Source organism: Myiozetetes cayanensis, unplaced genomic scaffold (genome assembly GCF_022539395.1).
Source record: "Myiozetetes cayanensis isolate MyiCay16 unplaced genomic scaffold, myiCay2020 scf5-8, whole genome shotgun sequence".
Classification (NCBI taxonomy): Eukaryota; Metazoa; Chordata; class Aves; order Passeriformes; family Tyrannidae; genus Myiozetetes; species Myiozetetes cayanensis.
In genome coordinates this window covers 36,550,996-36,623,084 of record NW_026087742.1, presented here as the reverse complement: position 1 = coordinate 36,623,084, position 72,089 = coordinate 36,550,996, and the positions used below count along the sequence as shown (strand labels likewise).

At 38.2% G+C, this 72,089-nt stretch overlaps 1 protein-coding gene across 1 annotated transcript; it reads right to left on the bottom strand.

Moving 5' to 3' along the window:
• Positions 1–20,406: 20,406 nt before the first annotated feature.
• DEUP1 (deuterosome assembly protein 1) lies at positions 20,407–58,749 on the bottom strand (the record flags this gene model as incomplete). The annotated part of the gene is given in 14 exon segments (XM_050334094.1): positions 20,407–21,829; positions 22,597–22,798; positions 28,807–29,125; positions 35,374–35,573; positions 37,696–37,782; positions 38,791–38,988; positions 40,644–40,749; positions 41,350–41,495; positions 46,186–46,350; positions 46,352–46,399; positions 48,789–48,896; positions 51,593–51,727; positions 57,078–57,173; positions 58,537–58,749. Coding segments are annotated over 13 exon segments (1,992 nt in total), but the record flags the coding sequence as incomplete, so codon positions are not given.
• Positions 58,750–72,089: the final 13,340 nt, after the last annotated feature.

Sequence of the window (72,089 nt, the reverse complement as noted above, 5' to 3'; positions counted from 1 at the left end):
TGTTTTTAATGGGAACACTTAAAATCCTACCCATGTGAAACCCGTATTAAATACTGCAGGGAGGCAAATAGCACAGCCCCTCTGGAGTAGGAGTTTAAGGGAATGAGAGTCACTCTTGAGATTAAATTGTCCACAGAGTGCCCTGTGAAGTCTTCCGTGAGATCTCCTGACTGGCTGTGGAGGAGGTTGCTATATCACACCTAAATATGTACGTAGGAGATGGATGAGAAGTAGAAACCTCAGCTGTCAGCCACTAAAAGCAAAGAAACACAGTAAAGAGGTGAGGCCCATCATTGATGTCTGTCTTCTCTGATGGATGGACTCTTCCACTTCTCTCAGTCATTATTTCACTTCCATACAGCTTTTCTCCCATGTGCTGGTTTGTCTTTCTTTTCGTTTTGCTGCATTTCTTGCACACTGAGGGGGCTTTCCTGCGCTTTCGGTCTGGGCTTTATTGTCTCGCTCACCTACTTGCACTGCATCATAACTTTCTTTTTTCCTCCCCCTCACTCCCCCCCACTTCATTAAACTTCCTATCTGTCATCTTGTTAAATGAAATAACAGAAAGAACAATTGGTGTTGATGTTGTAGATACCAGGATGTCCACAGCCCAGAGTGCAGCCATTAATATTATCTGTAAGCTGTGGAAGGCTGACTCTGAAGAGATGCCTAAGGACATGATTCCTCAGCCCCTCTGAAAGGTCAGACGTAGGACTTAACTTCTGTACTGTGCAGCCTTAGCTGTCACTTGGTGTTCACAAGCACTCTGATAAGATTAAAGAATAATATGTCCCTGTTTTGAGAGAAGGTCAAATAATACACGATTCAAACTCTACATTCAAACCCTGGATCACGGGCAGAACCCTTAAACACCCATTCCCTGAACATGCACAGTTCCCAAAACCATCCATGGGCCCCAGCACTGACTTGACTTCCACTTTTAGGGGTTCAGGGAACAACTTACTTTGATTCTTGGGTGCCTGCTGTTGCACTGACAAGAGATATCTTCTGAATACTCCAGTAAAATAATGGCCAGTCTTCGCGAGCGAAGATCCGGGGAAGGTCTTTCCACCTTCCAGCCTGCGCATTGGATTTTTTAGGTGAGACACAGTGTGCGCGGAACTGAGCCCACCCTTTAATCCTAAGGTTCATCTGCCGGGGCCAAGCGAGCTTGGACGGTGGCAGCGAGGTCCTCAGGACGTAGATGGGTTGCCTTTTAAGGGCTAACGAGCTCCACCTGCCCGGGAGTGTCCCTGACCGGGAATCGAACCCGGACCTCGGCAGTGACAGCGCCACGCCCTTACCACTAGACCACCAGGGGCTCCTTCCAGTAAAATAATATAATATATAACAATACACATATCAAATGTAGCTGATATAAACCATGAAGTAAAATGAGTCGTATTTTTAAAATCTGGTCAGCAGCATCATAAAAATGAGGGGGTGGGAGGAGAACTAACTGTACCACAATACCCCCCCCCCCATTAAAGACAAAAACCCCCCAAATCCCCCAAAACCCAACCCCCATAAACAAACAAACAAACAAAAACAACAAACCAAACATAAAAAAACAACACCCCAAAGAGAAACAACCCCACCACCAACCTACCCAGCAGCTTGTAGCAATGTTTCTTGAAATTGCTCTAAAATATGGAACTATTAAGATTAATCTGAATCAATCTATACAGAGTAAGATAGATGTGTGCTTAGATCTCAGCAGCAGCAGGTGCTTGCAGTATTATAAATAGAAAGCAATACAAATTGAGGTGCTTATTAAATTTGCCTTTATGATGCTTTGAAGAATTGCCATAGAATAGAAAAGAAAAATTACCAGAGGCTCTGGATTAGAAGGATGACTTAAATAGCTGTGCTGCCAAAGAAAACAGACATAAACTAGAATAAGTGATATACTTGTTCAGAAAAGGTTATCTAACAGCAATTTGTCTCTAACATGGAGAGGTTGGCCAAGAGCTTTGGAGGGATGTGATTGAGCAGAGGAGGGCTTAATTTTTTTCGTCAATTTTAATACAGTATTGCATTTTAATATATCTTCCAGGAGATTGCACTGTAATCCTTTGTAGTACTTCTGTTTGTCAAGTTTTTCCTTAGTTCCCTTTTCTCCTTCCCCCAGCTGACAAAACCTAATTCTGCAGGAAATGTTTGTGTTTGTGAAATGGACTCGTTCAGAATTTTTGTTGACTTTCGGATAAGGCCATGGTGAGGATCCTGTACGTTGTCCAGAATTTTCTAAAATCCTTGAAACACTCTGGGGCCTCTGCAGAGAAGTGGCTGAGTGGAGCAGCTAACAAATCATCTAGTAAACTAGATCAGAGCAGAAGGCTCAACTCGCAGACTAATAAAAATAGATCTGCAGTGTTTTTTTTCTTTAACGAGATACTCAAATTGATTTAATTTGGCAGGGAGTATACCAGGAAATCTTAGTGTGGGAAAATCAGTGCTCTGGGGAGCAGTGAATTGTCCCATGTGAGATCTGCAGTACTACTTTTTAATAGCAAAGCACAGGCATGCTTACTGGTGGAGACAAGGTCTGTGATGGCACGGTGTTGCTCCTGCACCTTCATCACCTGGTTACTGTCTTGGAAAATGGCTGGCACAGAAACAGCGAGGACATCCAGGTTAGAAATGGTGATAACAGGTGTGCACATGCAGAACGAGTGAGTCATTATCGCAGAGTGAAGGGGGAAAGGGAACACAACAGGACTCCTGCCAAACATACCCCGATCTCCTTGGCACTGCACACATGGGCTTACGTGAGTTAAAGTGGCTAGTATGCCATACTAAGCATTTAATATATTTTTGCCTATGGTTAGGAAATCACTTGCATCTATGTGCTTATGTTGCAGGAAAAACTCAGCCAGTGCACGAGCGCCTCTACCTTTGGAAAAATTCAGCAGGGAATGAAGCTGGTATCTTGCATTAAGCTCGTTGGGTTAATGGAGTGTTGTGTATCATTGGTGCCTCTCTGAGAGCACTGTGAATATAGCAGAGTGCTTTAAAAACAACCCGAGTGGAAAAGAAGGCTGTACAGGACTAAATGAGAAGGGTCAATGTGAATACTGTTGCGTAGGGGGAGGTCACGTTTTGGCCTTGGTAAGTGCTTTTAAAGGAGGTCGCTTGTGCTTTACAGGGTTTGAACTGTGGTACTGATCGGTAGCTGCTGAATGTTGCAGAGGAACTTCAGAGACATTACAAGGGCTTGCTTGTAATGGGCTTTGTTACACACACGGCTCCCTCCACAGCATTTTGCTTCTGAGTTTTTGAGCTGGTGGAAAGTCTTGGCAGTAGAACTGTAAATAGGAGTACATAAATTGGTGGTGCAAGGGCCAGTGTTGCAGAACTGATGAGGCAAAATAGGCTTATGTTTAGAGGATGGCTTTGCTGGAAAACTGTATTTGGTTAGACTGTGCAAAACCTGTTTCTTTCCATCTGTAATTTTATTAAGTCTTAATTAAACTTTCTGCATTTAAATTAGTTTACATTAATGTCACACTGTCTTATTACGTGTATATTGACAGACACTAACAAGGATTTGATCAGCCTAATCCAACTGTATGTAATTATGTGCCTTCTCCTTAAATAATTGCAAAAAGTCTATCAATCATGGCAGGAAAGCTGACTGCTTTATTATAATGTGGGATTATTTAGTGAAATGTAATAAGACTTCAGGTTTAAGCTGGGGAGTAAACAGAATGAGATTTTACTGAGACCAGTAATAGGAAGAGAAAATTCTCCACCCATCCTGTGTTGCAAGTCTCAGTTCTTATCTTCCCTTCCCCCCAAAAAAGAGGTGTCCTGATTGCACTGTCCTCACACAGATGTTGAGAACATTTCTCTAATTGGAAAGGAATTTGGGAAAGATGTAGATTCCTGGCTGCCAGAGGAAGAGGTCTAGCCTAAACCTATGGTGCTGTTCTAATGTAATGTATTCACTGATAACTTGATTACCCAGATCAAATGTTAAGCGTGCAGAAGGCCACAGAGGTGGGAATGAAAGCCAAGCACTGCATAAGCTCTAAAACACCTGCCCTGCTTGGAAAACAAGGAAGGAAGGGAGTAACGCAGGCACCCACTTCATTGATTGTATTTGGGTCGATTTCTGTGTGATTTAGTTACTTTCCAGTGTCATACAGTCCTTTCCTGGCACATGTACAAGGAGGGAGAGACAGGCATGTTGCCAGCAGTCTTTCCTCAGCCTCCTACTGGAAAACCATACGTGCCAAAAAAAGCTTGAAAAACCAGAACTTCAGACAAGCCCTGAAGGGAGTGAGTTTTGACATCTGAACCCCTTGTTGAGCGTGGTCCAGCATTGCATCCAGCTTGCTTTAAAGCTGAATACCTCCAAGTTACTGCATAAAATAAAATAAGTGCAGTTGTTGGTGCAGTGCTGTCCGTTTTCCCCTGCAGGACTGTCTCAGGAGTATGTCATGAGCCAAGCTACGTGGGCTTTTGCTTATTCCTACGGCAGAAAGTTCTGTGTCTTGAGCTAGAAGAGTAAGATTTCCCTTTGTGCCTTCTGAAGAAACAAACGGTTTCACAAATAATTTTGAGTCCTTCATACACAGATTGTCATGTGGTCAGGAAGTACACGTATCTAGATGTTGCCCTGGTGTCTTGGGACTGTTCTTTCAGCTCTTCTCTTGGTCACTCTCCATTGTCCCCCTCTCCAGCGCACACACACGTGTTAATGCACGCAAACCCTGCCACCCCAGGCTCAGCCCTTTCCTTTGTGGGTTTTGTGGTTTTAGATTTAACATTCCATTCTTGCTGTGGGCATGGATTTTCTGCCTGCCAATCTTTAGCCTGGATTGAATTTTCAGTGCCAAAGCTTTAATGATGGTAGAATTATCACAAAAAGCAGTGACAGTCCCTCTACTCTCCTGTTTGCATTACAAAACTGTAACATCAGGCTTTGGACTGGCTGGTGTTCTTCCTGGCGCATGCCTCGGGGATCTGTGTCCAACACGTTTATAGTGATGCTGTCTCACAGAGTGACTGTGTTGGGAAGCTCGTAGTTTGAGCAGAAGTATCAGCCAGACCTCATGCTGGATCACAGGAAAAGTGTGTTTCCCATCTAGGTTGTCATCGTCTCAGAAGATGAGCGCTGCTACCTTCTGGTGACAGTTCAGCTTGAGGTGTGAGTTAGCAGCGACAGTTGAGGTCTCAGTGGGCTGGCACAGATGTACTGGAGAACAGGAACATGGTTTTCACACCAGATTCCTGATGCTGCCCCTTCTTGCAGCTGCCACATTCTTGGGATTGGTCTAGGAAAGCAGCACTTCAATTTTGAGGAGCTCCGACACCAGTGACTAGGTTTTTTTTATTATTTATGTAGTGTAGCTATTTAGAAACTGACTGAATTTCTGTAAATACGCTGGAAAGATAAATGTTTTGCATCCAAAGGAACATTGTTAGAAGCAGCTGAGAAAATTACTTTTTAAGAAACCAGCTGAGCAAACACATAATATCAAGTCACATGCTAGGTGTTGTGGTTTGCTGCATTTATGCACAAGATCATCTGTAGCTGTAGAGATGGAGAATGGCAAGCTCTTCTTTTACAGCCTCCCCTATGAATCGAATTCATGCAGTGGCAGAAATTACATGTTTGTTTTTCTTGTGTTTTCAGTAAACATTAGTTGTATTTCTTCATTGGACTGCCTGTTGCAAAAGTTGTGTTGATGCTTGTTCTTTATCTACAAAGAGAAGTGCGGGTTATTTATCCACCTGTTCATGGAGCAAAATTACTTGTCTTTTTATTTATTTTGTTTTAGTTGAATGCCGCTCTGTTTCTTTGCTGTGTTCAGGGCAGATAGGACTGCACTGCAATGCCGTATGCGACAAAACCACCGTCACCTCGCCTCTGTTTAACAATGCCTTCCCAAATGCAGAGATCCACAGCTTTTTGTTTCTAGTAGAAATTGCTTGCTATATCCAGGTCCTTAGAATTGTGAAAATCATATTGAAATAGCTTTCTGCTTTGGCGGCCTTGCTCTCCCTGACTCTCTGGCAGCATTCACTGCTGGCTTTCATTTTCCAAATGCTGTGAGTAGTTTGGAGACTCTCAAAGCTACATTTACAGTAAATGTGATGTTGCAGTAATGACAGGTCAATTCAGATTTAGAAAAAAAGCCACCACCTCTCACTAAAAAATAATGTTAAACTGACTTCAAACAGAATCTTAATAGTTCCATATTGTTATGCGTATAATTAAAAGCTTTTACCGTTGAAAACAGGGTTCTTTTGATTTGCTAATTGTAATTCCTTGCTACAGTCAAATAGACTGAGGTAAATTTTTATGGTATTAGGAATTGGCCTCATGCTGTAACATGAAAATCCATTTTTCACAGAGCGAAAAATTTTCTCTTAACGCTTTTCTTCATTTTTAGCAGACTCTGAAATCGTGACAGTGTCACTGAAACAGAAGATCTCAAGTTTAGCATTGCAAGCATTATCTTCAGCTGTGCATCAGTTCTGCTGTGCAGTTTCAGTCTAAAAGGAATGGAGGAGCCAGAGCATTTGACCATGCAGAAGCAAAGTTATTTGTGTGGCTGTTGTTGCAGTCGTTGTTTGTTTGGTACGGGATGGCTTGTACGAATTAGAAGTTGGGTTTTTTTAAAACAGGTGATAATTTCTCTCCTTTAGTGGTTGCACAGAGCTGTGTTTCAGTACCAAAATAAGCTGTCCTGTAGCTGTAGGAATATTCACTTAATCATGGGGCTGCTTTTGTGTTGCTCAGAGTGGTTTGGCTGGGAAGGCACGGGGAAGAGATGGAGGATGAGACTAGGATTGAAGTGTTTTGCTAATGCTCTGGGCAGGCTTGCTCTTTAGGGTTCAGCTCTCTTAGTCAAACTGGCAAATCTCTGCTTCTAGTCTTTGTCACCCACGCAAGTGATTACGCAGAACCAGTCAAATAATGAAGATTTTTTAAACTATAATTTTACATTTAGTGTTTAAAGTTAAGTGTCATAATTGGGCTTGAATGTGATGGAAATAGTGGTGCACAGTCACTACTGCAGTTGCCTAAACTGTTGCAGTCAAGCTTTTTTGCCTTTTTTCCCTCTAGAAACTCCCTGCATAGAGCCAGTTATGGCAAGGCACCGGGTGTGTAATGTGTCTGATTGAAACACAGGGGCAGGTTTAGCTTCTGTCTCTTCTTGGGAGTTGGGTGTGAACTGGTCCAAGTGCCCCCTGCAAATCCAACACAGGTAACAGCCACACAAAGTAATGAATGTGTTCTTCAGAGAAGATGTCAGGATTGTTATTTTTTTCTCTTACACCTGCCAAAACTGAAACACAAGGTGAAAAACAAGAGATAAAGTTGGACCTTAGAGGATGGAAAGGCTGTGTGCAGAACTGTTGTCTCTGGAGATCCCATCTAGAACTCCAAGCACTAGTATTCCTGTTTGTAAATCTATTCCAAACTCCTGCTGAAATAGTTTCTCCATTTAGCTGCATGTCTAAACTGGCCAAATCACCTTAGAAATTTGTGACCTTGTTGATGCTATTCCTGCAATGACCAGATTCTTAGAGATGCAGGGAAAAAAATTCCTCATGCAAAATGTGGTATGTCACCTCGAGGTAAAATCAGTTATGGAGTAATTAAGAAATAAATCTGGGTTCCATGGGGTAGCCTAAAATAAGACTTGTCCTTCATTAAATGTTACCCATCGTTCATGTAACAGTGTTACATGCAGTTCAGTCATTCATTAAAACCCAAACCATTTGCCTGGTTTCATAGGTAGGAAATAACAGGTCTCTGTTGCTTAGACCCCACTTTAATTAAAGCTAGAAGTAAGACTGATATTACTTGAGTTAATTTGTTGATTCTGGGCTCCCTGTGCTGGCTGGGGCAGCACGTCAGGTTTCCTTCTGCTCTGTCAGAGCTGCCTTGTAGCTCACTGGCTGGGCAGTGGCTCAGCTGCAGGGAAGTTGCATGAGGCAAGGGGGGAGTAAAGCCTGTCTGTAGGAGACCCTGCACTGCTGCTCTGGCTGCACAGAGCTGCTGCCTCCATCCTGCTGGGACCATGCAAGGAGAGCGCTCTCTGCCATGGCCTGGGGCTTCAGCAGCCTGCAAGGAACAATCCTGTTTCCCTGGTGGGAAGGGTGGTCTTTGTCCTGAGGATGGGGAGTGCTCCTGTTGTAATGACTGCTCAGTGCTGAGCAGTGGTTCCCTGCTAACCAGCCTTCCTCTTGCTCCTTTAGTTCCCACCGCTTTCTCTTCCCATCTCTTACATCCAATTCTTCCACCCTGTGTACAGCAGCTTTGGCTGCAGTACCATGAAGTAATCAGCCCCGCAGTGAGCTGATAAGATTGTTGGTTTGGGTTCTTCTTGACTCTGATCCCGGTGTGTCCTGGTGATTGGGAACTACTGGTTTGAGAGCTTTTTAATGCTCAAATAATCTGAAGAGTATTGTCTGCTCAGATGTCTTGTGTCCTTTTTCCCTAGTGCTGACTGGCAACCCGAATACAGTGTGTCCAGACTGTCTGCTGGTTTGTTGTTTGGTTTTATTTTGAATGTCTCAGTAACATCCATGGCCCTAGGGGAAAATTTAAATTATAAAAATTAATTCTTGTCAGATTGTTTATTTGAATTTCAAGTCGTTTTGCTGTTCCAGAAAAGTTACGTCGTTGGTTTCAGGATCATGAAGCCAAGTTGATCCAAATTGCCTTGTAAACACTTGTAATTTTGGATTTGGAAAAAAATTAATCAGTTTAAGACACACAGCTAATATGTTCATGCTGTAAGGTTGGTGATAGTAAAATCTTTAGACATTTTGAGACATGCAGTTACACCAAGTGCAGGTGAACAAAACCTTTTGTGTGTGTGTTGCATGTACAGTGAGCTCCAGATTTGCCATACTCCTCAAGTGCTGGTGTAGCCAGAGTCAAGGCTGCCTTTCAAGGCTCACAGGAATAACCATGTGTGGTGTTAAGAGCTTTTAATTGCAGATTACTAAGAGTCGGAGTTAGTTTTACCAAAAAAATTAGATGACAGACTACCATAAGTCTGATTGGAAGATTGCTGACATGTTTTGAAGGATAGCAGTCCCTACAGGTTCCACTACAGACTTCTGGTACAAAATTATTGCTGCTTAGCCACAGCTGACTTGCTCTAAGATGTTGGCAAATGCTTCAATGTTGATATGATTAACTTTAGTGAGTCCAACTGATTCATGCTTTTGAGTTGTGATGTTAGCTCTGCAAAAACAGTTTAGAATAACTTAACCCAGAAGATAGAATGAAGAGCGCTTTTGTATATAAAAAGCAATGTGGATGATGGGCAAGGAGGAGTGTAATTTCTCTAGCAGGCAAGCCAGACTACTAAATTTGTGGATTTTTATTACCTTGAAGAATGATGTCTTTAGGTTTCTCTTCAGTAGCTTAAACTTTTTAATGTTTTATTCTGCTTGAAACCTTAGTTTTTCAAGGTGAAGCGGGGGTAGGCTCTGTGAAATGGGTGTTTCAAACAACTATACCAAGTCAACACTCTTTTTCTTGACTTGGCAATCAAGATTGTTTATTTCTAGCCAGCAGATTCCTGCTTTTGGGGGAAACTTTGCTATAGTGACCTTAAAAGTAATCTCATCGCCCTATGCAATTTTATTGTCAAGTTTTAAATTGCAAAGTTAATAAAAGGAAGGTGGGGTTAAAGTCTCTGGCTAGTGCCAGGCTGCTGACACGGTGTTGTGGACTACAGATATACCACTTTTGCTAAAGTCTCTTAATACCTTGTGATGCTGTTCTACTTATGTCCCAGTTGAGGGATTTGCTTACTTTCCAGTTAAATCAGTAGTTGAACTAGTTTGGTGATCATTTCCAACCTGGTGATTCCAGTTTGGTGATCAAACATCCAGCTGATGCTTGGGCCAGTTGAGCAATTCCATCCATCCCAGAGATGGGAAGGAGCCTTAGAAGGATGTGTACAGTCTTGAGCGCTGAGCCCTCTCCTGTTCAGTTTAGACTGAAATGGAAAGGAGACTCTCAGGCTCTTTTAGAGGAGGAAGGGTGAGTTTCCAGTTCTACTGGAAACTAGCTGTTTGAGGGTTAGAGTTTGCACAATATTGAAGTACCCATGGGACATCACTTTCTCAGGGACCTTTTGATAGCAACTTGCTCTGAAATGTTTTAAATGGGCAATGCTAATGAATCTGTTAATTACACCCATCCCAAGGCCACGTTATTTCCTTCCTCTCTTCACTTGAGTTCAGCCTGCACAAGCAGGGTGATTACTGGCTGAGGGAGGATATAGCTCAGTAACGTCAGATAATTTGTTCTCATGGGCTGTGTATTGCCACACGAAGCAAGACCCTAATGTTGTAATCCCGTCCCTGTCACTGAATCCATGTGCTTTATGGATCTGTTCCTTTCCTTCCATAATTTTTAGTACAGTGAAGTCCACGGGGGCTGGCAGGAGGCTTGGCAGCAGAAGGGGATAGCTGTGGCACCCTTACTGTGCTTGTGTACAACATGGGCTGTGGAATTTCCTCATATCCCACTGAGCACTGGTTTTTCGGTGCTGTTTCCTACCAAGATGAACATAGCAGAATCTACAATATGCCGGACTTTTCCTGTGGGGAAGCGTTGTCTCTTGCAGCAACTGCCCAATCCTGGTAGTCACAGCCTGGCGCCTGGTGGCAGCAGGAGCCTGGCAGCATCTTGCAGAGACTCACTGCTTTCATTTTATGGTTCAGTTAAGATGAACCCTAAGGCTCATTGCTCTGAAAACTGTGGGCCAGTTTCTACGCGAGTCCATCTTTGCCAGTAGCAAAGCCAAGCAACCCAATCTACTGGAAACATATTTGGAAACTGATGCCAGATTCCCAAACTGGAGAGCATCAGCTTGCAATTCAAGTGGTGCTGACATTTGCGGGAAGGCTTTCTGTTCTAAGCTGTCAGATGTTAGCTAGTGTATGTAATTAACTTGGTATAATTTCGCTTCAGAATGAAATATTCATTCAAAAGAGACTTTAAAAAACATCCTGATGTTTTTAATGTCTGGCTAGCAAGTGATGCTGCTTAGAGCAAGGCATACATTTATTGTTAGAGAGACTGGTTTCATGGCAACTCCTGTTTGTTACTATGGTACACAGGAAGTCCCAGAGGCTTTTACTGTCTGTCACTTCTTGGGTCTTGTGAGTAATCTGGATACAAAACCCACTGATGTACACTAACAGTGGAGACAGAAAACAATACAAAAATACAGCCTGAAATGCTGTGGTAGTCTAATTATCCCAAAGGACAAATGTAAAACTTTATTTTGCATAGCAGTTCTTCTAGAGTTTGGTAATAAAGCTTGTGACCAGAGCAAGGGAAGAGGGAATGGAAGTGGAAGGGGTAAAACAGATTTCTTTTGCCCTAGAGGAAATTCAGGAGTTAGTTAGAGAAGTGATAAACAACAAAACCAAACCAGAGACCAATAGTTTGCAGAAGGTGGAATACCAAAAGCTCTGCCCCAAATCACTAAGAGAGTTGATGATTTGCTGGCAAGAAAGTTATGAAAGTTTAAAAATTAAGTAGTCCCATTTGATTAAAAGCTTGATAGAGGGTGTTGTGTTTAGTTTCTCCATCCAGCTCCTGTTTACCTCTCCATCACAAAGTTCACTGACCACTTCTGGTCTCTAAATCTGTTACATATTTTGATTCTAATGGTGCAGCGTGTAGAAGGAATTAATTCTTTCCATGACTCTCACTTTACTGTTTCCTCTTTTGAAAAATATCCCAAGCATCAAAATTTCCCTCCTGTGCTTTATCAAAACCAAAATGAAGGGTTTGCCTTAAAGCGTAAGTTGACTTTGCAAAGTTTATGATTGCAAAACAATTGCCTGTGTGTGCAGGGGATGCAGAATCGATGAATCCAGCTGAACACAGATCTTGCATGCTTGAGGTTTTTTTTTGGGGGGGTGGTGCTTTTTTGTTGTTGTTTTCATTGTTTGTTTAGATTGTATCCAGGAAGGACTATTTAAAGACAGAAATACTGATGGTTTGATCTGTTGTTGGTTTTCTGCTCTGATAGTCTGGTTGATTCCAGCAGTGCAATTTAGCAGAGTTATTCCACATTTTACCTTAAATATTGCAGTATCTCACTAACCTAATTGGCTGGATGAGATTCACAGCAGGCAGGTTGCTGCTGTTATGAGAAAGGGTGAAAAATCCTTTGTAGCTGCAGATAACCTAGAGGTGAGGATTGTTGCTTGGTATGTTTTAGTTTAGTTTTGCTTTTGTGGTTGGGCTGACAAATCAGGTTGAGTGCTAACACCACCAGAAAGCATCCAATTTTCAGTGAAACCTCTTTGTTATTTTAAAAAAGTAGTCATAAGACAACTTGTAGCATTGACCAGAGATGACATATCAAGAGGAAGTTGTGTCTGGGGTGAACTGAGAGCTTTGCAGCTTTGGTTGATGACACATGCTCCTCACCTACAGCAGCACATTAAAATCATCTTTATATTTTGAAATAAGAGGGAAAGAAAAGAGGGAGTTGCAGTAACCCACTGATTTCTACGTACATTTTACTCTGAGCATGTTAGAGTGATGGAAAAACATGAGTTCATCATTTACTTCAGTTCACCTCAGGATTTGACACCAGTAATCGTTACTGTCCAAATTTGTTTTTAGTTACGTGTGGCCTGTGTCCAGCTGTTGTGCCGCGGCAGAACCCAGGGATGTATCAAACAGGAGTGTAACCAAGGGCTGGCACCCGCCCTCACTGCAGTCAGGGAATTGCCCCTCTGTAGGCAGCTCAGGAGCAAAAAAACTGGGTATGGAAATGCTAAGCACCTACTAATTTGCCTGATTTCACAGGCTTCTGTACCACGCTGTGTTTTTGTTAATCTCACATTATAGATACTTCTGCTTTTAAAAATTGTCTAGTAGATGCTTCAGAGCAACAGCCTTCTACTTTATTAATGACTGCTTGTCTACACCAGTGATTTGTAAGCAGGCTGGTTATCACTTGGGCTCTTTTTCTTCTATCAATGACAGCTGCAATAAGAGTGACAGCACTGAGTCATGTTATGATTTAGACTTTGTTCTGTGGCAGCAGAACCAGAAGTATTAAATTAAGCAGATCTTTCTCCCCATTTCTTCCTGTTAGAATACCCTTTATTCCAATAAATACCTGTTGTGGGCGATAAACACTTATGGTAGGGTGTTCTGCTTGCCTGTCCTCATTCTGCAGGTTTGTGGCGAGCCACAGCCCCTGAGCAGGGGCCTGCTGCTGTTTGAAAGAAGGGGCAGCTGGTACCCTGTGTTGACACAAGTCTTGACACAAGACTAATTCATATTATTTTCATTAAGTCTTCAGGTGTGTTACCTTGTTTGCCTTGGAGGATAAAATGTATGGTGCCAGGCTCTGTTTCTGGCTTAACAGAGTGCAGGTTCAGGGCTCTTGGACAGATACACACCATGACGAACTGCTCTAGTTTTTAAGGGGAAAGAATTACGTGGATGATCTGAGTGAACGCACTGAAATTCTGTTTCCTTGAAAGAAGCTGCATTAGTGTCTGTTGGATGAAAGATTTACTAAGTGGGACGGCAAATGGTTTTAATAACTGGAATATGAATTGTTCTTTCTCTTGCAGTTTCTTGCACAGCCAACCACTTGAAGGAGAAGGAATTCTTCAGCCCCTTATTTCAAAAGACCTTGGACTATTTCCTGCTGTTCCACTCCCTTTGCTCCCACATTTCGGCAAACAAAAGATCCAAAGAGGAGGATGAGGCAGCTAAGAGGAAAACCCAAAAAAGAGACCTCCAAAGATAAAAAGGAGAGAAAACAGGCAATGCAAGAGGCTCGGCAACAAATCACCACGGTCGTGCTTCCCACGCTGGCTGTCGTAGTGCTGCTGATTGTTTTGTTTGTTTATGTAGCGACTCGTCCAAATACAACTGAATGATGCAGCTTTTCAGACTCTCTAGCTTTGGGGTATTAATAATTTTACCAAGAGCCAAAAAGAACTCTCTGCTACTCTTTTAGTACTTTACAAAGGAACTTGCTGGTATTTTCAGTCTTTCTCTTGGTTAGGGTCCTGCGGATTCTCTTTAAGAATGTAACATAAAACGTATTAGTGAACGTGCCAGTACGTTTTATGGCCCAGTTCATGTGCCTTTCAGACTTTTAAAATGGTGTTTTTCTTACATCTGTTTGAAGCTCTATATTGTAAAAGGAAATTGTGTTCTGCTATAAATTTGTAAAAAATCAGCTTTCAGCCTTTATTGTTGTTATGGATAATGTTGCTCCCATGAGCTCTTGTATGTCTACTTCAGAATTTCCAAAGAAGTACATTTCTTCTTTGTACTTAATGTCATATGAAGTGCTTTGATTCAGAAAGGATATATTTATTTTTTGAATAAAAGAGAGAAGTCTTACTTGGAATCTTCAAATTATTTTGCAAAAAAAGTGACTTACTGTGAAAGCCTACATTGTGTAATAATTTTTTCATTAACCACTATATAGTTCACTCAAAAAGAATATCTTTTTGGTGTGAGATGCCAACATGCAAAGCGAATATTTCAGGATCTGCGGGAAGGAATCTTACAGAATATGGAAAGGGAGATTCTGCCAGGTTATGGCGAAGTAACTAATAACAATCTACATAAATACAGATAGTTGTTTATTTGAATGTTCAGTATTTAAATCTGTATAAGTGGCAATAAAAAGGCAATTTTGGATACAGCTCTTGATTTTTTTTTTAATAAGGAAAGAAAAGTAACATGAGTGTAACTTTGATCTCTTTGCTGAAGTGAGTTGCTTCCTGTGACATGTCTCATCCCCTCATTTGAAGGAAGCTGTGAGCACAGTTTGGGCAGTTTTCTTCTAATAAATCATGCTATACATTCTCATCAAAATGCTTCACTGACCCTGTGTTCTACTACAGCCCTTTCTCATCCAAGTCTTTTAAGGCACTCAGTAGGCATTAACCTTCAGAAGACTTTGGGGAGGGAATTTGAGAACTCTTCACTGCTGCTTAAATGCAGGCCAAGCAAGGAAGAACGTGATGCTACAGGGCACTGAAGCATGACAGGAAATATTTCTGTGTGGAAAGTCAAAGACCCCACGATTCTTTCCCACACATGTTGTCTTTTGGCACAGGGATCATCCCAGCAAAGTCAATGGGACTGTTCACAGAGTTCCAGTGACAGGGGGAGCTGTGCTTCCTGCATTACCCCTGTGTACTGCTGTGCAGAATGCTGCTGCCAGCCAAAGTTACTGTACAAAAACCCCAATTTATGCAAGCAAATGCAGGTCTTTGTAGTGCACTTTGCCCTAAGGCCTGTGTTCCCACAGTGGGGTGAGCCTATGGCCAGCTATAGACCAACACCAGTCAGAATGACACAGATACCTGGTGGTACAGGGATGGACACGGCTCCTGATGCTTGCTGTGCCACTGCTAGCAGGAGTGTCTCGAATTAAACTAGCCCTGCGGACTAAGGTATTTTTGAAATTCAAAATTCACTAAAAGCTAAAAGGAAGAGGTTGGATGAACTGTTATATTGTTCACCTGCTCAGCTTGCATCGAAGTTTTTGGGATATAAGCACAACAAACACAGACAGGATGGCCATTGTGGTGTGCCCACGAGCGATCAACGGCAAGTCTGCTGTGGAACCCGTGTGCTCAGGGAGCTGTGTGCTGACACTGAAATTATCTGTGCTTTGCACTGAGAACTGCTTCCTTCAGCTGGAAAGTGATGCATCTGTAAAAGTAATTGCTTAGTCTGTGTCATCTCCCAGCTGCTTCTGTTCTCCCAGGCACCAAATCCTTGTCCTGTTTTTATTTTATCCTCAGTCAGGGATAGCTGTAATGGAGCTCTGGTAGATTGCACCTTTTTCAGTGGAGCTGTTCAGCTTGAATACAGTTTGTGCCTGAGGATGCATGTAAAAGTGGGTGTATTTTACATATGTGTGTCTTGGACGTCTTGAATGGAAGCAGTTTCTGCTAATCACTTCCATAGATTCCTCCTCATCCTTCTCTTTTGTAGATCCTTAACCAAGATTTTCATGTCCCTGCTTGTTCTGTGATACTTTCTGATGGCTCTAACAAAGTCCCTGTGACATTCCCATCTCTGAGTAGTAGGCTTATTTCAGTCCCTTCCACCTGCAGGGCTTTTTTATGAGCCCAGGCAATGATTTTATAATTCGGAGAGCTTTCCCTGAAATTGTTCAGAGTCCTTATGAGATTTTTCCCCCTTTTCATTTTCTGCAAGAGTTGAGTCTGTGACACATGAGAGCAATGAACTGATGTACTGGTTGATAACTAAATAGGTAAAAGGTCAGTTGGGTTAGATAACATTTATGATTACTCCTCTAATGAGATGTTTCATTTCTGCTGCTTTTTTTTTTCCCTCTGTCTCTTGTAATCTGCAAATTCTCCAGGTCACAGTAATAATCTTTTCAGTGCCAAATGTCCATTAATATGAACCTATAGCTTGATGCTAATAAGAGACATTGTGTATTTCAATTCCTTGAAATGTGCAATTTTACTGAGTGCTAATTGAGAGGAAAATAGTGTTACACATTCTGAATGGTTCCTTATGCAGAAGCTGGAATTGATTTCGCAGTTCAACTCTTAAAAAAAAATATTTTTTTCCTCTAGTAAACAGTGAAGTTGGATTCTAACATTTTCTACCAAATTCCCTTTTACTAATATTGAATATGAGAATGTGCATTTGTAAAAAAGGTATGAAGCCTCTGCAGACAGAAACTGTCAAAAATCACTGGGTAATAAGGGGAAGTAAATTAATGGCAGTTGCCCAAATGTCAACTTGTGTGAGCTTCTCATCTGAAGGTGTAACTGTGTCTCTGGTTTTTTAACTGTATGTATTACTCCAACTGTCAGTTGCCTTCAAAAATGTTTTAGAAATAGGGTTTCAAACCTTTTCCCAGCATACAGTAGCTTGTGGGCAAAACTGAATGATTTATTACAAGCATTTTACCAGAAAACTCCTACTGAGATACTTCTTCAGCAGTGTCTTATGAGATAGTTTCCAAGAGCGCTCATTATCAGGTGAAGTCATTAAAAACCTGCCATTGCGTTCTATCAAATTATAGAAGCAGTTTTTTAAACCCAATTTGCCAAAGCATAAATCACATCTGAGTCAAATACTTAAACATCAAGGTTTGAATGGAGTGTTATAAACATCTGCAAAGTGCTAAGAAAACAAAACAGTCGTGTCAAGCATTCTTGCAATGGCTAAGTGCCCATCTGTGTTACAGGTGGACCCAGCTCCCCAGAGCCAAGTGAGAGAAGCCACATGGCACTGCCTGTGGTCTGAAGGAAGAACCACACGTACTTGAAGAGCTCGGAGAGATTTACTTATTCACATCCTGATGTTCAGTTTAAATACATACATCAGAGAAGAAGAACTGTTCTTTTTCCAGACTGTTTATGTTCAGGTTTGAACACTCCTGTAGCTCTGGAAGAGGTGAACTAGAGCCTGCACTTTGACTCTTGATTTGGACCTGCACTACAGAGATGATGGCACTAAGTTGGGAGGAGCTGATGACTCCCTTGAGGGCAGAGAGGCCCTGCAGGGAAACCTTGACAAATTAGAGAGAGGGGCAATCACCAATCTTATGAAGTTTAACAAGGGCACATGCTGGATTCTCCACATGGGACAGGGCAACCCTGGATGTGTGTATAGACTGGGGAGTGAGAGGCTGGAGAGCAGTGCTGCAGAGAGGGACCTGGGGGTCCTGGTCGATGGCAAGTTAAATACAAGTCAGCAGTGCCCTGGCAGCCAGGAGGGCCAACCGTGTCCGGGGAGGGGCATCAGGCACAGCATTGCCAGCTGGTAGAGGGAGGGGATTGTCCTGCTCTGCTCTGCACTGGGATGGCCTTACCTTGAATATTGTGTGCAGTTTTGGGCACCACAATATAGGAAAGATATGAAGCTCTTAGAGAGCATCCAAAGGATGGTAGCAAAGATGGTGAAGGGCCTGGAGGAGAAGCCTTGTGCGGAATGACCCAGGGCACAGTCTGTTCATCCTGGAGAAGAGGAGACTGAGGGGAGACCTCATTGCAGTCTACAACTTCCTTGTGAGGGGAAGAGGAGGGGCAGACACTGATCTCTTCTCTGTTGTGACCTGTGATGAGGACCCAAGGGAATGACCTGAAGTTGTGTCAGGGAAGGTTTAGGTTGGATATTAGGAAAAGATTCTTCACCCCAAGGGTGGTTGAGTGCTGGAACAGGCTTCCTAGGGAACTGGTCAGAACACCAAGCCTGCTAGAGTTCAAGAAGCATTTGGATGATACTTTCAGGCACACAGTGTGATTTTTGGAGTGTCCTGCACAGGGCCAGGAGTTGGACTTTGATGATCTTTGTGGGTCCCTTCCAACTCAGGATACTCTATGATTCTTACCAGGAGAACTTTCTTACCAGAGCAGGTGGTTCCAGTTCACATGCCATGCACCAGCAAAGCAAAGCCCTGCCGTCCATGCCCCAGCTGAGCGTCTTCATCATCACTACAGCTGGAGCTCTTAGCCGATGTTGTCTTCGGCATACCACCTTTATTTGGTGAAGCTTCAAGCAAAAACAATTCTTGCTATGGTGCTTACATGGGATGCTGAGGAGCAGGGCTTCTGTAGGATTTCTTGCTCCATGTGTAATTTTACAAGGGTTAACACCAAGTAAATTCTTCATCTGTTGCAGGAAATTTGGTGACACAATGGTTCAGGACTGCTGTTTGCATGCAAACATGTTCTCACAAGGTAAGTGGGCATTTTTTCTTCATAAATCCCTTTTGAAGTCCCTGGTAGTTTGGTTAAGAGTAGATCAGAATAACAAACTGATCAGTCTGTTGATTTAGGAAGGGACACTGCAGTGCAGAATATCAGTGTCTAGGGGCACTGCTCAACCCATTAGCAGAAATTTATATACACTACATTAAATTACAGCCTATTTGTGGATTTGAGGGTGTCCACGTGATTAAATAGAAACTCCAACACAGTGAACTTTGAGATCTGATCCCTACAGTGAGGAAAAAACAGCACACAGTTCCCACATTGGTTTGGCCAATTCCAACGAACTCTGCTTTGAACAATCCTTAGCCTTGCATTTTCTCAGCAGACTGCTGTGTCTGAGAAGAAAAAACCGAAACACTTCCCTAGCACAAGGCAGTTAGTGTAAGATCTAGTGCATAGCTATTCTGAATGGAATTAAATGGGGAAAAATGTGCTTATGAATGCTATAATTGGCTCTCATAGGTTGTAAAGCCAGACAAGAATGTAATCCCATGACACAGGCCAAGGACCTTCTGCCAGTGCCCTCTGCCTTCTCCCAGGTGTTGAGTCTCAGGGAGACCCAGGAGCAGAAAGCAGCAGGACTGAATGGGGTCCAGTACATACCTGAGCTGGCTGTGTGATCCAAGCTTTGATGACTGGCATGATATACCATAGCTGTAAAGTCACCTGAGGCTCACCTCATTAGGCAGTCTCTGTTGATGGCTACCTTCTCATTCTCATTGCTGGTGTTTAGTCTAGCTTTGAATTATTAATTGCTAGTGGGCTTGATTCTAGGCACTGTTGTACCACCGTTAAACCAGGAATTATAAGCCATTCCACTGCAATAAAGCCAGAACAGTGAAACTGTGAGGGTCAGCCACTTTCTGTAGTGTCTCTGATCACAGCAGAGATTTATTAGCCTTTGACTGGGTAAGCTAAATTCATAGTTTTAAGTTTACCCATTGGAAAAGCAAGAAAGCTGTGCCTCTGGTGGTTCATTTTTGTTGTTCATTTGGCACTTGTGTTTTGCTGCTGCAGTTTGCACTCCTCTCTGCATGGCTCTGAGTACCTACCATCTGATGCACTCCCATTCTTACACTCCTAAATTTCCCAGAGATAAAAGGAGAGGGTTAAAATGTGGAAGAAAATGCACTAAATACCCAACTTTCATGTGAGGCTCCTTTAAATGATTCTATTCAGTTACTGTCATTTCAGGCTCCTCAGAGTAAGTTTTGGGGAGTGAATTGGACAGCAATGTTCTGGCAGCTCTTATGCCACCAACTATTTCAAAATTACATCTTGATGAAACATGTTGGCAATTGCATGCACATGACCTCTGTTTTTCCTTCAGCAAAAGCTGGTGGCAGCCTGAACAATTGTTCTTTGTATTTAAAACAAGTCTTTCAACTGGGAGCCAAAAAAAATGCTTTTCAGTAAAGCTTTGAAAAAGTCATCAAAGTCCAGCAGCTTACAAAAATTTTCCATTGCCTCGTTATTCACGAAGTAGAATAGAAATTTTCTGTATGTTTTGGGCATTCCATAGCTCCTGAACATTGTGCCTTGTCCTGTCAAATGAACTTAATGATTAATAATTCTTTTTTAAATTTTTTTTTCATTTTTATTTGTGCTTTCAGGCATTTATAGCCTTGGACCCTTCTGGTTATTCCTCTTTATGTCAATATACATACATGCCCAACACCTGTTTATAAGGTATATCATTTCTCAGTCTTTATTATTTTCACTGTACATCATTCTTTGAAAAGTTTTTTTGCCATGATAATATCAGGAACATGTCTCTTCCTTCAGAAACCTCTCACCAGCTCAGTCAAGTTTCTACCTTTTAATACAATTAAGGTATTCAAACCAGTGTTGTGGCTCCAATCATACTGTGGCAGCAAAGGGCTCATTTAAATTGGAGATTGTCAGATGAGCAACTTAGGCTGTTTGGCTGGGAAAGAGAAGGGTGACCTTTCTGGTAGGTGTTCAGAAAATGGCACTTTGATCCATACTGTCTAAGCACATTTGTGGCATAATATACTCTGAGCAGGCAATAACACTAACAAGTAGGCTGTTCAGATACAGGTACTTTGCAGTTTTCAGTGCTTTTTACAGGGACTTTATTATATGGCGTTGCACAAAAACCGGGTGAAATTAACTCTTATTTCATTAGGCAAAATTAGTAGCTTGGAAAGATCTTAAAAAGCTTTAGGGAAAAAAAATCTTATTCATTTTTTGATAATTTCATTCACTCACTCTGTATCATTACACAGACCTTGAGAGGTTTCTGATATACCTTGAGAAGTATCCTCGTGCCTGGACTGGACTCAGACACATACATTTCTTTGAAGACATGGAGCATACTGTTGTCTTGTATGTTTAAATGGCTGACTGGTTAATTTTTTTTCTCTCTCCCTTCTGAAAGACAATAATTTGCTGTCTTTTCGCTTCTACAGGTTTTGCCTGGCTTAAAATTTAGCTTCATTTTCAGAGGTTCCTGAATTTCTTCAGTAGTTCTTTTACATCTCCCAGATGCATTTCCCCTGAAGTTGAGGATGCATACATATTTAGTTTGTTCAGATGTCCTTCCGTCATCTTTTTATTCAGTCCTTGTTCCTCCAGCTGAATTTGGTAATTTTCCTGAATTTTCCTGTAAAAGGTTCTTTGATGTCCTCATCTTCATTACTCATTTTACTGCAAGCTGAGCCAAACTGGTATTTAAAATCTTGGTATTTTGTGTAAGTGCGATGTAGTGTAGTTTGTCTTAATGGAAATATCGCATCGAAAAAGAATTTACATTTTAGCCATGGTCTTGAATATTAATGAGACTTCTTTTACTCACAAACTGGAGCAGTTTGACAGCCTGGTATTATTTTTATCCAGATTTTCCCAGGAAGTTGGCAACAGTATATGCTAGAAAGCAGTTCTTCAGTATCTCATTCACTAAAATTGGTGGTTCATCAACAGTGTCTGTAATTTCTGTTTCGCTTGCACAGCAATAGAATTCAGTATGAATTGCAAATAAAAGGAATCTCAACATTATGCACTTCTTCGGCACATGGAGTTGAATTAACTCTGCTCAGTTATATAACTCTTCCTATGTTGTGGAAAAATGTAAAGAAATTAGGCCCTTACCTAAGACAGATCACAAGTTGCCTGAAGTTTAAGGTTTTTTTTCCTGTTACGATGTAGTTAAACAAGGAGCCAAAACATCAATACCCAAACAGATGCTTTTGAATACAGGGTTTAAAAATTGTAAAATGTTAATGTAAAGATCAGGCTCTGCCTCAGGTGAAATCTAAAAGTCTGGTAAAAGGGGCAATATGGGTGTCTTTAAAATATGTGATTTGTCTATTCCTGTTCCTCTAATGGACTGACATGGCTTAGAGGGTAATAAAGAAAGAGATCAAACTTCTCATTTCCAAACTCCCAAGGGCTACTTCCACAGCCAGGAATAACCAGAGCATAGATAAGCTCTTTACACCAGGAGCTGTGACATGGCTAAAGGCCCTTATTATTCTTCTCTACAATCTAGAGAATTTCTCTTGGCTGATTCCAATTTCAAGGGAATAATTCCACTTATTAGCCCTCTGTACACTACAGAATTTTAATATCTTACTTATTTTACAGAGCTGCAACAAGGTCTCTGCTGCACACAATTTAACTGTGGAAAACCAACCTTCATATTTTAGAATATGTTTAGTTTATTTTGTAATATAGTCTAGTTACAATATACTTAAATCCATAGGATAATGATGATTTATTGAAAACTTGGTACTACAAATAAATGCTATTGGCAACGTGCCTAAATACATTAAACAGCTAATTGCAGATTTAAGTTTAAAGAAACTCATGGGTCATTACCTGGTTTTCTTTTCTTAATTGTGTGACTGGCTTAAGTATGTCTGCTTTGCTGTATCCTGGCATGTTTTTTTAGAATATTTTCAGAGTGTCTTTGCAGCTCTTCAAGGTGTGAATTTAAACGTTCTTCAAACTCTCTTGCATGTTTATCTTCCTCTTGAAGGAACTTTTCTGTTGTTGCGAGGAAGGACATCTCATGGGGAGACTGAGCAAGGAATAGAAAATCATGGTTAGTAAAAAACAGTAAATAATATAACGTGTTTGCATTATCAAATTCTAGATAGGAAGAACATCTTGACCTATAACAACTAATAATGCTGTAGCACTTTATACCTCACACATGAATTTGAGCATAAATTTTTAAAGGCATCCATGTGCCTAAAGGACATAAAGTGAACATGATGTTTGATTATTTCTGGTATTCACAGCATTAGAATGTAGATTTAGGATTAAAAATTTAAATATTCCATTAGACAGGATTAGGCTGCTGCAGAACCTCCAAATTCTTTGGGTCACCTACAGGTTATGTTAGTTATTTGTGTAATGTAAACCAATGCAGAGGACAATAACCTTTTTTGGAATTACAAAATATAATTAGTGTTGGATACTGCTGATTGCCTCCTGGAATTTTAGCTCTCTGCTTCTGTGATGTGATGCTTTCTGAGGAAAGGAAGAAAAACCTATGCTCATTTCAGTACTGTTAACTCCAAGCCCTGACATCCTGGAGAATGTACTAAATTTTATTCACTGCAAGGAATCCAGCTGAAAAATCTTCTTTCCATTTAATGAGCATTTAGTAGCCTCAGACATAAACCATACCAAAAAGCAGCTTTAAATTGGTTGTCATGGGATGCAGACTTGTATGAAGCAAAGTGAGTCTTTGCTGGAACAAGTTCTAAATTTTTAAGCAGCAATTTTTGTTAATTCTTTTGCTAATGCTTAAGATGCATTTATTGGAATGTCTTTATCAAAAGAAATATGAAATAGTTTGTCTAAAGATACTATGTTTGTTTAAATACATTCAATGCTTATTTGTATACATAAATACAATTTTATGACATGACTTTTTAAAATTTGACTAAGGAAAAAACTTAGTATAGTTGCATTAATATTAAAAGAAATATTATTTTCTATATGTGGTCATATATTGAGAAAAATAGTTAATAATCTTAATTAAACCATATCTTAAATAGTTTTAGTTACTGATTGAGTTATTAGTCTAGAATCTTGGGTTTTGCTTTTTCTAGAATTTAGAGAGTTAATATCTCAGTACATCAAATAAGAATTCAGCTATTCAAATGTTCTGTGCTAAAGGCTAATTTTATTACACCTGTAAGCTTTTCTTACTCTAGGCTCCCTTGTATCAAATGAGGTATTCTGTCTAGAGACAAATTTGGGTTTTGTTTTCAATTTCAATGAAAACTACCCTTTAGCAGCTTGTAAGTCCAGAAGATTCTAGGTAGAGAAATGCTTTAAAGCACCATTCTATTCAAACTCTTTGCAGGAGACTTTGAGATGAAATTTAGAGATTTCCTGTAGGAAACCCCTTTTCTTTTCAAAGTACAGCAAGTAAGAGATAGCTGGAAATTAATTCTGAATTTAATACCATCCTTCTAGAGTGAGACAGGCTTTCTAATGTATAGGGCTCCTAAAATGAAATTCACGGATAAAGCAGAATCTTGCTTTTTTGGAAGAAGGATGGGGAAGAAAAATTTGCCATGTACGAATAAGAAACTCAAAGGTATTGGATCATTTTGTGTCACAACAGTCCTCTATCAATCCATGCACTAGCAGGAATAAGAAAGAATGCCACTCTTCTGAAGTTTAAGAAACTGGAGGAACATCACCTGTCTTCTGGTTTTCTTCATTAACACGTGCATGCTTTCCCATCCATAAATTATCAGTGTTTTCACATGAAGAGTTTTTTCTGAGATTCTGAATGCCATGGCCATATGCACATGTATTCCTTCATGAGCTAGATCACAAATACATCTCCTTGTCATATTAGGATTCACTGATAGAGTTGGCAGTACTATTTTAAATTATTTGAAACAGGCTTTTGTATTATGAAGAAGACATTGGATTTGGAGGCTTTACTTATAAAATCACCATGTGTTTCGCTTACTGAATACCAGCTCTGAAATCACCGATTCAATATTAAGCAAATACTTGCAGTGAGAAGCATGAGAAACTGGGAAAATCTCAATATGAAATATGAATTTAATAGGAGTCATCACCTAGAGAAAAGAGTCTTGTTGGACTTTTCCATATGGACAGCAGGTTTACACAGGTGCTAGTCTTTAGAAACACTGCATCAAGTTACAAGAGATCCTTAGAGATTCATTATAACAATGCTTACAGTTACTGACTTGTCCCTGGAAACAGATTGGCCTCATGATCGAGCCACCTTCCTAAACTGCTGATGTCCTTTGCTTCAACTGGTACTTCCTTTGATGTGTTTTTTTCTTGAAATACACTGTAAACTCTAAATGAGACTTTTCTGAATTCCCTCACAGCTGAGAGAAGAATGTTTATCACTTAGAATAAGCAGGTCATGGCTCCCCACTGAGGGTCAGACATCACAGAATATGATTTTAGATAGGTCCCTAATGCACTGTTTTTCATGCACATTGAGAGAAGGTTTTATCTAAACAGTTCTAAAAGGCAACATTCCTTGTTAGCAACTACGCTTTGCTTTCCAAGCCTCTGGTCTATTCTCTCATTATGTTCTTTATTGTCTTTACTTTTGGCATCTGAGGAACAAAAAACATAAAGAAGCTTCTTTAATCCATGCCTCAGATGAGATTCATGGTCCCTGGTTTTGAATTTCTTTTCCTCGGATACCGCTTTTACGTTTTTTAGTTTTCTAACAGGATCTGGATAGAAATGGGTTCATTGTAAGCTTTCCATCTAACTTGTTTGGGTAATTAGGCAGCAAGGCCTCTGTTTTTTCACTTCCACACTGCAGCTGATCTCATATTTCTTTGGTGTATGCCATTAACAAGAACCACCTTTTTGCCTCATTTTCTGGAGATGAAGAAGGGCGCCTGATAGAGATGTGTATTTCTACATATGAAATATGTCTTCTCCTTAAATAAGAACTACCCAAAGTGGTTATGAATTAACTCTGAATTGCTAGGGAGAAGCCCTTCAGGAAGGGCTGTTCTCTCTCAAAGACTGCCTAATTAATTTGACTAAAGTTAATCTCTTATTTGCCCCATGAGTTGTCCCAGCATTCTTGGATGCACCTTCAGCAGGGCAGAAAGAATGTTGGGATATTTTTACGTTTAGGGTTCAAATCATGAGTGGTCAAATACCAGTGTTATAGTCTTCTTATGATTAGATGCTTCTACTTTCCAGGAAAGATTTTGTAATACTGGAAGTAGAAATTGGTCTGGCTAATTTTAGTCTCACTGTGACTAAATTTTGCAGCTTTTGGGAGTCGTTTCCTCTAACCCTACACTGGAATACATCTTAAGCAGCAGGTACAGATGCCTGTCTTAAACATGCTTCTGCTCATATATGAAAATAAAATTTGAGATGGCTAGGAAATTGCTGAATGACATAGGAAGACTTTTAGAGGGCCTAAGTACCTAATCAGCTAGGTAAAAGTAATACCTAAGACTGAGGGGCATGGACTACAACATGCCTCAGGGTAGGATCACAACTGTCAAAATAACTCCAAACAATGTCCAGTGGTAGAATTTCCAAAACTTTCCAATGCAATCTATTTATTAAGCAAGTTCCCATAATAATGCTACAAAGTTTCTTAATGCCTAATTTAAATTTTCAGTGCTCCAGCTCAACTTTTTTTTTTTTTTATTTCCAAGCCTTGAAAACAAGAAAAAATATCTGTCCAGCATCTGAAAAGAAACATGAGAAGATATTTGTGACTAAAAGATAAGAATAATTTTTTGAAATTGTTCACTTCAGTAAGAGAGCACAACCCAAAGTACTGTTCAGAGAAGAAGTATTTCCCTAGATTTGGAAAGCCCAGAAACAAGAATTTTTGGGGTTATTTCCAGTGAAGTCTAGCTGAGCTTCCTAGTTTATTCTAAAAGGCAAGAATTACTCTACACATGGAACCTCTAAGTAAGTATGTGAAAGGGCAGATGTTGCAGTGGAACATTTACTAATCTTTGAACACTCTCTACTAGAAGGAGAGATGTAAGTCTTTGTCTAAAGCCTAAGAGACTGTTTTCTCTCTTCCCTCAATACCGCAAGACTAATTTTGGTATTTATCAGGACATCACCTGGAAGTCTGATGTTTTCAATTTGTGCTACATATATGCTTCAGAAAAATAATGCCTTATAACATTTTCAGAAGTTCTGAACCTACTGGAGATTTCACTTGGGTCCTGTCCCTGTGTCCTCTTCCCCACAAGTCCAGAAAACTGTCAAAGAACTCTGGTTTGCAACATACTATATCTTTTTTTCCCTCTTTCTCCTTGATGCAATGGCTTTCCATTTGAACACAGAACTCTAGAGTAACAGACTGTTGAATGATTTCAGCACTAAAGCTATGGTATCCAGCATCAGCCTGAGTGATGATTTTATTTCAGTGGTCTGAACTTGTACCTGCTTCAATGCCACTGATTTGGACTTAGTCTCTGTATGGGAAATGTCCCTTGCTTAATAGTTTTGTTATGTACTTTGCCCACACACCAGCTGGAAAGTGTTTTCCCTATAATCTAGTCAATTGCCTTAGCATTGACCCTGTCCTGAGTGCCAGCTGGGAAGTAGTTTCACTGCAAAAGTGTCTCAGAATGGACATTTTTCCCAGGCTGGCTGAAAACAGAAGCTTAGCAGTTTCACATCTCTGAAACTTCTGACAGAAGAGAAAAGAACTGGTGTTTAGCAGGCTCTTCTGAAAAAGTCCAAACAACTCTTTTCATGATTAGCACTTTAAAGAGGAAAACTCTCAAGCCATGAGAAACCAAAAGCCATTTACTTAAAATTCCCGTGGAACATGAGAATATAAAAAAAATGGAAGTGAGGTCAAACACCCAGGGTTACGTGGTTTTCACTGTTCTCAGGCTACTGGGACAAAGATGATGGGACCATAGTCAGCAAGGGGCTGCACTGCAATCCCTGCTTCCTCGGCAGGCCATTACTGTGGTCCTTCCTATCAACAATGAGATTCTGGAATGTGGAAACAGTCTTCCAGCAGTCATGTCTCTGATAGGAAGGCTGTCTGTTTGCTTCAGAACCGGGATACAACAAACACAGACTGCTTGAAGATGATTGTTGGTGTCAACAATCCTCTTCGCTCCTACTTAAGGTGATAAGTGGCAAGAAAATTGCCTGTAAGTTCCCCTACAGGTTCAGCCACAGCCCTGCAGCTGAGGATCTCCTGGTTACAAAGATTCAGGTATCACAGCTGGGCAGAAGGATGTTGACAGTTCATTCCTTACCTTGTTAGTTCCCATACTTAATGATGGCAGAGTTCCATGGTTTGAGGTCAGGAAAATGCGTGCTAAGTTTTCAAGTGCAAAAAAATAGTGGCCTGTAGTGGAGGACTAAGGAAGAATAGCAAATACTAAGGAAGAGGATAAACCTCAAATTTAAAGAGAGATCTTATGCCAAAGAATTATGGCATTCTTAAGTTGTCCTAAGCAAAGTGGGATTTGTCTCCCTTGTCATGGAGGCTGACAATCTCCAGCCTATGAAGACTAAAAGCAAGAATGCTATGCTATTTCTCTTTCATTTAAGAAAAATAAGGATTACAGCAGTTATAATTTCTGTTCCTTTTAAGATAACTAATATATAGAAAATAGTTGCTGTGATTCCTGTGATTTCTTCCATCAGTCAGATGCTGTAGAAACTTGTCTAGCAGCACTTATAGCAGTAACTTTGCAGGTATCATAGAAATACGCACTTAAAGCAGAGTGCTCTTACAGAGGCAAAATGATGCAAAGTGCCCCAATATAGAAGCCAATAAGCTAAAATTTAGAAATCTTTCTCACAGTCACATAATGGTAGGTAATTATCATCATCCTTCTTAGAAGACTCGAGGTATGGCTCAGTAGGGGATGTTTAATCTCCAGGAAAACTACATTTCTGTTAGGGCAAGTATTTCCATTTTTGCTGGGCTGTCACTGTATAAATAATAATGACAACAAGGGTTATCTAGTTTTTGGCTCCTCCAAGGCTGCACTTAGTCCACAGATGGATTTTGGAAAATGTATGTGTTAGAGGAAAAGAGTTACTTACTGATAAATTGATTTCTTCTGATAATTTTATTTCTTCTCCACTGTAAGCAGGGCTCAGTAAAGTGCCTGTTCTGCTCATTTTAGGACATGGCCCACCAAAGCCCAAAGGATACCCCACTGGTGGTGATGGAGATTTATAAACGATTTTCTTTTCGTGACCTCTGTGAAGTGAATGAGAAGATAAAATGCTATCACTTTTTGACCCAGTGATATGGCCTTGGACATATAAAGCAGGACTACAATTTCTGTGGTGTCCACTGGCAGTAAGCATAGCAGTCTGTTGACATTCCATTTCCCATGCATCTTTATTTTGGAATGATCTAAAAGAAAAAAAAAATCAAAATATGAAAACCAGTTAAAACTATTAAGCTATCACAGCAAAGCCAAAGGATTTTGTTTTCTTTGTTTCCACAGTTTTGGTTATTTAGCTGTTCAAACTTCTTCATGCATGAAGTTGTGGGCATTACAAGTTGCAGCAATTTAGCAACTTTCCACCTAAGTTAACGTAAATGCCAGGGTGTGCATTCTCTTTCTGCTTAAGCTGTGACTTAAATCACCCTAATTTAAACCCTTTCCCTGGAGCATAAGTTGAGGAACCTTGCCTGGGCTGGTATAAACTGTGGCAGGACAAGAGCTAAAACACAAACTCACTTCAGGTGTTGAAGATGCCAATACTCTTTAAGTGTTTGTTACCCATCCTCTGCTAAAGATTATCGTTCCTTTAGCTTTTCAGTAGAACAAAGCACTCCTCAGCCATGTCCTAGCTTATAGGATGATAGGAACTTGAGTGAATTTAGCCAAACAAATAGAGGAAATGAAATATGAAAGTGTGAGATGAGAGACAAAAACTGTTATTAGTGGTTGGATTATTAGTAAATGTTGATCTAATGTCACCTTAAACATGTTCAAATAGCTAGAGTTTAGAATAAATAAATAAAAAGTAGCACACGAATATTTGATCCTGCAGTTTTATGGCAATGCTAATTTTGCCACTAATTTAATGACAACACTTTGGAGATTAATATAAAAAAATAGATTTTTAAAATATACTTGCTAAAAAATTGTACAAGAAAATGCTTCTGCAGCTATAAGTGAAATCTTCAAGCTTAAGGAAGAATTTTTAAACATTTTATTATGATGTTCCATAACTCTTGTATCCCATTTAGAGTGATCAGAATGATCAGAATTGAGGTATTATATATGTATATATATGTATTCATATGTGTATATATATATATTATGTATATATTTGTATTCATTTTGAGTTCTGTAAAGCTAAAACTATTACAGTTAACAGCAACTTAGAAAAAAAAGACAGCTATTTTCTTCCTATTCAAAATATCTTCTTTTCTGACAGTTCTGAACTGAACAATTCTGATACTGTATTGATCAAAGCAGAATTTTGAGACTAGGTTGGCCCAATGTCTGCTGAATTGCACTAATTATCAATGGCATAATTCCTTGTAGTATATGTCAAAACATGCAAAAAAATTTATTTCAGATATTAATAAATTTCTGTTACAATGTTTCTGATTGAGGTAAAAAATTCTGTTGTACTGAGGCCTGTGCTTATGATGAAATTTTAATCTTGGGAGGTAACAACTAAAAGATGATAGCTGTCTGAACAGATTCTAGTATTGCAAAGATCCTAAGACACTTCACTAATTTGAAATGCAGCTATAGAAACTTTTAAAGAGCATGTTCTCTGCTACTAAAATATAATTATTATAAATATTCAAAAGTGTGCAGTGCTGCACACTTTTTTTTCTTTTTAAATAAAAACAAGAACTTGCCAAGTGCAGGGAAAAGCCTGTTTTCTGCAGAAAGATCATAACATAATTTTCTAATCTTAATTTAAATTTTTTGCTGTTGGAAGAGGGTGGCTGTGCAGCCTTAACGGAGCTGCTCGTGTATAAGCCCTTTTGCTGGTTTTGGCTGGGGTAGAGTTAATTTTCTTCACAGTAGCTGGTATGGGGCTGTGATTTGGATTCGTGGTGAAAACAGTGTTGATAACACAGGGGTGTTTTCATTACTGCTGAGCAGTGCTCACACGGAGTCAAGGCCTTTTCTGCTCCTCACTCCACCCCACCAGCAAGGAGTGTGGGGGTGCACAAGGAGCTGCGAAGGGACTCAGCCGGGACAGCTGATCCCAGCTGACCATGGGGATATTCCAGACCGTATGGTGTCATGATCAGCAATAAAAAGCTGGGAGAAGATTGACTAGGCATCAGTTGGTGTGGTGAGCGGTTGCACCATGCACCACTTGTTTTGTATATTCTAATTCTTATATTATTATTATTATTATTATTATTATTTCCCCCTCTTTTTCTGTCCCATTAAACTGTATTTCAACACACAAATTTTACTTTATTTTATCCCAGTTCTTTCCCTGAGGGTGAGGGAGTGAGCGAGTCACTGTGTGGTGTTTACCTGCCTGCCAGGTTAAACCATGACAGCCCTGAAGCATGAAACTGAGTATTCAATAAATGGGCTGTGTAGAACAACTCAGAGAACGAATGAAGAATGTATTTTTTCTCTGATTATAAAAGAGGCAGTGATTAAGATACTCTGAATGCTACAGGAAAGGAAATTACAAGCACAGGGCTATATTATTAATATTACTATAGTTTCGTTATTACTATAATAATATTATTATACATTCTAACATAAAACTCTCTGAGACTATTCACCAAACCTTCCCGTTTTCTAAATCACCTAAAATGTTTACCTTTATGGAGGCAGAGTTTTCTTCTTTCACGTTCTCTTTACATAAACACTCTCTCCTCTTTGGGCACAGGAGAATACTGTTTTGTACCCTCCCTCCCCCCATATCATCCAGATATTGTTTGGATGAAGGGCACAGTGAAAAAAAACCTGCCACAATTGAAGATAGATGGCATGAATAATAAAATCACAGATTAGTTTTCTTCATCTTGTGTTCTGACCTTTTTGGAAGTAATTTTCTCTCTAAACCTACAATAAAGTCTATATGATCTGTGTTCTTTTTTCCCCTTCAGAACTGCTTCTCTATGTATTTAATAACAATTATTACTGCTATCATATAGCTTACTCCATTAAGAGCAGAATTTTCAGACTTGAGTGCCTACAGTTATGGTAGCTCATAGATAGTGAAAATAGATATTGTTCCCTTGCCCCCTCCCCCACCCCTGCCCCCAAAAAAGGACTGATTTTTTAAAGGAACTCCACTTCCTACTGTAATCCATGCTGGGGCTCCTTGGTGTTTTTGAAAAACTACATGACACCTACACTGAGGTGCTTCAATACAGATACTATGCCTTTACTTTGGACAGTGTTTACAGCTGGGGTTTAAATTTCTACCAGTTCCGGGCAAAATAATATCTAACACCAGAGATCTACTATGAATACAAATGTAAATGTAGGCAAATATCTGCAAATTTGTAAAAAACTGTCCACTTGTTAACACTAGCAATGCAAATAATTTTCAGTGGGATTACTTCATAGGGTATTTAACATGTACATATACTTCACAAAAATAATATTGCTGTTGACATGGTGACATATAGGCCAAGAAGTGAAAGAATTATATCCTCACAAAGGGAATTTATGTAGACAGGCATCATCTTTTCCAGAGTAATATATAAAATCAGCCTGGTCCCTATGCGGTCAATGACTAAAGTGATGCAAAAGAAATTCCTTACACGGCTTGTGCTGGTTGACATAACTAGTCTTGAGAAAGAAAACAGCAGATCTTTAATGACCAGAATGTCTTCAGGAATTTGTGTTGATGCTTCTACCTTGCAAGTATAACTGCTAGCTACATTTTAAAAATGGATAAAAAGTATTTTCATTAAGAGATGGTTTTCACTGCTTCCACTTCATCTATTGCAATAACTGATACAGTCGTGAGTGTGACTAAGTGTGTGACCTCCAAAGGGTGGTGAAAACCTCCTCAGCACAGATGCTTCACCATCAACACACATCATTAAAGTGATCCCCAGCTACCTTAGCAGCCATTCAGTTCTTGCTTTTACCCTTCACTTTTGCCATATGATGAAAGCGCACTCCGGGTTGACCCATTATGTATTTTGTGCATATTTTTATGGTAAATAGGTAGCTTTTCATTTGGGAGCTCACATGCGTGCTTTAATTTTGGAAGAAATAAACTAAACATATCAGCTTCATCAGAGAAAGTCCTCTTCAACTATGCCAAAATTTACATCAGCTGTATGTGGCTAAGGTCTAACTAAAGGATTGAAATCTTGAGGGTAGGAAAAACTTACGTAAATGGCAATTAGAAGTAAGGCAATTATCATATAAGAGAACAGTATTTAATTGAGGTGGTTATAGGTAGAATGTGGGCAGTCCTTTCTTTATCAAAAAGATGCTATTCCTTCATATCTTACTTGTAATGTTTAGAAATTCACTGTATGCTGAAAGAAAGAAGAAATAGTATTGCTTTTAAAACTGCCAATATAACTTCCTGGAATTTCCTGTGTTTTCTTTAGAGGTGTCCTTTTTAAGTCATCATGGTGCCCATACCCAGGATTCCAGTACTGATTGAGAGACATGACTGAAAAATACTGTTGAACATATATATATATATATATATATATATATATATATACCCCTCCCTTCCATAAACACCATGCTTTCTATTTTTTTACTATGTAAAAAAAGTTTTTGTGCCCTTTCTCCAGTGCCATAATTACCATGGAAACAGAACTGCAAATTAAACCAGAAATAACAGGGTTTATGCTCACAATAAAATAAACATACCCCAGATTTTAACTCAACCAACATCAATTCCCTGGTTTATCTGCATACATTTGATGATTGAAAATTTAATTTTAGTTTTCTGGGAAAATCTTGAGGTAGTACCCTGTCTGGGAACAGAGAACTGATAGTATAGAGAGGGCCCAATCTTAAAAAGACTGTCTGGCTGATGTGCATATACAGTACATGTGAAATTTGCACATTTTTGAAATCTGTTTGTGTATGTATTTATTTAGCTAGATAGCTTTTCATTTAGGAATTCAAATATGTTAATATGTGGTTTAGATTCTGAAAACCAGGCTCAATATATCTGTTTCATCGTATTATTTATAATTTATATTGTGTTTTGTAGTGTGGCTAAGATTTCTGCTATGGGAAAGGTTAACTCTCCCAGTTCTGGTTCAACACTGGTCTTCAATGGCTATGAAATCAAAATCCTGCAAATTACATGCATAGTTCTATTGCCAATACACGCACATTCTCATAAGTGAAATTTCACAGTGTAAATTCTGAGAAAATGGGAAAAATTCTATTTTTTCTCACTTGAGAAGAGTGGAAGCATGAGCAAAAATTACACTGACTGATTTAGGTGAAGTTATGAGACCTACGGATGCAGAATAATCTGTATCTTGATTTGTAATTATTTGTTCCTGCAAAACCTTCAACATAATTTGAAACTTCATAAGAAAACAGCCATAACTACTACTTCTGTTTGTGTGTATATATATGTATGCACATTATGTATATGCATATATATATACACATATAATATATCTATTTATTTATATAAACATGAATACTATGTCCAACACTAAACAACATTCTGTAAAAGGAACTTCTAGGCAAAAATATATTGTGATGCTACTTTATTTTGCGGAAAGAAAATAATTTTAAATTTTGCCAAAAGCTGTATATATGAGTTTGGAATCTTAAAATGTACAATTTTGGCTCCCACCTTTCCAACTTTGCTTCACAGAGCTATTTTACGTTAGTGCTATAATGCAAGTTCTTTATTACAACTGATCAAAACATTTAGCTTCCTATTATTTTTTACTTTCCTGTACTGTGAAATATTGCTTAGTAGGGACTTTGTTTTCTTTTTTTTTTCCTGCAATGTCATGAAGGTAGTTCAGTGCCTCACTGAATACAGGGAAATAACAAGAAAGTCATCACTACAAGGTTTTCTATGAGTCTGAGTATTCTTAAGTCTCATTATTTTTCCCTAACAAGGAGTTTATTGTAGTAATGACTTACTCAGGGCATCTGAAATTATGTTTCTTTTAAAAATCAGGTCACTCCAGAACACCAAAACCAGACAAGTCATTAAAATACATTTAATAAAACTTCCAGTAAATTAAAGTGGACAGACACAAACCTTTTCAGCAGGGGTTGTAGTTCAAACTGCTTATTAAGATAACCTCCCATGGAGCAGTCTACCTCTTGTGTAGGTTTTTATATCCTTTCCTTGTCTTTTTTTATTTTTTTTTGGCAGTAAAAATATGGTCTGTCCTGTTTTGCAAAACTTGGAACTTAGAATAACTTGAGCAGCACACAAAAAGTTTTTGAAGTTGTTTCTTGTGCTAAATACTAAATTAGGGATAAAACATTTCTGGAACTTCATTTATTGCCAAATTCCATCAGCCACCCAGAAAACTGTAGGAACTGAATACAAATATGCTAAATAGGTCCGATATTTATGGTGGTGGAAGTTCTGAATGAACAAAACCAGAAAAAACTTAACAGTTTTTATCCAGATAGATGCTTCCTAAACACTTACAGGAAGTTTGATATATGTGTACAATCTAAATATTACCTCTCTTCCTTTCTTTGCATCTTTGAATGGGTTTGGTAGCTGTGCTCTGTTTCTCCATATGTATCTGTGCAACCCAGCATTGATATTTCTGTGTCATTTTGTAGTTTAGCAACACTATTTTCTAGTCTTAAATTCTCATGTTTCATTTTGTGAACAGAAGCTGTGAAATTTCCATGTTCTTTGTTACATAAATCTATATTCTGTGAAAAGAGATAAAACCATCATTATGTAGTTATTTTTTCCACAATAAATGGGTGTATTTTTAACAAGCAAACACAAAACAATGTTCCACGCTAAAGAAAGACCTAGCTACCATATATAATCATGCAACATTTAGAGCAAACCAAGATAATTGCCTCCAGAAAAAAAAAAATCACTGTAGATAAATAAAAAAGAAAGAAAAACAGCCTCTATAACACAATAAAACAAATTAAAATTCCTCAATAAACATGCATTCAAAATATTATTGTTGTAAATTCATCACTTGCTTTGTAAAACTGATGACATAAAAGCAACCATAACAACTATAGCTGCAGACTGTATTGCTCCCTCCAGTAACAATTCCTCCAAAAATAACAAGAAAAATTATAGAAGTTCATTACTATACTAGATAGAGGGTATGTGCACAGGCACAATTTAATACCTGTGTTGAGACAGTCACCTTCAGTTTCAGAGGCAGTGAAGTAAAGCCACATTAGCACAGAGTGCTCTGTTACTAAACCCTGCTTCTCACTGGGTCAGCCCATGTTGCACACGCAAGTCAAAATACTCCAAGTGCAAGCCCCATGTGCACTGTGACCAGGGGCTAGAGCCCATCCACTAGGATTCCAAGAAAGGACAATGGAGATTAGCTCTGGAAGTTGTCTAGCTGGGACACTCTGCTCTTTCTTTCTCCCATCACTTATTCCATGAAGCCTACACTGCACACCTGAGCTAACTGTTTTGGAACTATCTCTCTGCAGAGTACTGCATTGCCAAATCTATGTGCCAAAACAGTATACTGTCATCAACAGGAAATTTTCAAAAGGTTTATCAGATTGCACACAAAATACTAAAACCCCTTGCATTTTATTAAGCTGTTCTTTCATGTATTTCTAGATTTACCTTATTCTTTTGGAACCCAGTAATTCATGAGTATTACAGGTTTGGTTCTTAGTATACTGCTAAGCACAACTGTGCTCCTGCACCTGAAACCTTGTCTATTCCTTGCACTAACTGGTTTGATGCCACCTCTTCCTGTGAACCTTGCCTTGCTTAGCTATTTTTAAGGGAAACTTATGAGCCAACCTGGAATGGAAATGCCAGAAAATGTAAGAAAATTTAATATTTTGTGCAACGATGGGGGAGCAGGGGCTCGGCTATGTCTTACAAGTGGGAGGAGTGGCAGAACAGAGGAAGAACGAGAATGCTAACTCACCCTAATAGATCTAGAATCAGCAGTTAAGTTACAATGGTGTGTAACCCCAAAACTGAGCTGGCGCAGCTACATTGCTTTTGAAATCTAGACCTTGAAAGTAACTCTGCCTGATGATGCATTACATCATACTGACTTAAGCTGACACAAGTCTGACAGGTCTGTGTAGTGCTCCACCCTACAGCACAAACATATCCATAAATATCTCCCCAATTCCTAGAATCTGAATATCAAATATTTCACAATCTGAACATCAAATATTTGTTGTGGGTTTTTTTTTGTTTTGTTGTTTTGTTTTTTTTTTTTTTTTTATGATAGATACAGTAACTGCAGATGTTCTGTAAGCAGGAGGCGTTTTGAAGTTTTTGTGGTAGGCAGCAGGTATCTTTATAAACTAAAGTTCTACATAACCTTTTGGCACACTTTTTATGAATTAAATTTTAAACATCCCCTGTTTGGAGAGAAACAAATACTAAACTCTGAAAATAAGCTGGGTGGAGCAAAATGTGTCAGTTTTCTACACTGTTAGGTAAATAACATATGAACAAAGGTGTAAAATATTAAAAAAGGGACGTATTTTTGTGTCTGTGAGGGTGACTGTCTAAACTTAAACAAGTGACATCACTTACAAAAAAATAGGCTCCCAGAAACTGTTTAGTGTTCTAGACAGTTACTGAAAAATTTAGCTTATTTCTAATTTAATACAATTAAGGTAGAAATTACTCCTAGCTGTAAACCATCTTCAGCCTGTGTGTGAACACCACTTGGTTCCAATTATGTTGCATACCTTATTTATATTTATTTACTTTATGCAAGCCAGAAATCTCTAAATCTGCCATGGTCTCAATCTATGTTTACAGTAAGTGTACATAAATATTCTCCATATTTCATAGATTAACAAAAATTACCATGCAACTTTCATGGTCCTGGTTTTCCACCATCTCTTTTAGATGTGTGTTTTCAGATTTGATAACTTGGTATTGGAATTCCAGTAACTAGGAAAAGATTAAATTCTTAGTTAAATACAAGAATATTACTGTTAAGTCGAATAACACTGAGTATAGATATTTCAGCTTAATTTATTTAATTAAGCAGTAACAATACTTACTATAATATTTTTAAATAGAGCAACAATAAAGCAGAAAGAAGCATTAAGCCATCTGTAGAAGATTTACAAATGCAGTACCTCTGATTTTATTTACCTTCTTGAAAGAAGTAATGACTTATGAAAGAAAGGAAGTTCGCATGCAGTTATGAGATACAAAGGGGGACAGATTTTACAGGCTACAGAAGCTGAATGAAATCCTAGTCATGATGCCTAGAAACGTCATCTACTCTTTTAGTGATATGATCAGGAATGTGACCTGGTAAAGACTGCCACACAGTAGAAGACATCTCTGATCTTCCCCAAACACTAACTTTCCTGTTGTCAAAAGTAAACTATTACATTAATCACTATTTTCAGTATGTAGTGATCCTCTCAGAAAACCCAGAGTCAACCAGAAGCTTCTAAATATAAAGGTTCTTTTGGTTTATAAACTAAATAATGAAGATAACATATTTGTTTTTAAAACTGTAATTTGCCATTAAAACACTGTTATCTCAAGAGTTACCAGCTCTAAAATTACAAGAATTTTCTATGCAGATTTTTAACATACTTCAAAAAACTTTATAAAAAAATAAAAATTAGAAACTTTCTAGATAAACAAATAAGCATTTCTAGTGATAAAGCACATATAATACCCACAAATTGGAAGTTTTCAAGATCTTTTGCATGTTGAAATCCAGCAAGAAAAAATTGCAATTTGGATGTACAGTTGACATTTACTGGTGCTTTTGTGTTCCAGTATCAATTTGTCTGCTTTAGTAGTACTACACAGATACTACAGCACTACTGATGAAAACTACCTGAAAAATGTAATGCCTTTTTTTCACCGATAATGAATGTCATTATCAATAGTGTGGAGTAAAATGATGTAAGCCTTTATTGCCTGCTTGCATACCTGTTGTTTTGCCAACAATTTGTCTTTTGTCTCTAACTCCATTTTTAACTGTCTTTCCAGAAGAGTAGCTTTTTCCATGATAGTTGCTATAGTGATCTCCTTCTGATGAAGCTCCTCTGTCAGGTCAGAGATTTCTGTCTTCATTCTTTCCTGCTCAGAGCAATGGGACTGCTCCTCTCGATAAATGTGGTTTCTTATCTATAGCAAATACATTTCAAAAAGAAAAAATGTTGTGCAGTAAATATCATTGCATCACTTGCTACTTATCAGTGACTTTTTTTGCTGTTGCTTCCAAAACACCAACTCTTCTAACTGAATCAGAGATTTTCAGATTGTAAAATAAAATGTCTTTATGAGTCAGTGCACAGAGCTTTATTTATTTTTACATCTTTTTCAACACTTCTTTTGGACTTTCATTTGCATATTTAGTATTAGCAATGAACAAAATACAACACATTTCAATTAACATTTTAAAATAAAGCAATAAAAATAATGTAAATTATTGGAATTTATGGAAAATATCCAAGAAAATATCCATTCAATAAGCTTAAGTATGATTTATTTATATTGCTCCTAAGTTAATTAAAAATAAGTTTAATGGAGCCTAAATTAACTAAGGAGTGATGTAAATAAATTGATCTAGAGACTCTTTAATAAGAAACTATATTAGAAATAAAGAGTATATATGGTGAATCACTTTATGAGAATTTTTCCTGCCATTACATATAAAATTTAAGGTTAAGCTTTCTGTACCATCTCCTGTGCAGAGTTCTTCAAAGTATCAACACAAAGATTGTTTTCATAATCCTTCTACTATAACCAACAGTTTAGTGCTGATAGATTTTTTTATTGTCTAAGAAACAAAACTACAAACCCCAGCCTAACAAGCTTTGAACCCATTTTAACAATTCCTTGCAGTACTGTATACAATGAGTAACAGATGGCATTTCATTTTTATTTATGGGAAACTGCACAGAAATATTAGAATCGTAGACAAAAAGATGTAAATGCAAAAACCCTAAGAGCTTGATCATGACTGTCAAGCCAAAATTCCTGCATCCAAGTCAGCTTCATCCAAACAGAGACATTCCAAACCCACCTGGACTCATTCCTGTGTAGCCCACTCTAAGTGATCCTGCCTTGGCAGGGGTGTTGGAATAGATGATCTCCAGAGGTCCCTTTCAACCCAAACAATTCTGTGATTCTGTGATTCTTGCTTACATTGCTGCTCAGCAAAACCATGACATGCCTGTTAGATGAGTTCTGAGCATCCTCTACATCCAAAGTGTTTTGGCCTGCCGAGGCATCTGCCATTCCACAGTGCCATGCCACAGCTGCTTGCTCACAGTGCTTCTGAAACGTGCAATGCAATGTGATGTACGGTACAAGCTAAAGAGCTCTGCCCCAGACTGCGCAGCAGGTTCCTGATTAAGCTTAACCTTGTGTGAGTATCTGCTGTACTAACTTGTATCAGTTGATGTGTTTGCATATCCTACCTCTGAGACCACCTGCAAGCTACAACTTACCTCCTATAGGTTATTAATTACTCATAGCCTTGCAGGCTTTATTAGTTGCATGGCATTATTTGAATCTCAGTAATGCTTAGGCATGCTCTCTCCCATTATTCCAATGATGTAGGTAGCTACTGCACGGGAATCAGCATGTCGATTTTACAGCTACACAGCTACCTCCAGAAATGCAACCATATGAGAAATCTTTTTCACATATGAAACATCCATGCTCTCCTAAACCTATAGTGTATTCTCCTGCTCTCTTCTACAGATGCACATACCCTCGGCCAGTACTCTCCTCTCTTCCAAAAATCCTATACTGCAGTTTAGATCTGGAAATACCTTGTTCAGCTCTTCTTGTTGGCGTTCTTGACTTTCTGAAAACAGCAATAACTCAGTGTTTTTATTTTCTAGTGGCTCAGTAAGTTGAACAGGAGATGACTGATGCCTTTAAATAAGAAATAAACAAGACATGAAACAAGCAGAATGTTCAATACCCTTTATCTTACATTATCCTCTCCATAGTGTAATGCTATGGAACACCTGCTTGCTGATGAAGAGAAACAAACCACAACCAACGTTTGGCCTAAACCAGGTGGGAGATATCTAGAGGTTCAGGACACTGCAAGTATATACAGGAATAATCCTGAAAGCTCTTGTACACTGGTATTTCATATAATCTCAAATGGCTACAGCAGATTAGATAAACCATAAAAACACAAACATTTTATTCAAAGGAGGTTAGGGAGAGTCTTAACTGCACTATTTCCAAGGTGTTTTAATTCTGAGAAAATGAAAGACTGTAAACACATTGGTAGGAATATATGAAATGCGTTGATTCGTAAAGATCTAGGCATCATTACAACCTTTTAACAGTCTGCATCCACTGCCTGAAATCTTGTCATATGTAATTGTCAATGAAAATGCTCAGTCTAAAATTGTTTAGGATCTGATATCTGAATCCAGGGTTAATGTAAATAAAATGTAAGAAAAAAGTTATTAGCTCAGAAGTACTTGTTAATTTAAATATTGTCTTCAACATACATACTTTATTTGAATTTCCTGCATATCTTTGTACTCTTTGATTTTCAATAATTCTGTATGCAACTGCTGGCATTCCAGCTGCATCCTTCTCCAGAGACCATCCCGTGACTGCAGCTCATATCTCATTTCTGAAAAGTCTGCCTCCATGTTCTAAAGAAACAAGCAAATGCATAAACAGTTAAATAAAATCAGACAGCTTAAAATGCTATATTGGAACACATTCGAGACCTGTACAATTTGAATGAAAGGACATACATGATTTTCATTTCTGAAAAAGGTATTGTTTTCATGTCAGTTCCCTTCTTCAGAAATCTCATCTGAAAATCAGGTGCTGAATATTCTTTAGGTCTTGCAATGTTCCAATGCATCTGTTTCTGAAACTATCATAGGAAACATAATTCAGACGTTCTTTATTGTACTAAATGCATCTAAAATACATAGTTTGCTTGTATTAGCAGGTTCTGCATCATAGAACATGTTTCACATGTAGGAATTAGTGCCATAAGTAGATTCCAATTTTTTTTTCCTTAACAGCATTTCCAAATTTATAAGCTCTGAAAGTACAATGCTATAGAAATCATCTCCAAAACTAATTCCATCTGCATGGTGTTAATTGCTTATTTAAATTAACATCACAACATTTTCAAAAAAAATCACAAAAAGATTTTTCTTAGAGACTCAACAAATCATATCTCTGCTTTACCTTTAATTTCTGATTGATAATGTGATAGACAATCTGAATACATGCTACATTTGGCATAATGAAATATGATTTTTAAAAAAATTAGAATTCCACAAAAATATACTGAAACCATACTAAAGATAAGGACTTGGAAGTATAATCCACTAATAACAAAAGTAGCAATAATAGTCAGTTCTTGCAATAATAATATCCAGAGAATATTTATTTCTTGTCACCTAAGATTGAAAAGAATGTTCCAGGTTAAAAAAAAAAAAAGGATTATGTTGATCCTTTACTTTTAAAACCATTGTACTGGAAACATTAGTATTTCTCATAATTTCTTAATTTTATTTGTACATAATTTCCATCTTTACAAGCAAAAATAAAGCCTTTAAAGTTTCAAAAGACAACTGGAATCCAGAAATGAGTGCAAGCAAGAACTTCAAAGGTTTATTTCCCTTAGAGCCTCATATGAGAATGACCTTCCTTCCAAGACGCCTGTGGTTTTCTTCTGGCTGAAAGGGTTGCTGAAGACAGATATGAAGTGCTTTTACATTGTGGGGTTTTTTTTAAGGGCTGCGTATATGGATTAATTCATCTTATCCTTTGTTACACTAAGGCCAAGAGAGCTTTTTTAAACACTGAAATGCAAGTTTGGGCATATTCAGGTGAAATAAAGCTTAATGAACTGTTAAAATTGTCTGCAAGACTTGCTTATTATCATCTTCATGACTTCAACATTCAAGAAATAGCCACAATTATTTTATAATATATGAACCTGGGAGACGGTTACCCCTCTGATTTCATTCTGGATAAGGAAAATTAATTTTGCACAACTGTGTGTCAGAAGTCATACTGTCTGTGGCGGACTGTAGTCATCATACATATTTACATAAATTGTATTTTCTTCTGTGAATTATAATAGTAGCAGGAAGAACAGCAGTCACAGGAGCAGCTGCAATAATAATTGAAACAGTCCTTCAGGTCAAGAGTTTCACCCTTTCACATATCACTTAAATATATATATACATATATGTGCCACTTATTATTTTAGGAAATATTTATTCCATCTGGTTAAAACACCAAAACGAAAATTAATTTTGAATCAGAAAGCTTTAGATTTTGTTTAGAGAATATCAAATAAAATACAGCTAATGAAGAGTCTGTTTCAAGTTGAAAAATTTACCAAACCTTCTCTTTTCTTCTGCGAAAAGTTTGGCATTGACTAGCTTGGTCAATCAAGCTTGGTGTGCTTGATACCAAAATGAAGCCTCAAAAATTTCCTGCTCAGCTCTAGTTCTCCTCGATGCTGTTTTGTGGTGGGTTGAGCCTGACTGGATGTCAGGTGCCCACACAGCCCCTCTATCACTGCCCTGCCCAGTTGGACAGGGGAGAAACATGAGAGAAAGGCTTGTGGGTCAAGCAAGATAAGGGCAGGGAGAGATCACTCAGCAGTTACCGCCACAGGCAGAACAGACTCAACCTGGGGAAATTAATTTACTGACAATCAAATCAGAGCAGGATAATAAGAAATAAAAACTAAACCTCCTCATGGGGAGGACTCTTTACACTCTTCCTCCACTCCAGTGTGGGATCCCTCCCACAGGAGACAGCCCTCCACAAACTTTTCCAGTGTGAGTCCTTCCCATGGGCTGCGGTTCTTCTCGAACTGCTCCGATGTGGGTCCCTTCCGTGAGGTGCAGTTCTTCAGGAACAGGCTGCTCCAGAGTGAGTTCCCCACTGTGGGGTTACAAGGGCTGCCAGAAAGCCCGCTCCAGTGTGGACTCCACTCTCCGAGGGGTCACAACATCCTGCCAGGAGCTTGCTCCAGCACAGGTTTCCTATGGTGCCACAGCCTGCTTTGGATATCTACCTACTCTGGCGTGGGGTCCCCCAGGGGCTGCAGATGGATCTCTGCTCCACCATGAGCCTCCCTGGGCTGCAGGGGCACAGCTGCCTCACCTTGGCCTGCACCATGGGCTGCAGGGGAATCTCTGCTCTGGCACCTGGGGCACCTCCTCCCTCTCCTTCTGCACTGACCGTGGGTCTGCAGGGCTTTTTCTCTCATATATTCTCCCTCCTTGCTCCTGACTGCAGTTGCACAGGGCTCTTTTCTTCCCTCCTTAAATATGTTATCCCCAAGGTGTTTGTCACTGATGGGCATGGCCTTGCCCAGTGGTGGGTCCATCTTGGAGGCAGCTGGCACTGGTTCTGGCAGACACATGTAAAGCTTCTAGAAGCTTCTCACAAAGGCCATCCCTGGAGCACCCCAACTACCAAACCCTGCCCAACGCCAGCCCACTGTTCAGCATTTTAGATACAGTTATATGATGTGTTTCTATGTAAATTACTTTTTATCAGTTTAATGAAGACTTTTCAAGAACCAAGCCCCCTGTGTGATGTTTCCAGGCTCCCTCCCGTGTATGTCTGCAGATAAGTTTGTCAGATAATTCATAAGGTAGAGAAACAGACTGCAGTGTCCATTTGGATCTTCCAAACTTTGTATTTTCTGTACAACCAATGAACTGGTCTTCCATACGTTTCACTTTATCACTTGCTAATTAATAGCATGAAAGAAGTATTTAGAAGCACACATGAGACGGTCATAGGCACAGAGGGTATATGAGGCACAATACAAGTCTTGCTTTCATTGCCATCAGAGTTCTTCACACCAAGATTCCCATCTACTGTTTCCTCCTTTACCTATATCATGTTCAACTATTCCCAGGCTCCACCTAACTCTCCTTCATGCAAACCTGCTTACTGTTTCTGGCTGACAGCAGCCCTTACACTTCCTTCTTTCTCATATAGACATTCCTAAAAAAAATATTTCCTCTGAGCTACCCCTTTTCACTATAAATTGACATTACATCAGTGTTTACCTTCTGCAGCTACTTCCAAACACAGCTTTTCTAATATATCAGTGTTCCACACCACCAACACAGTTTTCTGCAACTTTCTGCCCTTTAGGTGATAATGTTATGTACATCTAGCTCCACTTAAAACATTTTGAGTGCTTTCTACATCTCCTGCATTTTCTTCAGGATTCCAAAATTCTTCCTGCTTGAAGATTTTTTTAAAGACTACAGCACATGACAGCTACTCTCTCCATCTTACAGCATCTATCCACTTGCTCCAATTGCCGTGGTTTGTTCCACTCTGTATTTTAGTACTGCTGTTTTTGGTGGCAGGCTTTTAAACAGGCACCAAAACAGAAGGTTTGCTTTGTATACTGATATCTTGTATATTCAGGGAAAAGACTCAGTGAACTAGTGTGCAAACTTGGCTGTTCTGACAACACCTGAAATTAACCTCTGCCACATATACACTAATTCCTATAAGGTTTATTGCATATACTGTTATAACTCTCCAAGGCTGTCTGTAAGCAGAAATGAATCTTTCTCTAGAAAGAGATGAAGTTACTAGAGGCCATTCATATATATTACTGAAGCTAGAAGTGCTTAAATAAATAAGCAAAAGCATAAATGATATATGCTACCAGGAAAACAATAGCAACGAGAATCTCATTCCCAATCTGTTTCAAACACAGCTAATAAAAAAGGCTGTAAAGATCTTGTATTATCTCAATCGTGTCAGAACTCATACACCACGACCAAAAGAAGAGGCACAAATGGCTGTCTTCATAGATCAGTGCTATGCTGAAAAACAGTGAACTAGGGGGAAGATAAAAACTAATGGTTCTTTACGTGGAGAGCAACTTAAAAATTCATTGACTGCAAAATCTCCCCTCAAAAATAACAAAGTATACTGTACACTTTTCTATATACTTATTTACTAGCTAGATGGCACAGTGTGCAGCAAGGTATAAATCAGATAAAGAGATTTCATAGAAGTCACTGGAATACAAGGAACCAAGTGAACTAGGGTACGTTCCTGGAGATGCTATGGATATAGGAAAGTTATAAAACCCTAGATAAACAGACAAGAAAAAATATGCTACTAATAATCAAACCTATTTCTGATTTACTAAAAAAACCCCAAACATACTGTTGACAGATCATTCTGTGTCCCTGCAAAGAATACACCTAATGTACAGATCTTTTACATAGGCATCTCAGTACAACTTTTTAAAGTATAGTCCTAAGTATTTAATTTTCCAGCATTAATTCCACAGTCATCATGAAAAACTATTACTACCTGGCACTGGTTTTGGTACATTTTTACATCTTCACGGAGCTTCAGATTTTCCTCTTCGAGTTTATTCTTGTTCCTTGCTATTTCATTCACAGTTGCCTTTAGTTTTTCAATAATCAAATCATCCTTTTCACTTTCAGGCTGGGCATAGGTAATTACCTCTTCTTCGGTTTTGTTTCTTATTGTGTATTTGGAATTGATAATTCTGGGTTTGCTTCTATAAAATAAGAGAATATTTTAAATTAATTCAATAATTATATGTAAATTGCTGGGACCAAACCGTTAGTACTGAAATCATAAAGCTATTTACATCTTCACCAGGATTTGCTTAGAAAGATGGCACAATTGGAACAGTTTTAATTACTTCTCTAATGGATACTTCCCTTATTTTGGTCTCATGTTCCTTGCCCTCAGTAAAAAAATGTTTCAGAAACCTTCAAGGGTATAGAATTTTTCCAAGCATTTTTTCTCCTGTGCTGTGTATTTTCCTAGTACTTAATGTTAATGATCCTCAAATGTGAAAAAGGTGACTATGATGACCTACTCAAAGCAGTTGCCTATAAAAAATAATTTGAGAGAAATGTTCCTCTTTGATTCATTGAACTCAGTAGGAGTTGTGTGTGTGCACCTCAGGATAGATATAAACCTTTGACTAGGGTGCTAGCATTACATAGTTCATGTATAAACACCTCAGTTACTCCAGGAACTGTACTTTTTTGAGATTGTTATCCTTAAACCTGGGGATGAATCATTTGCACATTCTGTAGTCTTACACTTCATTCAGTTTCTTGTACTAATCAAACTCCTAAAACCAAAACTTCAGAAAAATGGTTTTGCCAGTATTTCTGAATTCACAGGCATTGTGAAGAAGCATAATTACTATGGTAACCATTTTTGCTGTTTAAAAAACTATCCACATGGACCCCTCTACTGGGATATTAAAAAGCAGTACTAACCTTTCAGAAGACTGAGAATTAGTTGAAAAATGACAACAAAAAATAACCTGAAAATCATATATCATGTGCAGACACCAAGCTGAGCAAGAAAATATATAGTAAAAATAATTAGGATTACAAATACCATATTTCACTGACAAGGACTGCAAGAAGTCATGCTTTAGACAGCTTTTGACGTTATTGACTATGTTCCTGTAATTTGTGTTGGCTGAGAACCTAAGCAGAATGGACCATTGGCTGCATATCAAATAAAAAGCCAAAAGAAATTTCCAGGTAAGTTTCATTCCTATAGATAACAAATTAAGGTCTCTGACATCTAAGTTATGGAGTCTGACATACCAAAGTGTCAATTCATCCTGTGAAAAATATAATGCAAGACTCCAACTGGCAAAGACCTCACAAAAGAGCAACTTGAGCCAAAGACACAGGAACAATAAAAACTTTTGAAACAGTTAAGGGCTAACTATCCATCAGACTTCTATTTAAAAAATAGTTGGTGTTCTGTTACAGTTGTGAAGAAAATTGTCCTCAAAGAAAGGTGACTCTTGGCAATGAAAACCTCAACAGAAAAAATGCAAATGATCACACCAGGTACTCTATTTTGACTTGTCTAACTACATAATCAGTATGTATCAGTCAATATCTTTGTTTTGGGGTTTTAACACATTTGTATGGAAATTGAATAGTTGGAATATAATTCTCTCAGCAGCTAAAACCAAAACTTAACTGCCATTCTTGGAAACTCTGGATGTGAGTAGAGTCTAATGCGAATTGTTAAGAGAAATCTTCACTAGATTAAATGAGCTTAATAACAGTGGAAAAGCTTCCCCTTACTTAATTTTCAAGGTGGACCAGGCAATTTGTGACTTTTTTTTTTTTTTATTGCAGGGTAGGTCATCAAGACATCATTAAATCAACATTTTTTTCTGGATTGGAAGGAATTAAAAAAATTAAAATATGCTGGATCAATAGGCTATATCTAGGCAAAGCCTAGCCATGATATAAAAAAAGTAATAAGCAAATTGGCAAGTAAAAAAGAATCACAAAGTCAACCAAAGACTGAATCATAACTAGAAAGCTGAAAAATATGATTCTGGAGTAGCATATGAAAATTCATTTTTCTGCATAAACAGTATTAGTATATATTTATGACCTTCAAAAAAATGAAGGCCAACAGACTTGAAGGAATTTTATATTTGAGTCATAGTAATGGCACATACTACTTGGTAAGAAACTTCTTAAACTTTCTAAATAACTTGTCATAATTAATTGCATATCAGTAAACTGCACAGAAAATAAAAGTATCTGCACAATATACTTAAAAAGTAAAAAGGAATATTCACTGGTTTTTGCAGGTGTTTTGTTTTGTTTTGTTTTTTAGAAATGTTGTAATATCATGATACTTTCTCATTTTCTCATTTTCATGAGAAAAATTGAAGTAAAATAACTGTATGTATCACTAGGTCTTCCAGTATAGGCCTGCCTTACCAATGCAATATATTCACTACCAATATAGACATGCATTATCAAATTCACAGTAATTTTTAAAAATTTCTTAAAATTTTAAAATTTTTAAAAATTAAGTTAAAATAAGCTCTAGCTGAGCAAACAGTTCATTTTCTTCTTAGAGAAGGAAGGTAGGACTTTTACCTGAAACAAATTATATTTTTCGGGTAATAATTTTTGTTGAGCATCCAAATAAACAGGATAATTTTGGCAGATTGTCCCATTCTTATCCCCTTCTCTTGATTTAAATTCCTGAAAGACAGAAAAACAAGACTAGAAAACATAGGGAAAATATCTCTTTTCCCAAATCAAAATATTTTTGCAATTTGTATAGATTAAAAAAAAAATTTAATTAATACATAATATTTCCATAATTTTGGAAAGAAGAAAAAAAGAACAATTATATAAACCAGTCATCCAGTCATGCCCATCAGGAAAAAATCCAGTCTTAAGGGATAGTAATCTGACAAAAAATGGATGATAAACATAATCCCTGAATAAAAATTATAAAATATATTATAAAACTATAAAACCTATATAATATATAAAATGTTTTAAATAATTGCTGTAGATATTAGACTACTACCATAATATATTCATTTTATTGGATGGTAGTTCCTGTGACTTTAAAGACATATCAATGTCAAGCAGAGTAATCAACAGGGAATCAAACCCTTAATATTCAGACACGTTTTGAGTGCTTGCTTTTTGCCTTCTTTTTTTTCTACAACAGATGGATCAGCAGCTACCTTGAATAAATTTTACTTTTTGCCCTCTTTACAATGGCTGCTTTGGGTTCTGAGTTCACCTAGTTTAAACAAAAAACCTCTTTAATTGTATTACATCAAATTTATCTAATATTGATTTTGTATTTGAGCTTGCATTCATATTTATAGTGTATTTGAATTTGCTTTTAGATCATACCAGGTCTTATATGTTCACAAATAGACTTTAAAGGCAATACCCTACAAAATAAGCAGAGAACTCCCATTACTAGAGCTGTTGCTCTTTTAGTTTGAAAAGTTAGCAAAATAACAGTATAATCCTTTATACAATGGAAACTACTAAACTGTTATGAGAATGTCCTTTTTCACAATGGAAATGTTCTTCTAAAAAGACAGATGATGTTTTATAATTAACTTAAACTGGCATATTCCCCAAATTTAAAAAAAAGTTTTTTTCCTACGGAAACAAAATTGAATGCTTTTCAACATAGATTAATACAAGCCTTCTTTTATAGCTTTCCTACTATCTACTTTGGCATTTAAAACAAATATCTTCCTATTTTATAAAACATGATACAAATGGAGTTTCAGACTACTTAATGAGGACTGCAGGTTCAAAGCCTTACTGCTGAGCTTAGTAGATTTTCAACACAGTAATTATTTCCTGAATACTAGCATTTGCTAAATATATTCCAAGCACTCATTTTTCATACTGCATAATTAATAAAATTACAGCATTGTCTTACATTATTTTCAAATTTTAGTCTTGAATAAGGTTATTCTCAAATTAGCTGGATCAGACAGTTTTACAGCAGTGATATATTTAGTCAATGATAGATGTATAGCCCATTTATTATTCTTGTAGTAGCAGCTGTTGGCAGCTATGCTGCAGTCCAAAGTGTAGTAGCTTTTCTGATGGTAAGAACTTCCAGGTGGAAGAGACAGCAACATCACGTAGCAATACGATGTGTCTAGGATATCTATGCAGGTACAGTCACCTGAAGGTTGCAGAAGTTAATCCCGTGACTTATAGAAGAACATAAAAGACAGACAGGTCCAAAATAAACTCTAAAACCTCGCTTAATCACAGTTAAAGTACGAAAGTACTTAAAATCTACTAGAGCTTAATTTTTTGATCGTAAATTCTCAGTGTCCACATCATCTGCATCATAAATCTACATCATAAACATGTAAGTCTTCCCAGTGCTTAGCAGCTAGGCAACTAGCTCTCACTTTCAATTGATATTCCTCTGCTTGCTTTGCCTACAGGACCCAGTTTAGTAAGCAGTCTAAGCACAAACTACTTTATTATGCTCTTTACAAAGGATGGCCAGAGAAAATACAATTTTTTTTGTGATCTTCCTATGCTTCATCAGATTACAGATTAGACTGTTCTTCCCATATACAGAAGACTGTTTCATAATCCTTCCAGACAGGATCTGAAGAAGAATCTTCCCATGTTCGTTTTCTACCCAACAAACACATCTTATTTTTTAACAAGCTCGGGGATTCTTCCTTTTGAAGTTGCTTCACTTTGTACAGAATACCAGCAAATTTATTGGATTAAACTCCAACTCTGAAAAGTTAAGGCTTGGAATTGTGATCAGAAATCAGTATTGTCCTGTATCCAAGAACAAGTCCACTACAATCCATTCTGTGTCCAAAGGGATAGGAAATGTGACTGGATCCTGTCCTCAGCATCTATTATCTAGTCCCCCAATCAGTATGCTGGATTCTGTGGAATGTATTTTTAAGTGCCTAATCTTTCCTCAGGCATTACCTAGGGAAACCAGGCACTGAGGTCAGGGTTGTGGATTGTCTCAGCTACATGGGTGCTGTCAAGATATATGTGCAACAAGCAGTTTTCCAACCCTAAATCCTTTTTTTCTGTGTAACCCAACATGGTCAAGGTTGTCCTGAGGTTTACAAAACTTGAATGAATGGTAGGTATTATGTGACAGTACCCTCATAGGTAAAAGGTCTGATGCCTCAAGAGATCATATAATTCAGTACACATATACTAATCAGGAAAATAGGAACATTTATTTATCGTTACACTTAGAAAAAAATAATATTAATATTAAATTATGCATCTTTCTTGCCAGAGAAAGAAAATCATATAATTGTTGTAAAATTAAGAGAAAATTAAAGCTTACAACTATAAATCACAGATTAGTTCTAAAGGTGTATTAAAATTAGAATATAATAACAAAGTATTCTTACCTCCAGTTTCTTGTATAAATTTCTTGGGTTAGATGATGTCACTAGGCTTTCCTCACATTTTTCTCTACTGTTACCCTTTTTTTGTTTAAACTGATGTGATTGTAGCTTTTCATAACTATGTGTCAACTTTGAAAACTAAAAACAAAAGCACAGTTGAACATGCAAAATCTATCAAAGGTGACCACATGGCAAAAGTTTTCTTTAAACTAGAAACACCAACTGCAGCTTCAGCATTCGGAATGTTTAATCAATGTAACAAAAAATCAATTAATAAAGTTAATCTATTATAGATGAACAAGACTAAGCTCTCACATAAATATTAACTAACTGTTTTAATGGGTTCATTTGATAGCTGCTTAACCCTGCTGAAGTCTTCATAGCTGTTACCCATAGAGGCACTTCCTTTACTATGTTTATATGGAATGTTCGGTACTTGTTTACTGCCATCTTGTGTTGACATTTTTAAAGGATGCCCCACCAGTAAGAATGACAGATTATCATTAATGTACTTTAAACTTGCATGTTTCTTTCTTATAATGAAAACTGTGGAAATGTTACCTGTGTGATGATTGCACCCTGCTGGAATCGTTAATTACCAGTGTGTGTCACAGAATTAGATACTAAATAGACAAAGGACACTGACTATTGATCTTACCATGAAAACCCAGCTTAGGACTCAGAGGAAAGGAGGTAGAGGCAAAGAAGGGAAGGCACCAAGGAAGTGCCACCAGCCTCTTCAGAAAAACAGCTGGTCTGATCAACAGTTCATTCTACTGCACAAGCAAAGTGTCTCTCTAGTGGCGGTAACAGGTTTGATACAGAAAACTGATGTTGTCTGGTAGGAATATGTTTATGTAGGAAAAAACAAACCAAACAAACTCAAGGATATTGACAAAGTAAACACTAAAAATATGGTCTTAAGAAAAGCTGAGCAAAAGAGCTTTGTGAAGAATGTTGAGTAGAAAAGAACCTTGTAACTATAACTACTGAACTTGTCTCTTGTTGTTAAGTTCCTTTAAACTCAGCTATATATGACTTTAAAAATTCTGACTCTAACATAAAGTTTTTTTGTACAACCAAACAAAAAACATAAAATCTCATATTTTTGTTAACTGCTCAAAGTAAACTACTGTTTGGAAAAGAAATTACTTCCAAGGAAGTAATTGGAAATGGAATGGAATCCTATTGAATCAACATGAAGTGAACAATTGAGGTTTGTGCAGATAACAAAGATGACCAAAGCAGTCTAGAAAAGATATAGAAACTGAACTTAGAAAATCGTCTGGAAACTTCCTAGAGACATTTGAGATGAAGTTAGGAACAGCAAAAACTAATTGAAAAGATGACAAGAAGATAGGTTGTCCTGGAATAGAAAGTTTCATGAAATGGGGAGGCCTGGGGATAGATCTGACCAGCTTGGAATGTCTGAATAGCAGTTCCGTAACACAGATTTACAGAGCTGAGATACCACCTTTAAAACCGAATCAAAAGTCTTGCAGAGTATCTGCCTCTATTTGAAACTGACCTTGCCAGAGAACACAGTTAAGATGAAATATTTAAAATGAGTCAAGAGTATACAGGCTCAAACAACATGGAACTCATTGCCCTTGGAAGAAAGATACCTTTTTCAAATAACAGTTTTGCTTTTGAATATATTATGGCATATGTGAACTGCCTGGGAAGAGCAAACTCAGATAAGACAGCTATTAGAACGTCCATGCTAAAAAGACTAGGAAATACAGGATCCAACAATTCAGGACATCAGTCTAAAATGGAACAGAATGACCAAAATCAGAAGATTCAGTCTGAGTATTTAATGACAGTAGGATATTACAGACAGATTAGAGTCTGGATGTTATCATTACTGGAAACTAGACTAAAAGCCAAAAATCATTCCATTTAATGCTAGATATTCACTTTAAAATGTCCAAGTTGTTCTCTTTGCATGTTATACATGTTGGAGGAAAAAAAACCCAAACAAAAGACCAAAATATGAAGCACTTTAATGAGTTCTGGGGTAGAATCAATTTAAGTTCAGATTTCTGAAAGTTAGACATACAAGCCTGAGCTATTCTGCATTAGAAAAAGCTGCCTGCAAATGCTTAGTCATTTCAGCTATCTTAAATTCTTGTCATACACTGACATGAGTTGTATTCTAGGGGTGTCCATTTCTCTCCGTTGATTCTAAAGGGAACCTGAGGTAGTTCAGATGTAGCCATCTAGCTTTTAAATGTCTAAGCAAAGCAATTAGTTGCCAAGTGCTTGGAGCAAGAATAGATTCTTGTTCTTTTGCTGAGAGATTTCTGTCACTTTCAAAATGAGAATAACTATGGGACATTAATTAAAAAAAAAAAAAAGGAAGGAGCAAGTAATGAAGATGAACCTCTAAAGTTTTGCTATTTAATTATGACAAAATGTTGTACATTTGAATGAGTGCAGCAGTGTGGCCTAGGAGTTTCAGGTTACACACCAGGTATTATTTCCCTAATACAGGAAAAACATATGTTTTACTGCATTCAACAGGCATACAGTCAATTCAGTGGGACTACTGCTCATTAAACAGCTGCTTTTAGCAGTACCAAGGAAAAAAAGCACAGAGAACCACAGAAGAGAAATTTGTTTGGAATAGCTTAGCATTCTGATAACTAGAAAAAGTGATCCTTTCTATTTCTGGTGAGATTAGGGAGTAACAAATCTTGGGAGTGATTTTAAGAATACATCTGCAGAGAAAGCTACGATGCTATTGGTAAATAGCAACATACCATTTGTGCAAAACTAAAGTGTAGCTCTTAAGATTATACAGTTTAGAAGGGGGTATAACTTCCAAGTGATGATAGGAATCAAAAGAGAAGGGAGTCAAAGGAGATAAGGCAAAGATTAATATTGTCAAGGAAGCTCTATATTTTAGATATGAGTTTGTGTAGCTGAAAATTTGGGAACATTAAAGTAATTTTGTTGTAGACACTGCAGCACTGTAATTCAGGAAAGAAACTTAATAAGGAGACTGGTAAAAGCTAGAGATGCAGAGTGGGATGGTCCTGTCTAGCACAGGTGCTTGGAATTGTTCTGATAGGCAGACTTCTGTTAATCACAGAGAATCCAGGCAGATCTCCTAACATAGGCATTCAACAGTTTGCTTCTTCAGTCAGTGTGTACCAGATGGGCACTTCATGAAGAAATATGGTTTGGTGAAAGGAAAAGAATGAGGATCAGAAAATAAAATGGAAAGAGTATCAGTGCTGAAACCTTGGTCAAAATAAGCAGGATGACTGAGAGAGAAGGAAATGTTTGGAGACATGGACTGGGAAAATGATATATATTCTAAAGAGCTAGAAATCTTAAACTTCTTGAATAAAGATAATAGAAGAAGCAATCAAGAAACTCAAAGAAAGGTTAGGTGATCTAAGTGGTAACTAAAGAGGAGGAGCTGGGCAAAAAATATAACCAGGTTTAAAGAAAAAGGCTTGTAGGTAGGAAATATCAGCTTCTTTTTTTAAAAAAACAAAAAACAAAACAAACAAACAAACAAAAAACAAAAAAAGAGAAAACATGTTGTATTTGCCCATGGAAAGGACCTGTAGGGTAATTGACAGCTTCAAAATAAAAATCTGTACGAAAAATGGCCTGGAGTTTCAATTGCAGAAAGTTCAATTTCATTGAAGATCTTAGCAATAACATGTAACATAAACCCAATCATTTTTAGCACATGATTAAAAAATTAAATTAAAAAGTGAAAAATACTGCAGCAAATGTGAAAAAGAATAGGACAAGAGAGAGATATACTATATTTTGGGGCATAGTTCTGCATTGCTAAAGGTAGCTTACATCTTATACGTAAAAAGTCACACCACACTGTTTTTCACTGTGTGATGTTTATCTTCTCAATAATCATGCTAAAATACTTCTTTTTACATAATTTGTGTAAATTATAAAACAGCTTTTATTTCTACCCACTTTCCCAAATGATTAGAAGTGTTAATTACAAAACAACCAAAGCATTCGCTGCTTACTTACAGAACTGTTTGCCCAATCAATTTTCATATATAAAAGAAATATAAATTAAAGACAACATAACATTAAAAATAAGTAATACATTTATTTGTTTGATGTATTCAGGTGGTGTTATCACTTCTAAATGAAAATAATGATAGCCAATTTATGCAATCTAAGATGATTATATAGTAAGTGTGATGACTGGAAATTACAACACCAAGTCTCTGGTAGGAGAATCCAGTGAAGGGAATAGAAAAATGGCAGGAAGAACAATACAGAATTGTGTATGTTAACTTCTTCGAATGTGAGAAATAGAATCAACTGAAGTTTCACAAAAAATATTGATTTATGATTGAAGTAGAAAATAGTGAAGAAACAAAAATGCAGGTGGCAGAGCAAACACAGCCAAACAGAATCATAAAATTACAGAATGATTTGGGTTGACAAGGACCTTTAAAAGGTCATCTAGACCAACCCCCTGCCATGAACAGGGAGACCTTTCACTAGACCAGGTTGGTCAAAGCTCCACCCAACCTGGCCTTGGAATGGGGCATCCACAACTTCTCTGGGCAATCTGTTCCAGTGTTTCACCACGCTCATTCAAAAAAGCCCAAATTGTTCCTCAGCTTTCAGTTTAAAACCCTTGTCTCTTCTCCTGGTACTACAGGCCCTGATAGGAAGTCTGTCCTCATCTTTCTAATAAGCCCCCTCTAACTACTGAAAGGCTGCACTAAGCTCTCCCTGGAGCCTTTTCTTCTCCAGCTCTCAAAGCCTGTCTTCACCGGAGAGGTGCTCCAGACCTCTGTTCATCTTTGTTGCCTCCTCTTGACTCGCTCCAACAGATCCGTGTTTTTCCTGTACCAGCTGCCGCAGAGCTGGATGCAGCACTCCACATGGGGTCTCACCAGAGCCGAGTGGAAGGTGAGAATCACCTCCCTCCACCTGTGGGCTACATTTCTTTTTATGCAGCCCAGGATACAACTGCCTTTCTGGGCTGTAAGCACACTCTGAAATAAATAAAGCTCAAACAAATTCCCAGTATCATTAATCTAGCTTACTCCCATTTTGATACTATGGAAACCTATACATTAAGGAAAGCTGTCAGACCACTTTAATAGTCCCTTAAAAGCAGAAAAATGTACAGCAAAAACATAAGAACAGTTTAAATCTTAAAATTCCTAATGTGCATCAGAGTCTTAATAACATGAATCTAAGTATCTATTTTATTCATTTTCAGGTTTTGTTAGTCTGAAGTCAGGAAATCTCGTATCTGTTTTCATAACAGACGTCACAATCACATCAAAATCCATCCAACGAGTTTGGACATGACAGTACAGAAATTATAATGGAGCCTGGGAGGAAGCTGTAGTCATCATCATTTGTACGACAGGATTCATCTTTCCCAAATCCATAATACTACATCCATACCATTTGGCATGTATAAGCTTTTTATAATACAATCACAAAATAATGAAATTGACATTTTTCTTACTTGAGATTTCAGTGCTTGAAGCTGAGTTTCATAGCTCTGAGCCATTTCATATTTAGTTTTCTGTAAGTCATCCAATTTTTGTTGAAGTAGTCCCACCTACAGTTAGAATAAGCACTCAAATGTACCTTTTCTGAAGTATTTCAAAGTAGGTCATTTTCAGAAAAGTAATTTTAAACTTTGAAAGAAGACCATTGCTTAAGGGAGAGATATTAAAAATATATATTTTAATGCAGTAACTTAATAATAAAACTGGATACCAGAAACCCAGGTTGTGGTATCAACATCAAATTCAGGATTTCATAGTAAAAAATCTCAGTGTATGTTTACATTATGATTTAATGATAATATTGTACAAGGCTGTCATAAAAGATAATTTCTGAAAGCTTTTCTGACCCAGCTATGTGAACAAACTGCTGTGCCCCATTGTGAAAAATTTCTGTGAATGGCTAATAAATCATAGAAAAGACTTTCCACTACTTATGTACAAATTATTGGAAGACACTGTAGACTCATTTCAGCTCCCTAAGTACAGTGTCATTTGAGATAACTTGAATTATTACCGAGTTTCACAGAGATCTGAGAAATATGACCCAGTGCATACATGACACTTATGCTTTTCTGGAGGGACAGCTGGAAGCTAGGCAGAATATGCTAAAGTATTTCAGATGTCTCTGTATAGGCAAATAAATTGAGCCTTTGAGGAGTGGCTACCTGAATTATTCTCTTGACTCCTTTGACCGCGATGGCTAAGGACAAGTTCCTAATTGCTCATTAGGGAGAGTTGCTCCATTTTCAGAACTGCCACTGGCAGTTTAGACACCTAGCTCACACAGCAATGCCCTTGTGTAGACACCTAAATTCAGCTGCCTTGGACTAGAACTGAATGCTGTGCAAGGACTTCTTGATGCTTCTGAGTGAATATTCAGCAGACAAGACTGGGAAGTACAGACAACGCCAGGTACAGGGGGCTTTCAGTTTCATAAGAAAGTCAAAGTAGTAATAATACAATTTGAATCTTCATGATGAATAAAATTATCATACAAAGACAGTATATCATGTAAAATGATGAAAATTAGTATAAAAAGGAGCTAGAAAGACATAATTTTGTGAACCTTTTTGAACTGTATACTTCCATCTAAAATTTCTAATGAAACAAGATGTGTTGGCACTTAGAAAAGACCCATAAAATTATCTTTTTTATAGTTAAACTGAGGATATTTGATTTAGACTTTAGGGAAACAGAAGAAATATGAGATTTTCAATGACATTTTTACAATCACTTTTCAGAACAGAAACACACTTTAAAACAAAACACTAAGGATAATTAGTGACCTTTAAAGGGTTTTTGGCATTTTTACATAATAGAACAAACGGGTCTCCTTATAGAGAATTTAAAGCATACTAATAAGTAAGTACCAGAATAAATACTTCCTTTATAGAATGTGATATTCTTAAATACCTCTTGACCTTTTTGATCCAGTTTGCTTTGGGCACTTGCTAATTCTTGATCCTGGATATCCATCTTTGCTTCTAAAGCTCTCATCTTTCTTTCCCATTCCACTTGTTTTCTGCTTACCATGACGTCAATTTGATGCACTAATTCCTGAAGTTCAGCTTCACATGGAGAAAGTCTAAAAACATAGAGATTTATTTTTTCAAGAGAGAAAACAAATTTTTCTTTACATTGCTAAGACTTTATTTTAATTCTGATGGGATTAACCACTTTTCAACATCGGAAAGAAAAGGGAAAGGTAAATGATGCCTTCAAATGTAGGTGGAACCTAACTTCATCCGTCTTAAGTTTACTTGCATGCTGAAGTTTTGACTGCACTAAACTGAAAAAACAGCTCCTTAGTATGGACATGTGTTTATCAAAGGTCTGTTATCTGGTGCCTAAATTGTGCATATCCCTTGCTTTGATAATTATTAGAGGAATTTGGAGCAAATGTGTTATATTTGTAATGTCATAATTAAAAGCCTACGTGATTTTTAAAGTCAAATTTTCTAAAACTTCTTTTACATCAACAAATCCTTGAAACTATAACATCATCAATGTTAAACTTGGAAAGGCTTTTTAAATACAGACATAAATCTTAATGCCAAAAGGCATTAATGTTAAAACTGTTAGTAATGCCATAATGTCATTTTGAAATTTAATATGAAACATAGGATGATAATAAACAAAGTGCAAGCAAGTAGTACACTGTGATGTTCATGTTTCTAAATAAAACTACCCCCCTTCCAAGTGCCTGAAACTCATAGCATTAATGATGCAGTAAACTTTGATCCCCTCTGGGTGGAATTTAAACCAAGATTTTGAAAACAGAAAACAAAGCCATACTGCATCAGGACTGCCTCTTCTTTGATACTGTTATAAGGACCTGTGCCCATCCAGACTCATGTAATGTCACATGGCAACACATTGGTGAACCATCAGCAATGACTCAGACATCTTATTTCAGGCCTCAGAAATAGGTACTTTCTCTATTGTGCATCACATGGATCATCTAAATATTATTATACAAGTGCAAAAGCAACTTCTAGCCTAGATCATCCTTATGATTATCCTAGATAATCCTAGATTACCCTTTCAGATCCTGGCTGACACCTTTCCCTTTTGAATTTCACCTCTCCCTTTCAGATCATCCCATAGAAGGCAAATTCAGCAGCCTTTGCTAGAAAATTTTCTCTCAATGGTGCTTGCATGCGTCTTGAACTTAGACCCACCGATATATAAAAGGGAGATGTTGAAAGAAAAATCCCTTCTGAAACAGTTTCTCTGTCTATCTTCACTTTCTCTAACTCCTTACATGGATCTTCTAAGTACACTTGCAGTTGAAAAGGAAAACTGTATGTGAAGAAGTTGCAGATTACTGCTTCTGTTCCGCTACTAAAACTACTCTGTATCGTGGCACTGGTATTGCAAACAGTCCTGCAGTTATCCCCACCTACTAGCATAGAGGTACTACTTGCTGCTGTAACTAATATTTTAGTCCACTGAGTGTTTTGAAAAGAATGCTAACTAGCCCCTTCAAAATATGGCCAATCAATGCCATGTTGTATCACAATCATGAGAATTTATTTTATCACTGGATGTGGAATGCAGTGGTTTCTTTTGTTTAATATGCCATCAGGTAAACAAACACACAGAGGATGAATTTTCTCATTAAGCAAAGAAGTATGCATGGGTTTTTTTACCCATATGCATATGGCATTCCCACTTTGTAGAAAGCATACACCAAATGGATTCATCATCCAGGGAAGTAATGACTTGTACTTAAGCAAATGGCAGCTTTTTTTTTTAATTTGTTTTTTGGATTCATTTACTTTGAAACAGCTCAAAACACTTTAAGGTAACTCTTTTTAAAGTGATGCAGGCAAGTTCTTAATCTTCTTTTATTCTGTTTCCATATAGGTGAAAATAGATATGATTCATATTCTGCTGTCATTAATCACTATTTATCCTCATGTAAAACTAAATGTTTCCAACTTTAGACAAACCAAAATCTAGATAAAAAGTTTTACCATCTCCAGGCCTTTATCACAAGTGACTTTTGCACTTGTTAGACCTTTCTAGCCCTATTTATCTGTCTTTTGCTTTGGAGTTCTGCACAGGTCCATATTTTTCTCACTGTTTCCTAGTAGATACAGAAAGAATATTATTGTCCATACACTTTAGAATAATGTTGTAAATTAGAAACTGACATTTTAAGAAATGTCTCAACTGTCTGTCTCTACTTCATACCTTCTTCCCTTATTTATTCAGGTTTTCTCACAAATAGGAAAATAAGTATGGCCATATTTATGCAAACATAAGCAAAACCTATGCAGTTAACAAATATTTCCATCTTACACAGAGCATTCATTAGTTTTTGGCATTTAACCCAGATTGTAGAGCTAATATTAATTCATTTTATTATCACAAAGCTTGCTTTAAAAACAGGAAATATGTAAATCGGTTGCAAATGGTCCATTAGAATCTTCTACCCCAAAGTTCCATTTTAAGAAATAAAACTAATTTAGTTAACAATTTTCAACCATACAGCAGCATACAAATCTGGACATGGATGGATTATTTGTTATTTATGAGTCCTTGCAGGTGGAATGTAATTGTCATGATTTCCACCACCATTACTCAGCCATCTTCCCAAATTTTAAAGCTTCTGTGTTATCTCTGGAATACTGTCAGCACAGGCTGAAATGAATGTCTCCTTTCATTGAATATATATCCTAAAATACTCTTCCAGATTCTTTGTATAGTTAATGGAAAATAAATAACTACCAAGAATTCTGGTTTATGATGGGACATATCACTCTAGATTCATCTGCAATAGCCTAAAATTTCATATATGTCAATTAAAACACAGGCAAGGCAGAATCTGACCTCTTTAAATAGGCTTCTGAATTGTAGAACAGTATCCAAAGAGTAGTAATCTGATTTGTAAAACAGTATCCAAAGAGTAGTAATCTCTTGATTTTTTTAACTAAGGTTTTTATATGACTACATTTACCAATCATATAACTAACAAAATGAATGCCACTCAAAGTAAAGAGCCACACTGCTCAGAATATAATATTTTACTACAGCAATTTTTATCTGTCATGAAAAGTGCACTCATTATTCTTTAGTACAACAAGGCCACTTTCAAATCCTATTAAAAACTTTTTTGGGCCAGAATAAAGTGTGATAGATTATGCCTGTTTCTATCATTTTAAGAAATACTTTTACACATAATATACATCGTATTTCCTTGGACTGTTTATTGGTATTAATGATAGAATAAATATGTTAATTTGAAAAATAGGTAACAAGTTTATTTTGAAATTATGATATATAAATTTTCTGTTTAACTTCTAATATGGGGAAGTACTTCCTATATTTCTATTTTCCCTGAAGAAGCTGGATGGGATGAGGTCCTACATCAAATCTCCCTCGTGTTTTCACTTCTTTAGAAAGACTTTATGCTGTACAAACATATTTTTTTTAGACTAACATTAAAAGAACTAAACTTGGATTATGTAAAATAGAACCCAAGATGAATTGTGATGAAAAGTGCACTTCATACTAGGGGAGAACAATTGTGATTATTATCTGTGCAAAATAAGACTAGGACTTTAGCAATTAATAGTCTTTTTTTAAAGATCTTTAATGTTTTAAGAGCTGTGATATGTAAGTTTATGCTGCTGTAGCCTAGCAACTTCAACTGTTTTTTAAAACAGTTTGAAATAACATTTCTTAACATCTTAATAAAACTCTACATAGTTTTCATTTCCTCCCCTTTTGTTCAGGTATGAATATTTTAAAAATTAAAGTAACTAGCAGAAACAGTGAGTAGAGTATTAGCTAAAGCAGTAAGATGTCTTGTCTTAATTATCAGTAACCTCTCCAGTTTGCATGGAAATAAAAAGAAATTGGGAATCAAGTTTGCTTCTAAAATCATTAATATTTTGTTTCGCATTTTTCATAAACTTACATAATTCAATTCCATCGTATTCTCAACTCCCAAGACACTAAGTGATTACTTACTTAGTGACAGCTTGTTCCTGGAACAATTCTAAGGCCTCCTCCATAATACTGATCGTCGTTTTAACCTGTTAAAACACCAAAAATCAAGTAATTCAGATTCTTAAATGCATGCATTTATGCAGCCAAGTAGTGCATACTGGATAGTACTACACTTTCCTTTAAATCTCTGTAATTTTCCCATTGCAAACCACGAGGACAGGGGAATGCAGCTCTAGTTACAGGCTGGAATGGGCAAGATGAAGACTTCTGGAATAAGCTCAGCTCTGTGACAGCAGCTCTCGCATTTGGTGCAGCACTGACATTCTAGAGGTGGTGCTAGCCTGAGCATAGCCCTGGATTTCCATGAAGCACGCTCTGAAACACATAAACCTAAATTTGCCATAGGTCCATGGCTGCTTGCCTCAAACGTTTCCGTTCCTTTGAGCACCGTAATTAACCTACACCCAGTCTATAATTGCTCTCAAACACAGTTTTGGACTCCTATTGATTATTCACTCCCTTACTTGGCAGATGAGGTCTGAAACAAACAGCCCTCGACTACCTCAGCAGACAGATCGGACTGGACAAGGCTGTTACTGGGACCAGTTACAGGTTCTGTGGGTCCAGCAGGACACGAGGATCTGGGGGCAAGCCTGCCTGCATGCCAGAACGGGAGCCAGCCACGCTCTGGGTGATGGGGTAGCATGAAGCAGCCCTAATTTCTCGTGGGAGTGAGCAGTGCGGGCTTTCAAGAGCGCGGGTACCAGTACACACGGGTGTGCGGACACTGCCACAGGGCGCCGCAGCCTTGGCTCCACAAGGACCACGCACCTGAGGTGACACTGCCACAGGGGCACTGGCTCCAGCAGGGACCGGGCACCTGAGGTGACACTGCCACAGGGGCACTGCATTGCACAAGGACCACGCACTTGAGGTGACACTGCCACAGGACCAGCAACCATGACACCACAGGAGACCCACACCTGAGGTGACACAGGCACAGGGGCAGCCATGGCTAAGGAGACCGGGGCACTGCCAGCACCCCCCGCGTCCTCGGACACCTGAGGACACCGGGACACCGACGGCATCCCCCCGGGTGGCCGCGGCCGCTCCCTTCCCTCCCATTACCTGCCGCGTTCCCCCTGCGCTCCTTCCGCAGCGGCTGTCGCTATGGTCTCGGTACAAGCCCCGCAGCCCGGCCACCTGCCCCGTCCTGCCCCGTCCCGTCCCGCCCCGTCCCGCCGCAGCTGCCGCCCGTCCCGCCGCTCCCCGCTGCCGTCGCCGCGGTAACGCGGAGGGCGGCGGGCGAGGCGGGAATGCGGCCGGGACAGGGCGGGCACCGGCTCCGGCTGGGAGCAGGGGGTATCCCGGTGTCACGCCCGGTGCCACTCCCGGTGTCTTTGGCAGGGCCCGGCGTCCCTGCAGTAGCCCGCCCATCGATGTGAAGGAAGCTGGAGTGAATTTCACCTCTGGAAATACCACCTGGGGTACACAACATGTACTTCAACATAATTTAAGAAATCAGTAGTCAAGGTGGTTCGGGTTTTTTCTCCTCTTCCTTCTTTTTTTTTTTTTTTTTTTTTTTTTTTTTTCCCCCCCTCTCCTTCCTCTTAAAGCACTGTTATTACTAGATATTGAAAAGGTTGAACATTATCCTTTCCTTCCTGAATGACTAACTATGCTTTTGTAAAAGGGCTTCAAATGATTTTCAGGTTATTTTGCAAACGACCTCGACCTGATGACATTTCTCTTTACATTCTTGTGGCCTTCAGTCCGTCTTATTCAACAACAAAATGCTGTCAGGAATCATAGCTGCTTCAGCTTTTTACAGGAATAATTTCGGGTTTTTAGATCTCTTCAAACAGCAGTGAGTTTTTCTACCAGGATTGTACTATTTACTTTGCACTTATTGTTCTGAAATTGCATGGAGCATTTTTGGGAGCTGCAAGTCTACTTCTGTACACTAAGTTTCAGGCTTTGGCTCTGTTTTATCTAGTATGTTTACTGAAATTAGGCAAGTGAGCGGCATTTTTAATATCAGTTTTAAGGAATAATTTATTTTATTTGGTTTCTACATACTGTGCTGAGGGAGATGGTTTTCATGTCAGCAGAAATGCTGTTTCAAGCTATGAAATATGAAAAATACCTTTTTTAAATGAGAGGCTAAAATAAAATTATATGCAGAGTTTCAAGAAAGTCACAGGATCACAGAATTGGTTGGAAGGGACCTCTGGAGATGATCTAGTCCAACTATCCTGCCAAGGCAAGGTCATGTAGAGCAGGTGACACAGGAACTTCCGATAAAGCTTGCTTACTCACTCTGGAAAATAACAGACAATTTTCCCTTGTAGCCTTTCTGAAAGATCACTAGAATATTTTTATTTTTGATTTGCACTTCTTTCATGTCTTTGTGTCATTGCAGGAGTATTCTAGGAGTACTGATCTCTTCTCTGCCCAGTGACAGAACCTGAGGGAATGGTTTGAAGTTATGTCAGGGGAAGTTTAGGTTGGATATTAGAAAAAGATTCTTCACCCTGAGGGTGGTTGGGTGCTGGAACAGGCTGCCCAGGGAAGTGGTGAGCCCCAAGCCTGACAGAGTTCAAGAAGTGTTTGGACAATACCTTCAGGCCCATGATGTGACTCTTGGGGATGGTCTGCTATGCAAGACCAGGAGTTGGACTCAATGACCTTTGTGTCCTTTCCAACTCAGCATATTCTGTGACTCTCAGAAGCTGCTGAGTGAAGGCAGGCGAGCGCAGAGCTGAGAGCAGTGGTGAGGTGAAGGGCAGTGCTGTCACCAACACAACCAGTCCCATAGCACCCAGCCAGAAGAGCAGACTGGGGACAAGGATGGTGACTGGGCCCCACCACGGCCTAGGGATGGCCAGCCTAGCCCATGGCGACAGGCAGATCTGAGGGGACTCCTGGAGACAAGTCAGCAAAATTGGGATCAGTGAGGTGTGGTGCTGAGCACAGGCACAGCTAACAGCATTGCTCAGACAGGGCTGCTCCTGAGCTAAGGCCATAGGTTCCCAAAACAGCATCTCATAGCACTGTAGCAGCCTTGACCCCCAGTTATGGCTGCACCATGTCAGAGGTGGCCTGAGGACAGGTAAGCCAGGCACCTAGGGAAGAGGGGAGAAAGTTGTGGGACTTGTTGTTGCACTCAGAGCCCTGAAAACACTTTTCATTACACTCTGTAATACTTCATTACACTTTTCTTTATTATTTACTTACTGTAATAGAATTAATGTTTCAAATATAATTTCTTTGAATTGAAATAGGTTTGAGAAATTTTTTAAGTAGTGAAATTTGGGATGATTTATTTTAAATACTTAACTTTAGGATGATTTAAGGTAGTATGTACTAGAAATAATTTTTAATGTAACTTCTAGCAAATTTCCATTTGTTCATCAACTGCAACTGAGTGAACTTTTCATCCACATTTCCTGTGCATATATTTTAATTTCCTTCACATCTCATCATCTCTCAGTGGTAATCAGTTATTTAGAAGTTTAACTTCCATCTGTCATGTAGAAATAGAAATGGGAGGAGGGCAACTTAAAAAGTACAGAAAAATAATTTTTAAATTACCTATCTGCATTTCAAAGATTTTTAGAAGGACAATTCTACTGCCACTAGCCAGAGTTGCGCTTCTAACTCTCTGATGTACATTCAAATACCTCATTCACTATATTGGAAAAATCTGATATCAAATTGATGAGCTTTCCTATTTGCTTTGGCTTATCCACATCATCTCTTGGCTAGACCTTGCCTTATGAGACTCAAAACTTTTCTTTGTGACTTTAAAGAACATGATTTACATATGCTTTACAAGTTACAAGACCCCACAAAAACCAACAAAACAAGTCTAGATTATTTTCAAAACACTTTATAGATTAAAATAAATGAAAAGCTATAAGTGCATTTCTGCAGAAAAAAGAAGAAAGTAGATGAGGGCAGATAAGGAACTTAACAGAGTGTGAACAAATGTCAAAAAAGACAAGGTACAACTCCGATACATTTATAAAAACAAGGTGGACTAGGCATTAGCTAGGAAGATGCCTTGCAGACAGATCTAGACAGATTGGAGCATTGGGCAATGATTAATAGGATGAAATTTAAAAAGTCAAAATGCCAGATTCTTTACTTAGGGTGGTGAGAGTTTGGTACATTTCTAATACTAAAGCAATAATACACAATTTAATATGGCATATTTTTAGAGTAGAATGAAAGCAGTGGCATTAAAAGGGTAGCATAATGTAGATGTAATCTAAGTGATAAATTGATATGCCTACTGGTTATCCTTCCTAGATATTTGTCACTTTAATTCTTCAAGATGTGTGTTGGTTTTGTAGTATGATACATAATGGCAGGTAAAAACTAAATGCGTTTGTGTATTTAACTTTAAATACAGTTTATATTTACAGGATATATTCACACCTTACTTTGCAATCTCAGATGACAGATTTGACTGAACATTTTGTTGCAGTAAGCTCAGTGTTGCTCTCATAAGAAACACTGATTTCTTTAACATAGAAACCACATGGGTATAGTGATATTTATGTGATAGATTCATAGCAACTCTATGATAGTTTATTGATTGCATTCTCTATGTTAGTTTGAATGTTTATGAACATACCAACTAAATTTACAGAATTTAGAGAAAAGAAAAGAAATAGTTCAGTATAAGCCATCCATCAACAACAGTGCAGAAGTAACTGAGAGATGAATAAATCTATGTAAAAAAATACTTAAGACATAAGTAATAAGAGAAGAATGACATTTTAAAAAGAACCTTTGCAAGAGGGATTTCTGCTTGTGAAAACTAGACGGGCGTAAAATGTACCTGAAGATTCTGAAAGGACCTAACTAATTTACTGCCAGGAGTTGATAAATCCTGACATAATACAGACATCGAGGAAGAGCAGTGTTTCTAAATGTTTTGTTTCTAGTTTAAACTGAAAACTACTCATTTCTTAAGCAGACTCTGAAATTGCTGAAGGGAAGGAGAGAAAGAGTTTGGATTTAGTGGGATTTGTCAGGTAAACCAATTGAAATGTCATACTGTAGGCTGGAACCTAGTCTAAAAGTGGAGAATTGTAAGAATCCTGTAAGAGGAAACCTGAAAATTAAGGGTAATGCTCTGGGAGAATGCAGAAAGGAGATAAAAGTGCCATTAGGCCTGTTTTTGTGACAGTTACAAGTTAGTGTTTCTGTGTAAATCTCTAAGGATAACAAAATATAATCACAGAATCATTTAGGTTGACAAAGACCCTTAAAGTTCATTGGGTCCAGCTTCTAACCTAGCACCGTCAAGTCCCTAAGCATCATATCCACCACTTCTGTGTGCAGCCTGTTCCAGCACTTGACAACCCTTTCCATGAAGACATTTTGCCTAATACCCAGTTTTAATCACTCGTGACACAACGTAAGGCCATTTCCTCTCCTATCTCTTGTTACTTGGAAGAAGAGGCCAACTCCCACCTAGTTATACCTCCTTTCAGGTGGTTGTAGAGAGTGAGAAGGTCCCCACCCCTTATCCTCCTTTTCTCCAGACTAAACACTCCCAGCTCCCTCAGCCACTCTCCATCAAATTGTGCTCCAGACCCTTCACCAGATCTGTTGCCCTTCTCTGGGCACACTTCAGCAACTCGCTGTCTTTCGTGGAGTGAAGGGCTCAGAGCTGGACACAGTATTTGAGGTGCTGCCTCATCAGTGCCAAGTACAGGGGGACAATCACTGCCCTGGTCCTGCTGGCCACACTATTGCTGATACAGGCCAGGATGCCACTGGCCTTCTTGGCCACCTGGACTCACTGCTGTCAACCAGCATCCCCAGGTGCTTTTCCACTCAGCAGCTTTCTGGCCACTCTGCCTGGGATGTTGTGTGGGGTTGTTGTGACAAAAGATTTTTGTTGAATCTTATCTATATAATGCTAGTTATTGTATGCACAAAATAACAATCTATTTTTTAAAGTTTGCTGCTTATGTTTTTCTGGAAACTCATAATAGCATTACTGCAACGTCTTTTAGTATGGCATAGTCTTTCCTTTGTAGTTATTGCTACTGAAGCATAAAAATATTCTATGGTTTAACAGCCTGTGAATGGCTTCTAGTGCTCTATAGCCAAGAATATTTCTGGCTTAACTTCTTTTTACTTATAAAATTAAATAGTCTGTTGCCTGTGGTCTTATGTTCAATTAAAAAAAAGAGAAAAGACTCTTCAGATTGTGCATTTCATCTATTGCTATATATCCTGCCACAGTTGTTTCAGTTGCTATATTGTGCCACACCAGCATAAGGATTTATTAAAAATTATCCTGGTTAAAATAGGCAAGTTACAGAAAAAATATAAGCTCTCTAGAAGCATGAATTTAATTTTGTACCATCTGAAGGGATTATAGGAAACAAATTATTCTTTGTTTTCATCTGGAATTTAAATTATGATTGGTTTAAAATTTAATTTTCAGTGGCACAAAACGTGCAAACAACTATAGAAACTACTTTTGGTCACATTTAAATTTGATGACTGAAGAGTAGATAATTGGAAGTTTTGTAATCTTGCATAGATTGAAAATTTTCTTTTTCGAAGCAAGCACATTAAGTAAATATTCTGTTGAAATAACTTGCAGAGAAATAATTAACAGTGCTGACATTTAAGGTGTCAGCCGGGGTTTCAGAGTTAGCAACTGAGGAGATGTCATGGGAGTCCACATTGCTCGCTTGCATAAGAATGTGTTCATATAGAATGCAGCACTGTATTTGTTATATTAAGATGGTATTTTCAGGTTATGCTTGGGTGATCAGGTACTCTGCTCTAAGTAACTTTATTTCTTTTACCTTTGGGTTCACTGTTTAATTTTCTATTCATCTACTAATTTTAGAATTGAAGTACAGTGGTATATAATGGCCAGTCTTCGCGAGCGAAGATCCGGGGAAGGTCTTTCCACCTTCCAGCCTGCGCATTGGATTTTTTAGGTGAGACACAGTGTGCGCGGAACTGAGCCCACCCTTTAATCCTAAGGTTCATCTGCCGGGGCCAAGCGAGCTTGGACGGTGGCAGCGAGGTCCTTAGGACGTAGGTGGGTTGCCTTTAAGGGCTAACGAGCCCCACCTGCCCGGGAGTGGCCCTGACCGGGAATCGAACCCGGGTCTCCGCGGTGATAGCGCGGCGCCTTTACCCCCTAGACCACCAGGGGCTCCAAGTACAGTGGTAGAGCAATTAAAAAGCATTGCTGTGTTACCTTCTACAGAAATTCATTATGAAGCCCGAGCTATTTGGCTGGTCCTGGCAAGGTGAAGCCCCTATTTTAACTTGACTGTAAAGAGGTATCTGGTCAGTCAGGTTGGAGACTCAGAGGCACGTAGGATACTGGCTTATGTCATTGTCTGGCTTTTCTCTATAAACAGAAAACAGCTTCTTATCAGTCTAACATTTAAACTTAACCTTCTGACCTTGAGAGTCATAATTCAATTTAGAGAGCAAATAACAGCATCACAACATTTGCTTGCCGTCTTTGCCTTCTGCAGACACTTGCTCTGAGCATTTACATGCTCAAGGCAGACTTTGGGCTAAGCAAATACTGCACCTACTTGAATATCAAGTTCTGCTTAACAGTTGGCATCTTACAGTGATGAAATTTCAATAAGCGTGAGTACTCCTTGCAAGGCCAACTGCATCCAGATATACAACAGCAACAGCAGCCATGGAAACTTTGCTTCAGCTTTCTGGTAAAAGTGAACAAAGCTTTCTTATGGAGTTTGAGCTAGCAGAAATATTTTCTACAAGCTGAAAATGAGGGTTGGAGTGCTCTCCCATTCTTCTTCAGAGTAACTGGATTACTTCTAAGGGTGGAGCCTTAATCCTTGACTTTCCCTCACAACCTGGACACGACCACCTCATAAGACTACATTACAATTTTATTGCAGACATCACTAATTATTGCAGATAATACTAGTGTAAATACTATTCTATTATCCAAAAGGTTAACTGGTCAGAGAGATATAAGCCATGGTCAGTTTATTTTTTATTTAGGGTAGCTGATCAAATTAGGGGGGGAAAAATGTGCAGGACCCATGGGGAAAGACCCAAGCACATGTAATGCAAACATGCACAAACACAAATGTTTGGTTTGAATTACACTCGTTTCGAATGTTTGACTGGCCAGGGCAAAATATTCTTGGAAAGGTATTCTTGCAGTATTCAATCTCCCTACTCAGTAGGTGCAGCAAGAAAAATACAACAGCTGACTCAGGCCTTTGCTCTTTTACGGTTTTGGGATAGCTTGGCCAAGTTGCTGCTGTACATTTCTGGGTCGTAAGTCAGAGTTCTCTTCAAAGCAGTGGCTCTTCCTGAACTCCCTGCCCAAACTTGGTTCAGCAAATTTGGGTTTGAGGGCTTAGTTTTTCTTCATTAGTACATTCAAACCTGATGGAGAAGTTGTATCCATAATACAACATTTATGCTTTCTGGTCCAATTTTATGACATGTCCAGTGTTCCTGTCCAGCGTCGAGTCCATCCTACATGCAAGCACACTGCCATTTATGGTTCCCTTGCTTCTGGAGCAGGAAAAGATTGCAGGTCACATGAAACAGAGGAATGAACAAAAAAAAAATGGAGAATCAATCTTCCTTTCAAAGCTTTGCAACACATATGAAGGAGAAAGTTTGAATGGAATTTCAGAACTTCATTAGCTACTCTTGTAATGTGGTACTGAAACCAGATGTACTGTGGACAAAGATCTGCAGAGAAGATTTTGGTTCAGTAGGAACTTAACTGATTTCTGAATAACTAAATAAGATGGTTATTACTAACCACTAAATTATTACTAATTACTTATTACCAATTACTAAATAACACAGTTATTACCATGTCATTAAATAACATGATTATTGAGTAATGTTAGAGCCACCATGGAATTGTTCTTTAGTGATCCTTTCATGATCTTGAATATTCTTTCTCTGCCTTAAAACAATTCCAATTCCATCTCTTTAAAATCTTCCATATCTTTCACAGCTATCTTGCTCATTCTTGTTTAGGACCATTCAGATAAAAAAAACTACCTTTGACTAGAAATGGTGTAATCTGTATCCTCTACCATCTCAGGAAAGGCTCCATTTTTGTTCCCTTTCTGGTGCTGCTTACTTATCAAATTCAACTGTTGAATAATTAAATTATTGACTTTTAGAGTTGCCTAATCATGTGCCATAAGCACAGGGGTTTGTGCATGAGATCAGTGCCCCAAATGTCCTTGTTTAGTCTCCTGTTCTAACTGGTTTTGTATTCCTGACAAATACCTGATTGCTGCAATCTATGATTGAGTGAATATACTTTTCTTTATGAATAGCCTGTTGATGTCCTAGGATCCTCTGGGATGAAAGCAGCTGCATACATATAAGGTGATATTAGTATTTTCCATCTTATCAGAGAAAGTCCACAGCTGGGGAGATATTAAAGCAATATTTTCAGCTCTCCACATTCCCAGTAGTTTAAATTGAAAAAC